This window comes from Dreissena polymorpha, chromosome 6 (assembly GCF_020536995.1).
Source record: "Dreissena polymorpha isolate Duluth1 chromosome 6, UMN_Dpol_1.0, whole genome shotgun sequence".
Taxonomy (NCBI): Eukaryota; Metazoa; Mollusca; class Bivalvia; order Myida; family Dreissenidae; genus Dreissena; species Dreissena polymorpha.
Window position 1 is genome coordinate 99,554,392 of NC_068360.1, and position 72,089 is coordinate 99,626,480.

The window sequence follows — 72,089 nt, forward strand, 5'->3', positions numbered from 1 at the left end:
GTTTGTGTGAATATAGCTACGGTTTGGAAAATGCGGTAAACGGTTTACAAAAATCACAACAAAATTGCATACCCGATAACTACTGTTGCATAAATGTGACATACATGTATGACATATTTTATTTAGCGGGCTCTATGACTTGATCACGCGATACAAATTTAGTACGCAGTCGAAAGCTATAACGTTCTCACACTATATCTATTACGTGTGCATGCAATAGCTATGACGCACGCACACAATATATATGACGTGCGCATGCGATAACTATGACACCAACACAATTTTCTTTTACTGACTACGGTATTATTACAGGGCCGTACCCAGGAAATGTTGACTGGGGGGGGGGGCCCAAACGGGGAGGGTGCGGGAGGGGTTGCCCCTTCCGAATAGATTTTTGTTATTAGGCACTGTTCAAGGTGAATTTTAATGCATATAGAAACATATGTTGTGTTATAAATTTATGGATATATAACAAGTAAATCAGCACCTTTCTGAAGTCTAAAGCTTTAACCATTACGGGCCGTCCATAAAGTATGTCACGCTCCAGGTGGGGGGAGGATGAGTAAGAAAGTGACAGTTTGTGAAATGGGGGAGGGGAGTCAGGCCATGTGTGATGTCACACCTTTATTTAAAAAAATGCATAATTTATTTATTATTTCTTTAGTAGAATTTAAAATAATTTTCAGAAATTTGTGAAACATTTGAATTAGTTTTATGTCAAAATAAGACGAATTGCGTATCTCCTGATTCTGTTGTTCGAATGTTTTATAGGCAACTTGGCTGGGCCGGCTTATTCAATAGGCACAACCTCCACACAGATTTCAATGACGAAATAATTGGACTGTTCCATTTTTAGTTAGAAAAGGGTTGAAAGAAAATCTAAATTATAATTTCGTTTTTATTAGAGCTTAACACGTGGATAAATATTCATACTGCTCATCGTAACAACCCTACAGTTATAAAAGCCTGTAATGTGAAAGTTCTTTTACCGGTAAGTGAAATTTCAATACGGTTTAATAGTGAATTGAGTTTTAGATTAAATTTTAATTAAGTATTAATTTTAAAAAAATGTTCGAAAGTGAGAGTTTGTTACGTACTTTAGGGAAGGGGGTCCAAGATTGTGTAACAGTTTGTGACATGCCGGGGTAAAAATGGGAAAAAAAAGCGTGACATGCTTTATCAACGACCCCTTGGTGTGAAATGCACACACATGATTAAAGCTTTAGATTTCAGAAATGTATTACACTTTATAAAGAAGTAAAAGCAACCTTCGAAACAAAAAAACCTTTATTATGAAATGTAACATAAAGTATGACTGTAGAGGAGGTTTGATTTCAAAGAGAAAATACTGCTATGGTTATTTGTCAGTAACTGACATAACCTACTAGTATTTTCTCTTTGAAATCAAACCTCCTCTATATAAAATTTCAAAGTAAATTCATTATAAAATGTTTATCATCTACAAGACAGTTTTCACAGAAATGTTTAATAAGCTGTGACTCTAGAGGAGGTTTGAATTCAAAAGAGAAAACACTATTATCGTTCAGACCTACGACCTTCTGTATCAGTTCCATCCATTCGCTGTTTCTCTTTCCTTGTCCAATCAAAAGACGTGTTACACCCACCATCAAAAGATGAAGCATTGAGCACAATGGGTAATTGACAGATCGGGGATGTGTGTACAAGGTGATAAGAAAACAATGCCTAGGGGCTTATCTCCACTGGCGAGTAAATTAGCGCTAATAGTGCCTTGTGTATCAGGGGCAATAAAACAAATCTGCACATTTGTATTGCAGGGAAGTGTACTGTGGGCCCTTTCATGTGAGAACATTTGCAGTAGGCCCATTATTAAAAAATCATAACTCGACAGCCAGCTGTGGGGGCCCGGGCCCCTGGGCCCAGTGCCTGGGTACGGGCCTGTATTAATTGGGGATAACAGCTGAATGCGATTACACTGTGCGATTGGCATAACACTGAAGATAAAGCGTGTTTACCAAATATCAGCAGTTTTTGAAGAATACCGTGCGGCGACAAATCATACTTGGAAATCGAACGCAAATGCTAGTTATATATGCATGTCATCATCCCAAATCATCTTAAGAGCGGGACCAAAGTGTGTGTTTTAAATAGTTTCATTTATATGTTAATGAAGTGATGTGTGAATATATTAGTCTTAAAAGTCAATTTTACTTACATTCGTACTTTATTACATTGAAAATTAAATTTGAGCTAGGATGCACGAAAGACTATGCTCATTCATATATCGTAAAATGTTTTTCTTACGAATTATTTGCGTGAACTATGTCTGTTTGATCGCCTAAGGTACCGCTGTACATCCATGGTCATCCATCACTAGCTTGACTCAGTTGATAACGTTTTCGTAGATCTGAAACGTTTTGTAATTGGCCATTGGTTATTGGTCGCGTGCGCGCGTAATTGTTATCGCGATTTAACACAATACATATCCCGTGCGTACGTCATAATTATCCGGTATTGCACCTCATATAAACCGCTAAACAAAATATTTCCTATGCCCCTTTTATGCTATCGAACACAACCTTTCATGACGGAGCTTATGAAATGCAGGCGCCTCCTATATGTGAAATTGTGGGACTCCGCTCGGTTCCATCTGACAATTATATCGCTATTTTTTCATTGAATTATTAAAACTAAAATCATACTAATTTTTATTGTGCGAAAATGCAATTATATATGTCAGCACTAAACATGCTGTCTAAACAATTATTGATGGTTAATTTTTTGAAAACAAAACACAACAAGCGTGCCATAACGTTATTTGATTCTTGATTCTTGAAAAAAAAATGCATAAAACAAGAAAACACAAAGTTCTTCAAAGGCGTGTTTTGATCTCAAAAACACATTATCGATAGTCATTTAAGTCAATGATAATATTTCAGTCAGAACACTCGCGATCAAGATTGCGGATATTACTATTTAATTCAGGAATGAAGATTGTCTCAAACGGGTATAAAAGGAAGACCCTCTCCCGAGCCGAAGCGTATTGTTTTTGTCTGTAAGTTTCTAGTTGCAATTCCTGGTGAGTACAATGCGAAATATTATAAACCAGATCATCCGTAACACCGCATTTGCACTATAAAAAATTTATTAATAAAACGTCGAAAATAAATTAAACTGACGAACCATAATCAAAAAAATGCATGTCCGAAAACATATTGAGATACGTCTTTTGCATATGAAATGAAATATGAATATCGTTCGATTGCATCAAATTAAAACCAGTCACCAGTAATCTAGCAAACGAGCAATCAATAAATAATTTGGTTAACATAGTGTTCTACAATACGCTATTGCAGTGCTTTAATTTGCTTATCGATCATTTAAAATTTCAAGATGGCGGATATTTGCAACATTTCGCAGACTTGTAAGATTTTTGGAAAGTAGCGAAGAGGCTTCGTCAGTTACGCTCGATTGGTCATTGTCGGCTCGGGAACTACTTACATGTATCCCGGATACTCTTAAGTACATTTTTTACATGTACGCCGGGTACTGTAAATATGCTAAAACGTACCCGGGAATATTTAACGCTAAATCGGGAGTTGTCGGCTATTTTTATTAATAAATTATGTTCACATTTATGTCATTTGTCTGTTAAATGGCCTCTATATTATCGAAACTCATACTCTCATTTTGATGCAGTTTACAAAAAAAAGAAGTTTGTTTAAGATAAACAATATCGTTTAACGGTAATCGGTAGCGCGTTTTACGACATTGGATTTTGAGCGGGAATACCACTCGGGTACAGGCTAATATCACCGGGGTACGTTTAAGTATATTTACCGTACCCTGGGTACATGTAAGTATAATTAAGAGTTCCCGGGGTACATGCAAGTTGTACCCGAGCCGACAATGACCAATAGTGGAAAAAGTAGTTCTTTCAAAAAGTTTAGTAATACTCGGTGTTTATGTTTAAGTAATATTTTTTGTTAAGAAATAATTCGTGTATGTTAAAGTTTTCTTGTCGAATAACCCACGGCCGGAAGTTCAGATGCAAATTGGCCGAGTGCGAAGCACGCGTGATTTAAAACCACGCATATTTACTTCCGGCCGTGGGTTATTCGACAACAAACTATAACGTACACGAATTATTTCGATTCTAACACGGTTTTTACTCAAGATTTATTCAGTGATTCTTATTTTTATTGTGTACTATTTCGTCGCTTCATTGCTGTAGTTCTCTAACTACCAATTCCATGTTTTTGGAGAAAAACGCATGTAAAGTTTTAACCTTTATTTTCTCACTTATTTATGCACGTATGTGGAAAAAATATACCGGATTGTTTATCAGCAAACAAAGAATATGAATATAATTAAATATTAACTTAAGTAAATTATATGTTCATATTATATGCAAGTTAATGTATGGAGATAGAGCATTCTTGTAAACAAAATTAAAAAATCGTTAATTATGAGCTGCTTTATCGGGACATTGAACAGAGAGCGAGATGGCTCACACGGGATCAATAGACGATTTATTGCATAAATCAATCTTTCGTACCGTGTTACAGTGCTTTCCACAGGCCATTTAACGGTTCCTCGCCGGGGCGCTTATAAGTCAAAATCATGTCGGCGAGGTGCTTGAAATTTTCTGATCAGTGTGTGTTTTTCATACTGAAACTACGCATTCTTGAGATCAAAGCGATATCGACTTCACCGAAAATTGAAAGAGCAGATTTATGATCCTCTGTCAATAACGTCATGTATCTCTTTACTCACCTAAAGCCCGCCTAAAGGCGGATCGTTGTTGTAATGGAAAATCGATATTGACTCGTAGGCATTAAAACCTGCATTAAGATCATGCATACGACGAGTCTCGGTCACTTACTAAGAATTCTGAAGGCAACCGGGTGTAATCCTCATAAAAACTGTGCATTTCATGCATAATATGGTCAAAACATTTATTCGACTCGTAATGCGCTTTAACAAATTATTGTTGAATTAATTTCGCACAACTGTAAATTTCCGTCGATTCTCAAATGAGCATAATTAAATTTGTAATCCGAAATACGCTTCCGAATTTTAATGCTAACATGACATTAACAAATTTTAGCATAAAATAAACAGTGCTTTATCTTTTGTCTCAATAACAAGCGCGCGAAAATTATGCAGACATGTAGAACGTCGCATGGAAAGTGTGGTTGTATTTTGTGTTGTATAAAAAGGTGAACATCACGTCAGGCGATTAACGCGTGTTCAGAGGAAAAAAACGCCCCGATTGGACATTTTATCACATCTTTAAATAGTAACATAAAACAATGTATAGTTTTCATTTTGTAGGGATTTGTGAGTTTATTTATCATTTCCATACAACATTTGCCTTAGTTCTCAAAAATAGGAAACCTCCGTTTTAAGGAGCTTTATGTGTGTCAACATTTTAAAACGTGTTAATCCTACATAGTTGTAATCATTTTCATGGTAAACCGGATTCAACACCATATGAGTTTAACTGATTGAGGAATGGCGAACCAAGATGTTTGCTTATTTTCAGAAGTTGTGATTTTTCGATTTGAAATTAATGCAGGGCGAGGAGATTAAACTGCGGGGAAATTTAATTGTGAGGCCTTCTTACCCTGCAGGATGAGTGGCTCTGGAAAAATGTGTGGATGCCTGCCATGTTTCTTGTTTTTGAGTTTAAACATGTTTACAATGTCGAACAAGCTCAAATGTATTTTAATTATATTTTGAGCTTTTGTTATCAAAAGTCATCAAAAGGGAAAGTCCTCATATTGGAGTTTGTTGTATGTTGAATTATGAAAAAAATTATGTGTAAACCTAAAAACATATCAAAATGTAAAGTCCTCATATTGTCGTCAAAAAGGAAAGTCTTCACAGATTTTTTAAAGGGCTTTGGACTAAGTATGTAATGCCTTTATAAAACAAAAGTACTTATATAGAATGTATCTTTTTATAAAAATTGTGTAACAAAAATATTGAAAGTGAAGTTCGTTAATTTGTTAAATTTTAAGAGTTTCATGACTTAAATAATATGTTGAACATTTTATTTGTTATTAAAGAAAAACTCGTTTTAGGAGTTGGTTGAAAGCAATAAATTTGTGAAATCAAGCCAAGGTAATGATAACCATTTGTAAATGAATACATTAAAAACTACGTTTAGCCTGCAGATAAGCTTTTCAAACTCATTTGTAAATACACTATAAAACAAAATTGGTGCATGCATAATGGATTTAAAATATTGATAATGCCACGAAGCAAAGTTCGCATTCAACATTATTTTCTCACTTAACACGACAATTTTGGACAAATACCCAGATAAAGAGAAATGTTCTTGTTTTAATATATTTGTGTAGAATAATAATTTGATTTGCACCTACAACTAAACTAGTTAGAGAAGCAAATATTTGACAAAGAGCAAACTCTGAAAGCAGCTACCTATTTAATTCTTCCTTTTGCTGTTTTAACAGAGTCCCCAAAGGTTCACCTGACCATCACATCTATTTCTGGAGCGTCTGAAGTGTGTGTTCGTGCTGGGGAGCCACTTTTGATGACACAGGGCCTTACCCGTTCTCCAACTCCCACTGTCATCTGGACCAAAAAAGAAAAAACCCATCCCAAGGGTAATTATGTATTGGTATTTAAAATTTTGGGACCAGTTTAGTGTTTTGAATTATATTCAACCAGTAACATATTCAATTTGTTTAGCAATTTCCGAGTGAAACAAAAGTAATTGTACATGTACTCGCCTAAACGGATTATAAATACTACTGAATTTCTAATTAAAATATATTTTATGTATGCAAAACGTATCCTCCATCGTTGAATGACACGCACTTAACATTAATAAATACTAATTATATCATGTCTGTCGTTAATTCTATCGTCAAATTGTAATTTTTCTGAGCCTCGTTATTTGCTTTTATTGTCTGCCATCTTGTAAGCACCTTTTTGTAGAACGCCATGTAAATTCATATACAACCATGTGGCGGGCTTTTTTGCTCCATTTACGTTGGGAATCATTATCGGAATTTTTCGATGCTGCAGTGTTCTAATGTCGTTTGTTAAGAAATATGACAATAATTATCTTTTTATTTCCGGAAATATCAGGAACCATTACCCACGATATAATGTTGTTTTGAACACCGCAATGGGGTTGCAATCTTTGGTAGCAAAAATTATTGGACAGTAAGGCTTACGATCTTGCATTTACCTTCGGCCTTTTGAAATGTTCGTCGGCAATGTCCTACGGACGGGCATTCCCCATGTCTGGGCTCTAGTTTTAAACTAACCATCAAATATAAACAATTTGCAAGCCTACCTTAACCTCCATCAGATGCAACATATTTTATTATTAGTCAAGTGTATTTTGGTTGACATATTGTAGGCTCGCACCTCCAACACTCACACTAGAGCTTCCAAAAGCAGATCATGGTGACACTGGAAACTACATTGTGACTGTTGAAAACGATCATGGCAGATATTTTGCAGATATTCCGTTCATCGTTATTGGTATGTTTAATTTTGCAATTTGTCAGTAACAAAAAAACAAGCATTTACCAGTTCAAGTTTCTACACCGACAATTGTCATTTGCAAGAACAAATATCTGAGTTGATAAAAAATTGACAAACTGCTAGTAACTTCTCTTTGAAACATCTATTATTTATATGCATAAATGTTTTCTTTGTAACCATAATTGCCGTGCCAGTGTTCTGTTTTGTAACAAATAGTCTCTTCATACAATTTGCAAGTAGTCTAATTGTTTTGCAGACAAGCCTGGGCCCTCCGAAGGTCCTCTGGAGGTCAGGGATGTGTTTGCGGACTCCTGCCGATTGGCATGGAAACCACTTCAGGACAAAAGGAACTTGCCAATTATCGGTTAGTCCTATTAATTACAATTTATATTCTCGGATTTAGGCTCGTTTACCATTAATACAACTATTGAAAATGAAATCGTTGTTCCTGGGCATATTATTCACCCCGAAATTTTCGGGGAGCATATAGTTGCCAGTTTGTCCTTCCTTACTTCCTTCCTTCCTTCCGTCACACTTTTGTTACAGTTTCTCATAGCGACTTCGAGATTTTACTGATCTCTGCAGATTTGACATGTACCTTGCATGGACCTCTACTTTTAGATGAGGCTTGAGGTCACTGGGGTCAAGGTCACCAAGGCTAATAATAGATTTTTCCATCACACTTTTGTTACAGTTTATCATAGCTCCTTCAATATTTTACCGATCCCTTACATATTTAGCATGTAGGTACCTTGCATGATCCTCTACCTTTTGATGAGGTTTGAGGTCACTGTTGTCAAGGTCAAGGTCATCGAGGCTAATAATAGATTTTTCCGTCACACTTTTGTTACAGTTTCTCATAGCGCCTTCAGTATTTTACCAATCTCTTACATATTTGGCATGTAGGTACCTTGCATGGACCACTACCTTTTGATGAGGTTTGAGGTCACTTGGGTCAAGGTCAAGGTCACCGAGGCTAAAAGTCGATTTGTTTAGGTGGATATTGACACATACTGATATTCTTGTTGTGTTTAGAAATAATTTTCAATGAATTAAACTGAACTTATTTAATGAAAGAAAATATATTTGTTTTAGTGTTTGACACAACAAGATATCTTTTAAGTTACCCTTCCCTATTTCAATCAATTGGAAACAATATTCCAGTTTTGGATGTTGCCACGTTAGCAGATTATGGAATGTACTCTTGATTTAGGTTACACAGACGAGAAATGCAAGGAGGGCTCGTACTTCTGGGAAAAGGTACCAGGCATGCTGATGTGCAAGTCCAGAATAGTCACTGGACTGAAGACTGGAGTCAAGTTCAGGGTCATAGCTGAGAACATATACGGAATAGGAGAGCCCTTAGTGACAGACTGCCCTGTGCTAGTCAAGAATCGATTTGGTGAGAAAATGCTTGTTTCTAGTCGTGTTCATAAATTCAATTAACAAATGTCTTGTGTAGTTGATGTTATTTGTGTCCTTGGAACAATTCAGCTCCACTTTCTAGTATCAATTCCCTTGCTGTTGTTTTATGAACCCAAAGGGAGGCATAGAGAATCGGCAGTCCGTCAATCAATCCATCAGGCTTTCCTGCTTCTTGCATAGAGTAGAACTAAAAGTATTGAATGGATTCTCAAAAGGTGTAGTCCTTATTGCTTAGGGTTTGTTTTGAGTCGAAATATATAATCATTTGTTATATTTCTAGTCCTCCTGCTGTAGGGATTGTTGACTGTGTGTCTGAAAACGAAACACATATATGTGATATCCATGGAAAAGTAAAGTCCTTAGTATATATCGAAGTTTGTTGTGATATGAATAATTGGAAGCATGTGGGCAAGTTATCAAAATGTATAGTCCTCATTTTGTTGGAGTTTGTTATTTGATTTTTATAAAACATCCTCAAAAAGTGGAAACCTCAGTTTTAGGGAATTTGTTATGTGTTGACTTTTGTAAAACTTGTTGGTCCTCATTTTTTTAAAACATGTCCATGGTAGACCTAAGAAAAGTATTCAGTTATACAGCTGGGGACATATTTAGACATGCCTTTTGTGGTGAGTCGTGGTAATGGGTTTTCGTTATAAGTACCGTAATTACTCATAAGTTTTCAAAAACCTTAAATTTTCTGACATCCCTTGTTTTAGTCATTATTATTCTTTGGACGCCCAGATTGTCATCTACAATAAATGACTCATACAGCTGAATTTCGTTAAAAGGTCAAGGTCACAGCGAACACTTGATAATTGTACATATAACTAATATTTAGATATTGAGTGTATATGTTTGTGTCGGGCTCATGGTATTGGTCTTCTTTATGCATGGAGATAATTAAGCGTGTTCACCATCACCATCAGATGTGTCTTGAACAAGTATCATCCCTTGGTTCAGATCAAGGTCACATTTGAAGTACAAATGTTTTATAAATCTTGAATTTATTTTAATGCATGTCGGTTGTGTCCAGAACAGGACATTCGGGGAATTTGAAGTTGAAGTGTGTAATAGATGGTGGACATATTGTGATCTTTTATGTTGACTATGATCAGTTTCAAAGACATGAATAATTTCTCTGTTGCTGTGGCCGTTTTTGCTGCAGTGGCTGTTGATGACTGTATCCCAGCAGAAATTGTTTCTGAAGCCCTTCCATAAGTTTGGTTTGTTTCTGTTATGGATAACAGTGTTGCTGATACTTTTGTTGCTGCTGATACTGTTGCTGTTGATACTGTTGCTGTTGTTTCTTCTGCTAAACTTGAAGTCTCATTAAGATTTTCTGTATTTTCATTAAAATAATCTTCAAAATCAAAAATATCCGAAAACATAAAATTAATTTCTTCGTTTTTTATTTCATTCAATATTAAGTTTCAGAGTAAAGGCTTAAAAACAGACGACAGTGTGTACATGTATGTTCAAGGTAAGTTACTCCGTAAGTTGATATAAATATTCATTGAAGAGTTCTCTTTCTTGGTGGAAGACTGCGTGGTGGTCGCAATGGGGAAAAAAAAGTTCCGGTAAAACAGTGAAAATTATCGATAATTTTCACTGATAATTTTAACTGTTTGAACAGTGAAATTATCAGTTTTAATTCACTGATATTTCTCTAAAAACCACCGCAAAGCATAAAATAAATTTCAGTTATTAGGATTGATCGTTTTCCAGAAGCATTAACAAAAACAAACTTGCGCTCAATAGTTATTTTCATATCTTTAGTGTTGCATAAGGTGTATGCTTTGAAAATTGACTCTAAAATGATGGTAAGTGGCAAACATGATGATCAAGTGAGTAGCGTTCTGAGAAAACTGGGTATAATGCGTGTGCGTTAAGCGTCGTCCCGGATTAGCATGTTCAGTTTCCACCTAAATTGGATTTTTCCTAAGAAGAGACTTCATTTAAACGAAAAATGTCATAAAAGCTGAACGTGTCGTCCCTGATTAGCCTGTGCGGACTGTACCGACTTATCTGGGACGACACTTTACGCACATGCATTTTGCCCAGTTTTCTCAGAACACGACTCAAGTGGAAGCATGCTCATGTTTGTCCTCCATCTGATTGCAACACATTAAAAGCTTATTAACAATATTAAATCGCTCTCATAACCATAGCAACAGACTATTTTAATTAAGAAAATCACAGTTTTTAAAATATAATATATTGAATGTCATGGGTAAATTCACATTAATAATCAGTATCAATGTTCGTTTGAAATATTGTTTTATTCTCATAACAACAACAATCAAACTGAAATAAATTTATCACTCATTTGCAAGGAAATAAACAGCTTTTAAAAGACATTAACAATATCACAGTCCAAATTGTAGACATAATCCTCATACATAACAAGATTCAAGCAAGTGATATGAAGAACACAGACTGGAAAAGATAAACAGAGACTCACATACAACACGAGTTCAACAATGACATAGTAAGTTTGAAAAAGGCACCTTATTTAAGAATCAAGAACATGTGTTTATGCTTTGTTGTGTGCATCTACATATACTTATACATTATATATATACATACAATCTCCATCATCTTGTTACAAATATTGTCAATTTAACAAATAAATGTATCACCAACACCGACTAATTCACCTGTAAGTCGATATAAATCAGTAACAGTAAATTCCATCAAAAAAAATTACTAACAATGGAAATTATCTGATTTTCAATGCACGCATGTAAGATGTGAGATGTGATTATCTAATTTTACCCCTATGTATTTGCATGTATTTCATTTGAAAGCATGGTATTCATAATAAACAATATTAATATTGATAGTATTCATAGCATATAATGCACATCAACAATAACAACAATTTGAAAATATACATGTACCATAGACATTTCTGTTCACCATAAAGAAGCTGAACTTTTATTTATGATGCAATGCTAAAATTTCAATTTGACATGTTATAAGATTTTGAAAAAAAAATAGATCCTTAACATTGTTCAAAGTTCTACACACTACCATGCATATCATACCAAAAAAGTCCGTTTACAGTCAGGTATTTACAGTTTTGAGATACAAAAAAGTAGCCAACCACTATCAACAATACGCGTTTTATTTAGTTAATTCACATGCCTATAAAGTTTACTGAACAATCAATCAAGTTCCTTTTCTGCTGACTGAAGCATTTGTTTGGGAATATTAAAAGGCTCAAGAGTGACATGGGTTACAGTAAAGTATAAACATATGATTAAGAAATAATTGTTTGTTATTAATGTGTAAAACACCTTTAAATCCTTATGCTACAAACTTGAGTGTTACTCAATTTTGAAGATGGCAACGAACATATTAAGAAACTCGTTGCAAGTGTACTAATCCCATATATAACAATTATCCCAATTAAACCTATGATTTACACAAAATTTCAGTTTATGCAAAAAGAGTACCAGCCATTCATAGATTTTCTCATGTTTAACCATTTACATTTTGTACAAGAAGTTACTAAAACAATGTTTTTATGGAACGCCATAGCTGTCTAACGTTGTTACATTTCTTACTGTCTTCTTTACATGGTGTCTTATTATGTCAACCCGTCGCGATATCTTGTCAATATGTGGTGTTGACTTGTTAAAACACAGTCTTATTATGTCAAAACAATTACCATTCATATTGGCTTTAAAGTAGTTAATGGTAGAGTAGGTGATGATGCCGTCATTGGTAAATTTACATGTACTTAAGATTGTGGTGCGAGCGTAGTTTATTATGTATTATGTGAACAACATTTTTTGAATTGTTTAACCATTTTATGATGTATGATATCGTTTAGTGTTAATACTCCTAAAATTGATATTTTAAGCCAAGATTCAAGCGAATTAAGCTTTTATAAATGGGATATTGATAAAAAGGAGCAGTATTTGAATAGCATACATGATCAAATTTTTCAAATTAGCTTAAGAAATTTAGTAACTCAATTACATGATGTAAATGATATTTCTGGTATTGAACACAATTTAAATGCTTTTTTATCAACAGTTCAAAAAAAATATATGGGACTCTGTTTTAATCAAAATATAAATCATAATCATAACAAAACAGTATTATTGATTGTCAAAAAAAATTGTGGTTTGATGAGTAATGCGAAGAATGTAGGAACAGATTATACTCGTCCTTAAATAATTTTAGAGCTGACAAATCAGATCAAAATCGGTAAATAGGAAATGTATTTATGAGTAAGAGAAATCACTACAAATCTCGAAAAAGCTAGGTATAAAAACGCAAAATTGGTATTAGAGATAACATACACAATATAATTTAATCACTTTATTCAAACGTTTTATGCAGATGATATCGTTTTATTTGCTGATAATGAATGCAACCTGCAATTGGGACTCGATTCTTAAAAAAAACTATTATTGCGGCGAGTGTTGGAAACTTGTCGTCAACGTAAGAAAAACGAAAGTAGTGGTGTTTATGAAGGGGGGGGGGCTTTTAAAACAAAACATGAATTTCACTTACGATAATGAAGAGCTAGGGATCCTTAATCATTTGACATACTTAGGAATTACTTTTACATCAGGGGGATCCTTTAAAAAACATCGAAAATTTAAATGGCCAAGCTGCAAAGGCGATTTTTAAACTAAAACCATGTCTTTTAAAATTCCCTACTTTAACAATGAGTCACACAATTTAATTATATGATAAATTGATCGTTCCAGTTTTAAACTATGGATCTGAGATCTGGAGTTTTTCAAATGCTATGGTCTTAGACAGAACGCAATAACACTTATTTAAAAAATGTACTCGGAGTAAAACTGTCTACTTAGAATAATATTGTTTATGGTGAATTAGACCGAATGCCTTTAAACATTTTCATATGGTCAATATAAATACATTTTGGATCAAAATTACTTGTTTGTGTCATAATGATAAAACATATATCAAAATTGTCAATAATATGATGCTAATGATGGTCTTTTATTCCCGGAAAAAACAAACTGGGCTTTACAAGTGAAACGTTGATTATAAAACTTAGGATTTATGATGTTTGGCTATACAAAGAAGTTCAAAATACTGCCTTTTTACAACTGCAGATCATTTTTAAAAATACAAAAATTAAATGCCATATTTGGTATCAATGTTTTGCAACATGTTTTCTGTTATATAATCAGTTACCTTTATATAAGATGTATATCAATATGTAAAATGCTTTACAATAAAAATGAATTGTGTATAAAGAAGCGAATTTTTCCGTGTCCAACTTTCGCAAGGAGACAACTCGCGCACTTAATAGTAACAGATAAATATTTATGGAATTTATCTTGTGTTATTAATTTTTATTTCTATTGACATTTATCTGCACACAAATGTTCGGTATAATATAAGAAATAGAAAACCTCACTTTAGGCCCAATGGCCTTCGGCTTCGGTCCATATACTACTATTTGGGGCTGCCTGGCTGGTCACTATTCTGCCATAGGGCCCTCAGTGAGGTTTTCTATTTCTTAAATAAGCATACCAAAATTCTTTATAATAAAAACCATATACTGTCAATGAAGAAATGAATGTTATTCCCGAAGTAAAGCTAATTTCAATCATATAATATAATTGCATTCACCACCCTGTAGTGCATCAGGCACGAATACACATAGATTAACATATACAATGTTAAAACCTGATGTCAGTGTAGTATAACAAATAATTTCAGAACATACACAAACAACTCTGATACGCATGTAGTAAGAACAATAAATAAACAACGGTATAAACGGCAAAAGCATACTTTACACAAAAACATGTTCATCAAAATTTCATTATTTCGTATTGTTTCTAATTGCATCATTCTTTGGATGGAATAATTATTATTTATAAAACATATTTCTAATTAGCTAGAATTTGACGGGGTTAATACTAAAGAGCCATAAAACTAACACTAATCGCGAATTAGTGAGTCATTACGTATTTTAATTAAAATTTACCACTTTTGTTTCGTTATATGTTGTCTTGCAGCATACATTTATTAATAAGTACCTTAAAGTTCATAATTTGAAACAAGTGAATTGAACGGTCTAAAAACGATGTTTCGCTCAATGTGTATCGGTGTTTCCTTTTTAGAATATATCACTGATTCACAATGGTGTAACGTTCTGTTGAGCAGGTTGATAAGTTTCATTTTGGAAATGTGCGCTTATCTACAAAAAGCAAACATAGGCTTGAATTTTCTGCATGAATGAAATAGTATAACACATACAAGTTCACATCGAAAACATATATTTAATCGAGGCTCGATTGAAGCAGATATGGTTAAAATTCTTTGAATTAATTATTATTTATAAAATAGATTGTCCGAAAAAGCTTGCATTTGAGGAGATACATAATCAATGGACATAATACTATTCTAAATACTGAATGTGAAAGTTATTCATTGCATATATAAAGCAGTTACAGTCTCAGTTTGTTTCTCCGTTTTCTTACAGTATTCGTGTATATAAACAAGTCTTAAACTAAATGTAGCTTAATTTATACCTGTGCTCTTGTTTTTAGATATATCACTGGGTTTGACCTGCGAATCTCTTTGTCCAACATGTCAATTAGTCTTCCTCTTTGACTTTTACCCTTGTCTACAAACGACAAACACATGTTTTCATTTTCTACATGAATGGTGTTGTATATACGGGTAAAATATCACTTTCAAAAACATATATATTTAATAAACGCTTGATTTCCACATATATTATTAAAATTTGTTTAAAGTAGACAACTATGTCAAACATTCAAACGGCAACTAGTGTTTGACATGTTTAACTTGAACTTCACTTGATATATCCAGACATGTGCTATATATTTTACACAGTTTTCTAATTTAAGACATATTAAGAGTACTCGAAACTTGGCTCAGTTCTTAACTTCATGACATACATTATTAATAGTTGTATACAAATTACTTCTTTAAAATTAGCTTACACATGAACGGTATTTGTAATGCAAATGGGGACACAAATGTAATGGAGTATTTGCAAATTCCTGATATTAAGACGATCATAATAAAAGTACATTTACAAGGATTAATCATTTACCATGTTTTACAACAACAGACACAACATCGAACAGCATCAAACTAGTACAACTCTTTTCGATAAAAAATAAGGAGAATGAGATTTTGAATAAAGGCATGACCATATGTTTAGCATGAACACTGTCATTAATATAAAGAATGAGCTACAAAACCATAATGTAAAAACAATTTTAACAAGGGACAAAATTGTCACAAAACCAGGTTTTCATTGTGAAAAAAAAATCTGATAAAGGGAGAAAACTCAAACTGAACTTTTGAAATGACCAAAAAAAATTAACCCCCTTTGTAAGTTTTTTTTTTTTTTTTAAATCTATTTTTAGTCGTAGCGACCTTGACATTGGAGATATTGACGTGATTCTTTCGTGGGACACACCGTCCCATGATGGTGAACAAATGTGCCAAATGATTTTAAAATCTCACAATGAATGACATAGTTATGGCCAGGACAAGCTCATTTATGGCCATTTTTGACCTTTGAACTCAAAGTGTGACCTTGACCTTGGAGATATCGACGTAATTATTTCGCGCGACACACCGTCCAATGATGGTGAACAAATGTGCCAAATGATTTTAAAATCTGACGATGAACGACATAGTTATGGCTCGGACAAGCTCATTTATGGCCATTTTTGACCTTTGAACTCAAAGTGTGACCTTGACCTTGGAGATATCGACGTAATTATTTCGCGCGACACACCGTCCAATGATGGTGAACAAATGTGCCAAATGATTTTAAAATCTGACAATGAACGACATAGTTATGGCCCGGACAAGCTTATTCCGCCAGCCCGCCAGCCAGCCAGCCAGCCAGCCCGCCAGCCAGCCAGCCAGCCGCATTCGCCAATCTAATAACCAGTTTTTTCCTTCGGAAAACCTGGTTAAAAATAGTAAACCAGTCACTAATTCCGAGAATCGTTTCCCACAATATCCACCGTCTTTCAACGTGGGCATTTTCTAATAATGGTTACATTGGACACTTTTCAAATCTTATATAAACATGTACACTTATTAAAAGCAATAATGTAACAACTTACCATCATCAAAGTATATCAGTGATACTTTGAATTTGCGGAATTGTTCTTGTATTGCTTTAATAGACATGATCTCGTCAAACATTTTCTTGAACAACTGTCCTTGATCTAACACGGATGAAGACGCAATGTCGTTAAACTCTGTCTTCATCGTCTGAATGCATTTCATATATGCGCAATATCCAGCTAGGAAACACCGCTCAAACTGTGAATAAAACATTTACGTAGCTAAATTCATTCTGTCAAATTAGTTCAAACTACGTCAATAAACGTATGAGTATTTGAGCGGATATGAAACTAATGAAACATTTTATACTAGACGCATGCGTATACGTGTATAGACGTCGTATGCTGGTAAATAGTTTTATTTCAATTTGCAATCATAAATGAGTCTCTATTACAAGAACTTTACCGATATAGCCTAATGTGTTTCACCTTAATGCATTTGAACACTTCATCCAGAGTTATTGACCATATTGTTTTAAACACAAACGCACAAGGTAGCATCAGGCTCGATCGCCGATTTTTGTTCAATTAACAATATCGACTGCTTCATATGAATGATTATAATATAAGGTTATACAATGAATAAATATATTTTTAGGAATATGTAACTTACTTTTGTTTCAGCATTTGTGAATTTGAAGACATGCAAGGTGAAAGGTGAACAAGTCTGGTCGGAAATACTGATATCATCCAAAAGTTGCACCTGGCGATTACTGTCACTGAAATAAGTAAGTGAAAACGTTTCCTTTGCATTTACTTCAAATGACGAAAGAGTAGTCCATGAATATCAAAATAATCAATTTTCAAAAGTTAAATTAAACAAACACAATTGCATCGCATTTGTCTAAGCTGAAGATAACACGGATATCAAATCACTAATTCTATATAATAGGAATTTTAAAAAATACCATTTTTTTAAATCAAAGAGGACCAACATGGTCGTTAACGTGACTTCTTGGATCACATAATATACTTTGTACAAAAAGTAGTATTATTTGTGTAAACAGTGTATTCCAGCTACGCAAATGACGAAATGGCCTCTGTATACCATTTAGATGCATATGCTATGCATTTTACTTCATTTGACTTGCAGACAAAAAACAACATTGAACAGATAAAAGCGTCGAGTGAAATAGTTAAAATAAATGTTTTAAGTATAACTTAAAATTGCAACCAAAATTCCAATGTAAATACTATTAAAACAGCTGATCGTGTTATTGTATCTCTTGAGCTTATGATTAAGTTGTTGCACTGATTGAATCTAGTCTAAAAGCACAATGTCACCGCGTTTTTTTATAATGACTAATTTTTTCATGGAACTTAAGTAGGTTAGGAAGACCTTCAAGAATGTTACCTTATGCCATGATCTAATATTAATATATACGTTACGTAATATTTGCTCTTATAATTAAAACTTAACCTTTTAAAAATACTGCAATTTAAAACCCACAAGTGTGTTATTGCAAAACAACAACAGCAATTAAAAACTTCAAACACGCTAATTTTCGAACGTATAATATGATTGGCTTGAGGTCCTTGGTCAAGTTAGTTTTTGTTATTCGTGTTTAGTATACATAGCAAATGGAATGATTATTTCATGATCATTTTTCATAACATTGTGAACAAAACTTAAAATGAGAGAAAAGTTAAAAAAAAATGTTCGAGTCTATAGTTTGAGATATATGTATTACCGTTAAATCAATTTTACTACTAATTTAAAAAAATGTCTCATTTTAGTCCTCACAGAAATATGCTGCAACTGCAATCGGTATTTCGTTCAAATAATGCAGAGCGTTTAACCAACAGATTTGACCTATTAGATTGGATTTCAATATTTAAGCTGCATAAATCGTCAGCAAAAACCTGTATTAATAGTAAGCTTTGTAAGCTTAGCCAAAAATATAATTTTAGTTCTCAACTAGAAACATGTCTACAGCATGTTAATTAAAGGAATAATCTAACACCACCAATTTTATCTTTAGAAACATGCTAGTATTTATTTAATGAGTCATATTTTAAGGCTAGTAAAACGTACAGGACAAACACATAGAACACAACATTACACATTCCGTATAAAATTGAAGAAGTTGCGGCCACCGCCTAGACAAGGGAATACTTGATTGTTCTTCTAATGAATGTTTTCTTTACGAAACATTACATTAAATTACAGCGGTTAAGTGAGATGTTTACCAACAACAGTTATAATCGGTTTATGTACGAGCAGTGTGTTTTTTTTCACGGAATATTCAAAACCCTAATATGTAGTAACCATATCTTTTACATGCATCGATTTAGTGTTTGTCCAATGCCCGTCGCAATCGCGGATAAATTAACATCTATTACTTACATGTATTTTTTTAATTGTTTCAATAAGCCGTCGTAGTACAATGAAAATGTATTAATGGAAACAAAAAATATATTGAAAACATAATTGTATGCTATGTGTTTAAGTTAAATAATAGTTCAATACATGTGTACGCAGGCAGCACGCAGTTGGTTCATGTAAACGACGTCTACAAGTAGATTTACTTTCTCATTCATACACGAAATAAACAACATTAATGAACTAGAGCTTTGTCACAGACGTGACTTATACCATCACGTGCCGCATCGCCACAGACTATTTTGCATGCTGTCTTCATAAAAGAAGAGAATCTAATTTATGGCGATTTTTTAAGAATTATTATGCCATTATCATTTATGGCCATTTTGGCCTTTGAACTCAAAGTTTGACATTGACCTTGTAAATATCGATATAATTCTTTTGTGCGATTAATGATGATTAATAAATGATTTTAAAACGTCCCAAAAAATTTATGGCCCGGACAAGCTCATTTATGGCAATTTTTTACCTTTGAACTCAGTGTGACATTGACCTTGGAGATATCGACGTAATTCTTTCGCGCGACATACCGTCCAATGATGATGAGCAAATGTGCCAAATGATTTGAAAATCTCAAATTGAACAACATAGTTATATCCCGGACAAGCTCATTAATGGCAATGTTTGACCTTTGCACTCAAAGTGTGACCTTGACCTTGGAGATATCGACGTAATTCTTTCGCGCAACATACTGTCCAGTGATGGTGAACAAATGTACCAAATGATTTTTAAATCTCACAATTAACGACATAGTTATGGCTCGGACAAGCTCATGTTTTGCCTTATCTGACCTTTGAACTCAAAGTGTGACCTTGACATTGGAGATATCAACATAATTCTTTCGCGCGACACACCGTCGAATAATGGTGAACAAATGTGCCAAATGATATTAAAATCTCACAATGAACGACATAGTTATGGCCCGGACAAGCTCATGTATGGCCATTTTTGACCTTTGAACTCAAAGTGTGACCTTGACCTTTGATATATTGACGTAATTCGTTCGCGCGACACACCGTCCAATGATGTTGAACAAATGTGCCAAATTATTTTTAAAATCTCACAATAAATGACAAAGTTATGGCCCAGACAAGCTTATTTATGGCCATTTTTGACCTTTGAACTCAAATTGTGACCTTGACCTTTGAGATATTGACGTAATTCTGTCGCGCGACACACCGTCCAATGGTGAACAAAGGTGCCAAATGATTTTAAAATCTCACAATGAACAACATAGTTATTGCCCGGACAATATTTCGGGACAGACCGACAGACAGACCGACCGACCGCCAGACTGACCGACAAAGTGACTCTTATATAGCCCCCATTACCAATGGTAATGGGGGAATAAAAATGAACGAGTGACCAATAATATAATATATGTTTACCCATTTCTTCAAAAGTATTTAACTGAAGCATAAAGTTTTGTCAGAACTAACCCTTCGTTTGCCACTTCCGTCAACAGCCTTTCCAAGTCACAGGATTTCACCCAGACAATCATCAGTTTCTTGATACATCCGCACTTGATCGAATTATTATCAAGATAAGTTTCTATTTTGTCTTGAAAATTATTGTGATCATCTGAAAATTATATATATATAAATAATCATTCCGCTGCATTGATATCTGCCTGATATATCGCCGAGTGATATAATTTTTTTTATCATACCACCGCATTGATATCTGCTTGATATCCTGTTGCCTGATATCTTTTTTTATATCACGGTCAACAGGAAGTTCATATATCTGTCATGTGTGGAGGCAACTAAGACTTAATTAAAATGTTTCGTTCTATTGAAAAACTGAATCAGATTTATTAAAACAAACAATTTGATACCAAGAGGTAATACATTTAATCCGCAAACAGAAAAAACGTATTTTTCAAATATTAAGAATGAATAAGTACATGCTGATGACGTCATGTAACAAACGGACTACTTTTCTTTTGACACGCCTTCATATGCAAACATCAAAGGTCAAACGTTATGTCAAAAGTTCAGCAATTATTATAAACAGACCAAACAAATAAACTAAACAATAAAAAAGTAGTTCAAAATAAAATAGAAACACACTTCAAAATAAAACCTAATGTAATATGCATTAAATAATGATTAAATTTTAAATTATAAATTATTATTAAGATTGCCGCATTATCTGACTAACATAGACAAAAACTCTACACATACAACATTTTGGGTGCAACAATACCAAAATCACTCCAGAATACCATTTGGTTAAACAACTCCCTGCATTTCGGCCTACGAGGAACCCATGAGCAGTACACTTTTAGGTTAGCTAAATTATTACATGACAGACTTTCAGTGTTAAAATGAGAGTCTAAAATTTGATGATTTTTTGGGAATTAATATTTTTATATAATCCCGTATTAAACCAAATTAATTTATTTAACCTCAAACATCTTGAATTTCACATGAAACGTCCTGAATACTTACTTAAATATAATAAACACAACTTCTGATTATTATACCCATTTTTTTTAGATGGGGTGATGTTAAACGCAAGACAGATACTTCAGGAAATGAATTTCTGGAGTTCAATGAACGGCAGACAAAGACCCGAATTGGAGCAAATGCATCAGATGCCAGAAAAATTCATCCTAAGATGTTGTTCCTCCCCAAAAATAAGAAATAGGGACCCTATTTACATTTACAAACATTACAGTGATTAAAGTCCACCCGGCTTTAGCACTGATGATAGCTCATTCTTACTGGCAACAAAAACCGTGCCCTTAACTGACAGTTCTGATCAGTGGTACCTACAAAAGAAACTTGTTGAAAAAAAATTGCCAAGATGTTGAAAACTATGACCGGTTTTGAAAAAACATATGTAATCATTCTGCTAGAAAACGCCTTGTTCAAAAACTAAGGGATTCCAATATCGCACCCACCGAAATCATGCAAATAACAGGACACAAAAACGTACAGTCAATAATCAATTACAGTGAAAAATCTATCTCTATCTCTCGGTTAATGTCCAGATTTATCTGTATAGCTCTCCCATCATAGCCTTGAAGACAGCTATATACGTGGAAGTGACCACCTGTTCTGGGAGACCATTCCAGAGGCGTATTCCAGTTGGGAAAAAAGAAAACTGGTAGGCGTTGGCGTGGTTAATGGCACTATGTAGCAGTTTGCATGGCCTCTGGTGTGCACTCCTGCTGGTATAAGAACACTTCTGGCGTTGATGTCCACTAAGTTGTTAATGATCCTGTACATCATGACATCTTTGGGGCTTTAGCCGTTTGACGTCTGGATTCAAGTGATGTCCAACCGAGCTTGTTCATCATTGCAGAAATTTCCAAACAAACACAAAAAAGATATTCAAACCTTTTTGCATCACGTTCTACTGCAACTTCATCTGTTTCATGCACTTCTGTCAACACTTCCGAAATAAACATTTCTCTCCCCACCCACCCGGCAGTTTCACAAGCACAACTTCCTGGCCAAAATCCAATAAATGACATGTTTTTGGAGCTGTACTTAACGTGAAGAACCTCATATCTACGCACAACCACCACAGTAAACCAAACGCGCAGTATATATTCCAAATTGTAATAAAAACATCATTCTGTTCTTTACACGTGTTGACACACTGCGAAGACGTGAGCGACTGCACTGGCCTTGACATGTTACAACGGTTATCAAGTTTTGCCTTTAAAATGTGTAATATATGCTTTCATTTTGTGTTATAAAGTATTGATGCTTAAAGGTTTGTTGCAGAATTAAAGAAGAAAGAGAAAGAAACAGCGTTATTAAATCACAATAAATGGCGCTACTTTTCGTGTCGAGGAACATTGCTATTTTTAGACAAATGTATGCGCGATTAACGAATGCAGCGGCTCCAGGGCGTAGCGATTATTTTCCATTATTTCTTGAAAAACGGGGTGAGTGGTGTCAGTGGTATGATAAACAGAAAAACAGGTTACTGCCTGATCGTTTTGTAATATATCAGGCTCGGCACGAATAAAATAACGGATCGGCTTTGGCAGTAACCTGTTATTCTCTATATATCAGTTAAACAGAAAGGTGTTATATAAGTCAATGTTTGCAAGTAGTTGATATTAATATGAGTCAACTATAAAGTTATCGTTTTTTTTACAAAGGAATCAGATTCATCAGGTCGAACAATCTGATACCAATATGTTATATATTGTATACAAGTCAAGCAACATAAACATCAAAAACAAACAAGAATTAAGCGAATTACTTATGACGTCATAATTATCACACCAAACGTCAACAAGAGGGCCATGATGGCCCTGTATCGCTCCACTGTTTTTTATGCGAAAAAAACGCGCAATGCGCATGGGTTGAAATGTACTCAAGCATGTGACTTTCTCTGTCTATCCCTCGTCCCATTGGGCGCTTAAAGTTGGAAGGGTGAGCATTTTATATATGGAAAAAGTTACTACCGTGTTAACTAAATAGACTAAAAAGCCCGGGAATTGTTCCTTTGAAGCACAGTCCCATTGCTTATAACGTAGGTACATTTATCTCTCCAAAAGATATTGTCGTTCTTTCTATTTCACATATTTTTAGATGCTGAAGATCAAATATACGCATTTGATTTGAAACAGATTCACAAGACCCGTAGGAATCAAAATGCCTTAACCCTTTACCAAACGACACATTTTGGACTTTCCCAATTTGAAAAAGGTTGCAGACGAAAATAAAATTGTAATGGAATATTAAGGAAATAATAAGTTACGGTAGAAATAATTGTGATAAAAGGAGAAATTGCTCATCTTGAGCAATTTCTCATTTTATCATAATTTTTTATAAAGTCGTCAGCTATAAACCCGTAAAATCCTGTTGGTGTTTGGTTAGGGTTAATAATCTCTGGTTCCTTCTTAGAGCCTTTCACACATTTATAACAAATACAATAGTAGCATCTTTCTTTGTAAAGAATCATCTCACACAAGGGCTGTTTGTAAAACATGCATGCCCCCCCATATGGGCTGTCAGTTGTAGTGGCAGCCATTGAGTGAATACATATTTTGGCACTGTGACCTTGACCTTTGACCTAGTGACATGAAAATTAATAGGGTCCATCTGTGAGTCATGATTAATGTACCTATGACGTTTCATGATCGTAGGCGTAAGCTTTCTTTAGTTATCATCCGGAAACCATTTTTGTGTGTGAAGTCACCGTGACCTTGACCTTTGACATAGTGACGTGAAAGTCAATAGGGGTCATCTGCGAGTTATGATAAATGTACCTATGAAGTTTCATGATCCTAGGCGTAAGGGTTCTTGATTTATAATCTGGAAACCATTTTCTAAGTTGAGTCACCGTGACCTTTGACCTAGTGACCTGAAAATCAATAGGGGTAATCTGCGAGTCATGATCCATGTACCTATGAAGTTTCATGATCCTAGGAATAAGCGTTTTTGAGTTATCATCCAGAAAACATTTTACTTTATCGGGTCACAGTGACCTTGACCTTTCACCTGATAATAAATAGGGGTCATCTGCGAATCATGATCAATGCAACTATGAAGTTTCATGATCCTAGGCATAAAACGTTCTTGAGTTATCATCCGGAAACCATTTTACTATTTCCCGTCACCGTGACCTTGACATTTGACGTAGTGACCTAAAAATCAATAGGGTTCATCTGCGAGTCATGATCAATGTACCTATCAAGTTTCATGATCATAGGCATAAGCGTTCTTGAGTTATCATCCGGAAAACATTTTACTATTTCGGGTCACCGTGACCTTGACCTTTGACCTAGTGACTTCAACATCAGCAGGGGTCATCTGCGAGTCATGATCAATGTACCTTTGAAGTGTCATGATCCTAGGCCTAAGCGTTCTTGAGTTATCATCCAGAAACCATCTGGTGGACGGACATACGGATGACGGACGGACCGACATGTGCAAAACAATAAACACCCTCTTCTTCGAAGAGGGGCATACATATAATTAACAACCCACACATCCCTTAGACCAACAGGCCTGAGAATATTATGATAATCTAAAGATTATTTCTTATATTTATAAATGTATTTAATTAAGTAATACATATGACTTCTAAGATCAATTCATAACTTATATTAAGAAAATTATAAAATGATCAGAAATTTATATAGATCGTTGAGCAATTGACAATCATATCTCCACAATTCATGAGTCGCAATTCACAAATGGAACAATGAATCATTAGTTATTAAAAAGCAGCATATAGACAGTTAAGAACATTGCACTTCATTAATTCCAACACCTTCTCTTATATACAAAGTTTGAGCTTACAATGCAGAATCATATATTGACTTTTATGGAAATAATTATGTTCATGGAAGTTGTGTTTTAAAATCAATAAGATATTATTAAACTGGTTTAAACACTACAAAAAAGACATTAAATAAACATGTCATCCGAAATTTTTTTATCCGGATATATGGTCACTTTCGACATATTTAAATAAATCCCGACTTTTTTCAGTTTATAAGAAAAACATTCAGAACACATGTTCTTACTTCAATTCTTTTGTAAGCAGTCACTATCTGATCTAAAATGGCACTAAAAATGACAGGGTTTTATCTCATGTTTACAAGATGTTGTTGTTGTTGTTGGTCACAGCCACACGGCCGCAGTAATCTCCCCTGGTAAACGTCATATGTTCAGTTTTGTGACCTCCCGGGACAGGGTCAAATTTGAGCCCTGGGGAATAATTTGAACAAATTTGGTAGAGAAACATACCAAATTTAGTAGCCCTAGGCTCTATAATTAAGAACAAGAAGATGTTTGAAGTTTGCACAAAATAGGCCTTATTTAAGCATATGTTCATTTTTGTGACCCCTGGGGCAAGGTCAAATTTGTTCCCAGGGGCATAATTTGAAAAAACTAAGGATATAACTATTAGATGTCAATACCTACCAAATTTGATAGAAATAGGCCCAATGGTTATGGACAAGAAGATTTTTATAGTTTGCACAAAATGGGCCCAATATAAGCATATGTTCAATTTTGTGACCCCTGGGGAACGGTCAAATTTGAGCCCAGGGGCTAAATTTTTACAAACTTGGTGAGGACTATAAGATGTCATTACATACCAAATTTGGTAGCCCTATGCCATACGGTTATGGACTAGAAGATTTTTAAAGTTTGCACAAAATAGGACTTATATAAGCAAATTTTCGATTTTTTGACCCCCCAGGGCGGTGTCAAATTTGACCCCAGGGGCATAATTTGAACAAACTTGGTAGAGGACTATTAGATGTCACTACATACAAAATTTGGTAGCCCTAGGCCCAATGGTTATTGACAAGAATTTTTTAAAAGTTTTCACAAAATAGGCCTTATATAAGCAAATTTTCAATTTTTTGACCCCCCCGGAGTAGGGTCAAATTTGATCCCAGGGGCTTAATTTGAAAAAACTTGGTAGAGGACAATAAGATGTCACTACATACCAAATTTGGTAGCCCTAGGCCCAATGGTTATGGACAAGAAGATTTTTAAAGTTTGCACAAAATAGGCCTTATTAAAGCAAATGTTTAATTTTTTGACCCCCGGGGCAGGGTCAAATGTGACCCCAGGGGCATAATTTGAACAAACTTGGTAGAAGACTATAAGATGTCACTACATAGCAAATTTGGTAGCCCTAGGCCCATTGGTTATGGTTAAAAAGATTTTAAAAGTTTGCACAAAGTAGGCCCTATATAAGCAAATTTTCTATTTTTTACCCCCCCCCGGGGCAGGGTCGAATTTGACCCCAGAGGCATAATTTGAACAAACTTGGTAGAGGACTATAAGATGTCACTACATAGAAAATTTGGTAGCCCTAGGCCCAATGGTTATGGACAAGAAGATTTTTAAAATTTGCACAAAATAGGCCTTATAAAAGCAAATTTTCAATTTGTTAACCCCCCGGGGCAGGTTCAAATTTGACCCCAGGGGCATAGTTTGAACACACTTGGTAGAAAACTATAAGATGTCACTACATAGCAAATTTGATAGCCCTAGGCCCAATGATTATGGACAAGAAGATTTTTAAAGTTTGCACAAAATAGGCCTTATATAGCAAATTTTCAATTTTTTAACCCCCCGGGGCAGGGTAAAATTTGACCCCAGGGGCATAATTTGAACAAACTTGGTAGAGGACTATAAGATGTCACTACATACCAAATTTGGTAGCCCTACGCCATACGGTTATGGACAAGAAGATTTATAAAGTTTGCACAAAATAGGCCTTATATAAGCAAATTTTCAATTTTTTGACCCCCCGGGGCAGGGTCAAATTTAACCCCAGGGGCATAATTTGAACAAACTTGGTAGAGGACTATAAAATGTCACTACATACCAAGTTTGGTAGCCCTAGGCCCAATGGTTCTTGACAAGAAGATTTATAAAGTTTGCACAAAATAGGCCTTATATAAGCAAATTTTCAATTTTTTGACCCCCAGGGGCAAAGTCAAATTTGACCCCAGGGGCATCATTTGAACAAATTTGAAAGAGGTTCACCACAGGAACATTCCTGAGAAATTTCATCAGAATTGGACCAGTAGTTTAGGAGAAGAAGATGTTTTAAGAAAAAGTTAACGCACGCACGCACGCACGCAGCACGCACGCACGCACACACGACGGACACAGGACCATGACATAAGCCCCGCTGGCCTTTGGACAGTGGAGCTAAAAACCCGACTTTTTTCAGTTTATAAGAAAAGCATTCATAACACATGTTCTTACTTCAACGCCTTTGTAAGCAGACACCATCTGACCTAATATGGAACTAAAAAATGACAGGGTTTAATCTCATGTTTACAACATGCTGATGTTGTTGTTGGTCATAGCCAAGAGGCCGCAGTAATCTCCACTAGTAAACATCATATGTTCAGTTTTGTGACCCCCAGGGCCGGGTCAAATTTGAGCCCAGGGGAATAATTTGAACAAATTTGGTAGAGGACTATTAGATATCACTACATACCAAATTTAGTAGCCCTAGGCTCTATAATTAAGAACAAGAAGATTTTTGAAGTTTGCACAAAATAGGCCTTATTTAAGCATATGTTCATTTTTGTGACCCCTGGGGCAAGGTCAAAATTGTTCCCAGGGGCATAATTTGAAAAAACTAAGTAGAGAACTATTAGATGTCACTACCTACCAACTTTGATAGAAATAGACCCAATTGTCATTGATAGCCCTATGCCATACGGTAATGGACTAGAAGATTTTTAAAGTTTGCACAAATAGAACTTATTTAAGCAAATTTTCGATGTTTTTGACCCCGCCCTTTGACCCAAGGGGCATAATTTGAAAAAACTTGGTAGAGGACTATTAGATGTCACTACATACCAAATTTGGAAGCCCTAGGCCCAATGGTTATGGACAAGAAGATTTTTAAAGTTTTCACAAAATAGGCCTTATATAAGCAAATTTTCAATTTTTTGTCCCCCCGGGGCAGGGTCAAATTTGACTCAGGGGCTTTATTTGAACAAACTTAGTAGAGGACAATAAGATGTCACTACATACCAAATTTGGTAGCCCTTGGCCCAATGGTTATGGACAAGAAGATTTTTAAAGTTTTCACAAAATAGGCCTTATATAAGCAAATGTTCAATTTTTTGACCCCCCCCGGGGCAGGTTCAAATGTGACCCCAGGGGCATAATTTGAACAAACTTGGTAGAAGACTATACGATGTCACTACATAGAAAATTTGGTAGCCCTAGGCCCAATGGTTATGGACAAGAAGATTTTTAAAGTTTGCACAAAATAGGCCTTATGTAAGCAAATTTTCAATTTTTAACCCCCCGGGGCAGGTTCAAATTTGACCCCAGGGTAGAAAACTATAAGATGTCACTACATAGCAAATTTGGTAGCCCTAGGCCCAATGGTTATGGACAAGAAGATATTTAATGTTTGCACAAACTGGCCTTATATAGCAAATTTTCAATTTTTTAACCCCCCGGGGCAGGGTAAAATTTGACCCCAGGGGCATAATTTGAACAAACTTGGTAGAGGACTATAAGATGTCACTACATACCAAGTTTGGTAGCCCTAGGCCCAATGGTTCTTGACAAGAAGATTTATAAAGTTTGCACAAAATAGGCCTTATATAAGCAAATTTTCAATTTTTTGACCCCCAGGGGCAAAGTCAAATTTGACCCAAGGTGCATAATTTGAACAAATTTGAAAGAGGTTCACCACAGGAACATTCCTGAGAAATTTCATCAGAATTGGACCAGTAGTTTAGGAGAAGAAGATGTTTAAAGAAAAAGTTAACGCACGCACGCACGGACGCACGCACGGACGCACACACGACGGACACAGGACCATGACATACGCCCCGCTGGCCTTTGGCCAGTGGAGCTAAAAATCATGTTTATTCCCGCAAAAAAAATCAGCGTCGTAGCGATTATTTGTTACTATTTCTTATAAAATGGGAGATGTAGAGGTCTTATAAACAGAAAAAAGATAACTGCCCAATCTTTTTGTAATATATAAGGCTCGGTAGGAATAAATTAACGGTTCGGCAAGCCTCGCTATTAATTGTATTTTAAGCCTCGCCTGATATATAACAAAACGATCAGGCAGTAACCTGTTATAATCTCTCTCTCAGGTTTGGGTTACTAAACATTATATATTATTAATTACGATTCAGATTCGGCATCAGGTAGTTTAGCACGTAGTCCCATGCTAAGCCAGGAATCACGTCCCTTACTGTTGGGTGTCTTGCTGATCTCACCTATTGAATGAAACGTAAGTATTGATGAATACAAACAATATGTGAACATTCTTAAAGAACGGAGAACAACGTACGCGTATTGAGATGCATGCAAATAACCTACATGCAATAACTTTTAAGCAAACAACTCATGTACAGCTAGATCTGCGCAAATACCCAATTGAACTGGTGACACATCGCGTTAAGCAGAATCTTAAAACCGACGCATTTCTAATATAAACTGATAGATAATACAGCCCCTTAAATAAGATAGCATTCGCGTCATGACTACGAGGTTATTTATGTATTTCAATAGCCCTATCGCAACTTACATACACACATACACACGTAGAACAAAAAACATGCCAAAAACTATAACCAAAATAAACAGAACTCACCGAATGGTCAACGCGGATCAAAGAATTGGAGTTTTATGGCGCAAAAACCTCACACTTGACCCATTTTTATTTGTAAAGTAATTGAGTACATTCTAAAAAAACATCACATGCATCACAATTTAAATCAACCTGCAATATAAGGTACGTTGTGTTTGTTACAATTGAACTATTCAATAGTCGAATGCTAACCAGATAACTAATAATGGTACTGTTTTAGACACGATTCAATTTATCCCTTTTTAGCTGTGCAAGATATTAATACATTTAATCACATGACTGTTGTTTATAAAAACAGTTTAGTATGCGACATAATTAAAATTTAACATAAATCAGTCGAACCCCATAGGCTTCATATACTATCTGTTTTAGCCTTTTGTTCAAACATTAATATTAATGATAACACACGTTTGATGAAGATGGAATGAAAACTACTTGAATTAGAGAGAGCGGACACCATGCTCAATGTTTAAAACGCACTAAGTGGCCCCGTGACCTAGTTTATAACCCGGCATGAACCATATTCTAACTTGACCTAGACATCATCTAGATACAACTTCTTACCAAGTTTTGTGAAGATGGGATAAAAACTACTAGAATTAAAGAGCGGACACCATGCCCAAATGTTTAAAACGCACTAAGTGACCCGTGACCTACTTTATGTCCCATCATGTCATGTTATTCAACTGACCGGAACCATTTTCGAACTCAACTCTCATATCAAGGAAACAAATGTTCTGACCAAATATCATGGAAATTGGGCCAAAAATGTGAATTCTAGAGTGTTCACATGTTTTCACTATATACATATAGAGAAAAATGCCCCGCCCACTGGCGGCCATGTGTTTTCACCGATCTGAAGAATTTTCAAACTCGTCCGAGATATCAATAAAACCAATGTTTTGACCAACTTTCATGATGATTGGGAAATAATTGTGACTTTGAGAGTGTTTACAAGGTTTCTCTATAGCCAAATAAGGAAAATTGCCCCCCCGGAAGCCATGTTATTCAACTGACCGGAACCATTTTCAAACTCAACTCTCATATCAAGGAAACAAATGTTCTAACCAAATTTCATGAAAATTGGGCCAAAAATGTGACTTCTAGAGTGTTCACATGTTTTTACTATATACATATAGAGAAAAATGCCCCGCCCACTGGCGGCCATGTTTTTTCCGAGATATCAATAAAACCAAAGTTTTCACCAACTTACATGATGATTAGGCACAAATTGTGACTTCTAGAGTGTTTACAAGGTTTCTCTATAGCCAACTAAGGAAAACTGCCCCGCCCACTGGCGGCCATGTTTTTCAACGGTCCGGAACCACTTTTGAACTCGACCAACATATCATTTAGGCAAACTTTTTGACAAAGTTACATGAAGATTGGGCATGGAATGTGACTTCTACAGTGTATACAAGGTTTTTCTTTTTTTTTACCTAGTGACCTCGTTTTTGACCCAGCATGACCCAGTTTCGAACTTGATCGAGATATCATTGGGACAAATCTTCTGACTAAAATGCATGAAGATCGGACATAAAATGTGGCCTCTAGAGTGTTTACAAACCAAATGTGGACGACGGACGGACGGAAGACGGACAAAGACCGGTCACAAAAGCTCACCTGAGCAATCAGGTGAACTAAAAAAAACATCGAACCTCGAATAACAAGTAACACATAAATGATACACACAACTACACTGTATTATTATGAAAACATAAATAGTCAAAGGGGAGTAACTACTGTAAACGTAAATGCAATATTTAGAAGTTGTCTCACATGTTACATGACCTTAATTCATGATTGTTTACGATATAAATATAAGGAAAACTGCCCCATCCCCCTTGCAACCATGTTTTTCAACGGACCGGAACCATTTTTAAACGTAACTCACGTATCTAGGAAACAAACGTTCTGACAAAAATTCCTGTAGATTGGACCAAAACTGTGACTTCTAGAGTGTTCACATGTTTTCACTATATACATATAGAGAAAACTGCTCACCCCCTGGCGGCCATGTTTTTTTCACCGATCTGGACCATTTTCGAACATGTCCGAGATATCAATAAAACCAATGTTTTGGTTAAGTTTCATGATGATTGTCAAAAAATGTGACTTCTAGAGTGTTAACAAGATTTCTCTATAGCCAAATAAGAAAAACTGCCCGCCCACTGGCGGCCATGTTTTTCAACGGACCGGAACCACTTTTAAACTCAACCAACATATCATTAAGACAAACATTTTGACAAAGTTACATGAAGATTGTGCATGAAATGTGACTTCTACAGTGTTTACCAGTTTTTTTTGTGTTTTTTTTACCTAGTGACCTAGTTTTAGACCGGGCACGACCCAGTTTCGAACTCGACCGAGTTTTCATTAGGACGAACATTATGACAAAGTTTCATGAAGATCGGCAAATAAATGTGGCCTCTAGAGTGTTAACGAACAAATGTGGACGGACGGACAGACAACGGACAACGACCGGTCACAAAAGCTCACCTGAGCAATCAGGTGAGCTAAAAGATGACTGAAAACATTGATTTATCAACAAGTTTGAAATTTATATTTACACAAAACTAAAATAAAAATAGACCATTTCAATTATCGTTATATAATTTGTCGAAACACAGATAAATTTTCAAGATTACCGGTGTTGTGGATAATATAGCGTTTTCTTCAAGAGCACCGACGGGTTTCTTTTGCGGAGCAACTGATTTATTAGCAGCCACCTCCACGACAGGGGCAATGTCCGCTTCGAATACAGCAAGGCATAGACACATTATACATGTGATGCATGAATACCACTTATTTCAAACATAGCTCGCAACGAACGTTTGTAAAATTAATTTGTACACTAGACAGGATGTTGTATGACTTTAATGGAACTTTGAGTGAATCTTACATTTAACTAACCCTTTATACGTGTTTTCATGGGATGATATCCGCGCACATTTTATTTGTCAAATACATGCATTTACCTTCTGTTACCGATCCCTGGCCTGATGCTGTATTAAATACCTGTTTAAAGATAAAATTGCAAATGAGGTATAGAAAAATGTCCAATGAAAGTTGTTGACATCCCATAAAGTAGTGGTCGTTCAAAAGTTGAAATAAAATGAGCAAATGGGAAACATTAACTCATTATGCTCTACAAACTAAGTGAGTAGTGTCAAAACAAGAATCGTTACCATATGATATGACATATTATATATATATATATATATATATATATATATATATATATATATATATATATATATATATATATATATATATATATATATATATATATATATATATATATATTAGGGATGGCATCGAATACCAAGATCGGTATTCGAATGTTCGCAAATTCATTCAATCGAATATTCGAATATTCGCATAAAACGGCTGGATTGATTTTACCTTGTTATGTGTTAATTTCCATTGCTTTAAATGCTTTAAATGTTTTCACATAACTCGATGTCAATGACCCCTTTATGTTCAAATAAAGCCTAAACGCAGTACTGGGGATTTATTTAAATATCATAATTAGTGTTCGGTATGATTAAATAAATATCATACAATATTTGAGGGTAAAGTTAACGTCCCGATTTCCCAAAAAAAGTGATGGTAATCTCGGCCTTCGGCTCCAGCTCAAATCCATTCATTCTTGGTTCAGTATTTAAATTAATCTCAGATGTCTTTGATATTTATATATTTTATGATGTCACGTTAAAATGCTTTTTTTAACAATACATGTACATAAGTATTGGTACTTTTATTTCACAAATAAATATACAATATTTCAATACTGTGGTGTATCACTCGAGCGCAATGCTACTTTGTACAATCAACGAGATTTATACAATTTATCAGAATACTATACTACGTTTACGTTTAGTTACTGTCACTATCATTAAATCGGTCCATTTGTCATAGGCGGGCTAAAGAATGATACAAACAAGAAATGTGTTTGTCAGAAACACTATGTCCCCTTTTGCGCCGCTTTGACTTTTTTCTTTGACCTTGAAGGATGACCTTGACCTTCCACCACTCAAAATGTGCAGCTCCATGAGATACACATGCATGCCACATATGAAGTTGCAATCTTCAATTTTGCAAAAGTTATGGCAAATGTTAAAGTTTGACCAAATAGACCAACGTACAGACCAACCGACAGGACAAAAACAATATGTACCCCACTATAGTGGTGGCGGACATAAAAAAAAATTCCAGTGGCTGCATACAGTTTGTATTTGTGACAGAAAAGCGATAGTTACTGTATTACGTTATACTCTCACAGTTCATGCTTTGCAATGGGACGTACTGCTTTAAGCAATTTTGTTATACAAAACAGAACGCATTGTATTGTCAAAAGCACTTCGACCATCGGGTATTGGCAGTTCACAACCGCAACTTGACGCATTTCAAATTACCATATTTGTTTTTAATGGGTGTAATCAAGGGAGTGTTAAGGAACAGGTGGAAGGAAATACACGTTTTCAAAATGTAACAATAGGACCCAAAGTCGCTCACCTGAGATAATAAGATATTATTGGGACAAATCTTCTGACCAAGTTTCATGAAGATCGGAAAATAATTGTGGCCTCTAAAGTGTAAACAAGGGTTTAATATAGCCATAAAAGGAAAAATGCTCAGCCCCCAGGCAGCCATGTTTTTCAACCAACCGGCATCATTTTCGAACTCTTCCAAGATATTATCGGGATTAATCTTCTGACCAAGTTTCATAAAGATCAGGCATTAAATGTGGCATTTAGAGTGTTAACAAGATTTTACTATAGCCATATATAGCAATATAAGGAAAAATGACCCGCCCCTTGGCAGCCATGCTTTTCAAGCAAACGTAACCATTTTTGAACTCATCCAAGATATCATTGAGACCAATCTTCTGACCAAATTTCATGAAGATTGGACAATAAATGTGGCCTCTAGAGAGTTAACAAGGCAAATGTTGACGCCGCACAACGGACGACGGACAAAAGCTCACCATTACCACGTTGTGCTCAGGTGAGCTAAAAAGGCAACTGTTAGAATATACGTTAAATAATTTAGAATTCATTTTTAGTTAATTCTGTTTGATGCATTAACCATACATTAACGCTGATATGCTGATATGGCCTGACACGAATAATTTAATCTCGTTTGTAGTTGTCTACAGCTGTAAATGTTTGGCGGAACAAAATATTGCTTGGAATCAACTATAACGTATTTATTTTCATTAGACGCGAATGAGATTCAAGAAGAAAGCAAAGACCAAGACTAAGATAATTTACAAAAAAGTTAATAAGAAGCAGCTTTAAGCTTATTTTATAAAAAAATAAGTGCAAGTTACCAGGAAGTTATTATTAACACTTAAAAATAAAACCGTATGCAGAGGGGAGGCGGAAAACTACAACGGGCGAGGCATGGTATGGTTTTGCGCAAGGGGGGGTTAGAGGGTTAGGGTTTGGGTTAGTGTTAGGGGTCGGGTTAGGGTTTGGGTTAGCCTAAACCCAACCCTAACCCTAACCGGACCCCTAACCCTTACCCTAACCCTTTTTTTGGGTTATCACCCCTGACCATGCCTCGCCCGTTGTAGTTTTCCGCCTCCCTATGCAGAGTCGTAGATATGTATAACTTGTTTAAAAAGTGTGATACATGTATATATGTTTCAAAAAAAGAGAACATGTTACTTGCCGTTTTTTGTTTTATATTGGCGGAGTCCATGTTATCAGTAGCAGCATCAAACAAAGCTCGGGCAACGTCCGCAGTGCCTACAACAACTCATATTTTATTGTGTTCAGTGTGTTCGCAACAAGACGTCAATAAGTCGATAGTATAAAAACAAATATAGTGTTGAACATATATATTAAGGCATTTTAGAGTGGTCATTAACTTTATGTTTTTACTTTTTTAAATGTCACGTGCAGTCCCCATAAAAAATCTGAATACGTCTTGCAAGCAATATAAAATTACAAAACATTTTCTTAAAATCGTTCGGTTTGGCAAATCAATAAACCTATTGATATGAACTTTGCTTTTGAATTATGACGTACAATTAGTAAAATCATAGATTTCAGTCAAAATCTTTAGGCACTAGTTATTTAAGAATATCAAATTCACATCGCTAAACATAACGTAAAATCAGGCATAATAGGAATTATAAGCCGATAAGGTATAATAAGTCACCCTTATGGTTGACAATTTGTCATAAATGTTACATACATAAGAAACAGATCAAATTGACCAAAACATATGAACTTGTTTATAATTATTGAACAGCTATTAGCATCTTCACTTCATGCTTCAATACCTTTGCATTGATATAATTTCACAATATTTATCCATCCCTTCGCATACAGTATTTGTTGGTATAACTGTTGGAATCTCTGCTTCTCCAAGGTAACGTTTATCATTCCGGGTAGTTTGTGTGAGAGTTGATAGATGACGGTAAGAGCTTTTGGTACATAGGCATAGATGAAATATTCTTGCTGAAGTCGAAAAAACATAACGTATAAAAATCTGTCAACACATTCTTAAGCATATCATTCTCCAACGTATATATTTCAATAAAAACTTTGGTAAACAAGAGCACCGCCTTGCGGGTGCAGACCGCTCATCTATTTTCTTTTTAAAGGTGAAGGGACTCTCATTTTCAATCACAAAGGAGGGAGGGGTGGAGTGAAGAGCGGTGCATTGTGTGGGGGTGTGGACATTTATTACATTTTCTTCCAAAAATGCGAAAAAAAAGGGAAAAAAATCGGGGTGGGGGGGTGGGGGGGATTCTTGGGTGCGATGGTTGGACGGTATTTCAAACATAAAATAATAAAAATAAATATTTGTGTTTTTTAACCGTTTCATAAAAAAAATTGGGGGGGGGTGAGGTGGGAGGTATAGTGTGAGGGTGTGGTGGTAATTTGTGAGATGATCTTAAAAAAAAAAATAGGGGGGGATTCGGGTGGGGGGAGGGGGGGTGGGGGGGATTATTGGGTGCGATGGTTGGACGGTATTTCAAACATAAAATAATCAAAATAAATAGTTTTGTTTTTTAACCGTTTAAAAAAAAAATTGGGGAGGGGGTGGGGTGGGGGGTATAGTGTGAGGGTGTGGTGGTCATTTGTGAGATGATCTTAAAAAAAAAAAAAAAAAAAAAAAAAATAGGGGGGGGGGGTTGGGGGGGGCACGGGCGATGGTTTGGGTGGAGTCTATTGTGGTATGTCAGGTAAGAGTAGTTTTGTCAAAGTATCAATCAAATCTAATCATAAATAAAGAAGTTATGGCAATTTTAGAGAAATTTAATAATTTGACCTTGAGAGTCAAGGTCATTCAAAGGTCAAGGTAAAATTCAACTTGCCAGGTACAGTAACCTCATGATAGCATGAAAGTATTTGAAGTTTGAAAGCAATAGCCTTGATACTTAAGAAGTAAAGTGGATCGAAACACAAAATTTAACCATATATTCAAAGTTACTAAGTCAAAAAAGGGCCATAATTCCGTAAAAATGACATCCAGAGTTATGCAACTTGTCCTTTTACTGTACCCTTATGATAGTTTGCGAGTGTTCCAAGTATGAAAGCAATATCTATGATACTTTAGGGGTAAAGTGGACCAAAACACAAAACTTAACCAAACTTTCAATTTTCTAAGTATAAAGGGCCCATAATTCCGTCCAAATGCCAGTCAGAGTTACATAACTTTGCCTGCACAGTCCCCTTACGGTAGTTAATAAGTGTTGCAAGTATGAAAGCAATAGCTTTGATACTTAAGGAATAAAATGGACCTTAACACAAAACTTAACCAAAATTTTCAATTTTCTAAGTATAAAAAGGGCACATAGTTCTGTCAAAATGCACGCCAGAGTTATCTAACTTTGCCTGCCCAGTCCCCTCATGATAGTAAGTAAGTGTACCAAGTTTGAATGCAATAGCATTGATACTTTCTGAAAAAAGTGGACCTAAACGCAAAACTTAACCAAAATTTTCAATTTTCTAAGTATAAAAAGGGCACATAATTCAGTCAAAATGCACGCCAGAGTTATCTTACTTTGCCTGCCCAGTCCCCTCATGATAGTAAGTAAATGTACCAAGTTTGAATGCAATAGCATTGATACTTTCTGAGAAAAGTGGACCTAAACGCAAAACTTAACCGGACGCCGACGCCGACGCCAAGGTGATGACAATAGCTCATAATTTTTTTCAAAAAATAGATGAGCTAATAAAACAATATACGCGGTTTATTTTATTTTTGAAAATGGTGCAATTGTCAACACATCTTATCAACACAACGGACATATACGACTTCCATTAGCCTCACACTATTTTTGTATTGCATTTTGATAATTTATTGCAATATTGGAAAGGGCGGAAAGTAAGATAACTCATAAGTTATATCTTATTTAAATATAAGGGCGATAATCAGTTTTATTTTAACAAAGCAGTTATAAAAAATGCAGTTATATATAATTATGTGAAATTTAGCTGCTTCATTTTGAATTATAAAATCAATTAAATAGATGACTTTATTAGCATGAGTACTTAATACAAATAACAATTTTAACTGTTTACATCATCCATCTTTATTTTGTAGATGTTCACTTTGTAATGGTCTTCATTTCCACCCTTGTCCATTTGAAACCCATTTTGCTCCACAACTTCTAATGAAACCTGTTTACGTTCTGATTCGCTTGAAGTTGACTTGATTTCACTGATTCGTATTTCGCCAGTTTTAGGTAAAACCAGCTCACATGTTTCAGGTATAACAAGCAGGAATTTGTCGATCAAACACTTATTTGCATTTTGATATTCATTGCACTTGTTTGGAAGATGTTGTTCAATATCTGAAAAAAATACAATGTATACGTGTAACTGGCCATCCTACTTAAAATTCAGGATAAATGAAATGTAAAGCATATATACAGTTGCGTGGAGTTTGCTGATATTATTTGGCCATCGAAAATTGACTGTAATTGATTGTTATAATGATCAGCTCTTAACTACATTCCATAAATATATTTAACGGGGATGTTAAATAAAATAAGAACCCCTCAAATTAAAGTTTGTATGTGAGAAAACACAGAATAAGTGACCTAAATGTAGGTATATTTATAATTACTTCCATAAGTAGTATTACCTTTTACCGCATATCTCATGAAGTGTGATATGTCGGAGAAGACCAATCCAGGGTGTAGGTCTTTCAGCAAATCCACCAAATGTGCTTTAACATGTATGTATAAACAAGAGATGTGTTTGTCAGAAACACAATGCCCCCTATTGCGCCGCTTTGAAATAAAATTACTTCCCTTGGATTGTATTGTTTGATTTTTTACCTTGAAGGATGACCTTGACCTTTCACCACTTAAAATGTGCAGCTTCACGAGATACACATGCATGCCAAATATCAAGTTGCTATCTTCAATATTCAAAAAGTTATGACCAAACTTTAACGAAGGTTAAAGTTTTGGTTAAAGTTTTGGGACACACAATGAATGAATGACAGACAGACAGACAGGCCAAAAACAATACACCCCCGATCTTTCGATCCGGGGGCATAACAAATGTAGATAAAATCGTTACTTGAAAATATAAGAAAGTTGTATGAAAGATAAGTTGATTACAATCATTTTCGATGGTTAAAACAAGTATTTTTGAAATATATCAGGTTATGCGCTTGTAAGAAAATACATTTGCATTAAGCATGATAATAAGTATAATGTCATTGTCACCATATTCTTAAATTTTAAGCACAATTCAATATTGAACATAAATATAAGACAGTCCATATCGCTTCACCATCGTATATATTTTCCAAAAAATGAAATAACGTACAACGTGTCACAGCAATTATAGAAATTTACGCCATTCATATTATGTTGTCAAATACATAAACATAAAACAATTCTCAAGAACAAAGTATCGTATGCAGCCATGCTGCCAATAAGCAGCTTAAATTTGTTTGAAGCTGGCCATATGTGATCATATTAGCTATGATTGGCGCCTTTTAGCACCGGCTCAAACGTAAATTTACCTTAAATTGACGAGACTCCATGCTCTTGAAAATATAATATAATTAATATTTATAGTTCGGGATATGTACAACTAGGGTCATTTTTAAAAAAAATTTATATATGAAGTATCAATGCCGTGAAATTATATTTTTTTGTAAGAAAGTAACATTTACGTTAATGGAAATATCCTGCAACATAAATGAGAATAATAAAGCTACGCTACTTTGGACGACTATTTACAGCCACCAAACGCCAACTGTTGTGCAATAATGCTCAAAGAAGGTTTATTAAAAAATAATTTATTGTTGCTCCTTTACATACAAGTCGAAACACACTACGAAACTAGATTAAAAAAAGAAAATTGTTAAAATGTCGGTTCTTATTTAAAACATTCAAGAAGCTGTTTACATAATGGCATGTGTCTTTCTAAGTGGCCCCTCCCCGATTTGTTGTTTATTAACTCTACGTGCAAAAGGCAGTTATTACTTTGTGTTAGTGTTCCACGTGTTGTTATTAATATGAACGAAGAACATGTATCACTTCAAAATATTCCAATGTTCAACATTTGTAACGCTTTATGCCTGAATTAATTTTAATGTTTAATTGCGTATAATAGACACTTAAAGTTGAGTATGTTTCTATGCATGTAGGTTTATTTCGATTCCTTACATACATTGTTATTTTTTTTTTTGTGAAATTTATAAATATTTTAAATTTGTCAATTCGTCAATCTGTGGGTTTGTCCCGTTGTTTTAATATTTAAAAGTACAGTTCGCATTTCAGCACGTATACAGAAAGGGCAACAATCCTACCAAAATAACAGCAAAAAGATGATAAGAGACGTGTGTAACATATTTGTGCATGTTGGATTTATTTACAGACCAATTTCTTTTTTTCCAACAATAATATTACGGCGGTCTTACTGTTAATATATTTTTCATCAAACAGCATTGGGTTTAAAACACATTGAAACTCTTTCCGTTTGTGAAAACTATTGTTATTTATGAAAATGTTTTGAAATCAAATAATGGTAATGTACTTATTGGTATAGTTAAGGGTCAACACATGCTGTCGCGTGTATCGAAACGACACAATAAGTTATCGCAAAACGTGTATTTGAAGTCCGATTTTAAAAGCTTTATTTTTGTTACTCAGACATTTATAAGAATTAAACATGTCTTTTATCGTAAAGCGTTGACTATGGCTTTAACATGATTACATCAATAATCAGTATGCAGTTACGTATCACGTTATTTAAATATAACATCAACATGCAAACGCAAGTTGAAAAATAATATACCTTTGATTGTTGAATAAATCATCGCAACAAGAGTGACGACGCCTAAAACTAATAAAGCTTTGGCGGCACGGTTTATGTGGGACCATCCTTTGGTGTGCATGTAATTAACGAAATAGCATGACAAACAACAATACACGTCTGTGTGCATGGTTATTTTAAATAGTTAGATTAAGCTTCATTAATAAATACAAATAAACCTAACAAACGGCCCACAGTATAAAACATGTTGGAAAATATATGCCACTCATTGTTATTACTTATAGATAGTAATGATATAGGTTTTACGCTACTGGTGAATACATAATAATATGAATATTACAAAGGGTAATAATTCGAAACATGTTAAAAGACATTCGCATTACACTTCCTTTCAATAACAATGTGCTACCTATGAATGAAACAGTTCATAGCTTTTACAATTTTCGAGATACGCCGCGGGCAATATTTGAACAAATAAATAATCAAGCGAAAATATATAACCATACTGTTGGCGTTTATGTGTAGCATTATCCATTATAAAATCTATCGACATGTGCGATTTCAAGTTTATACGTTTTACAACTATCGAGACGTGACGTAAGGAAATGAAATAGCGACCTTAACAAGCAACTAGCAATTTCAAAAAGCATTCAACTTCACCAACTGAAAACTTCCAGCACACTTTCGTGTCAGAAGGAACTACCGAACGCCCAGACATAACATCAATACCAACTACCCAACACAGAGGAGCCTCGAGCATTTTTAAATACATTAACATGTGTATTCGGAAGGTAAAACATGTATACAATGTATACTCTTAGTTATTTGTGGATAAATTAAAGAAAAGACTGTTTGCGCATAAAGCGCAAGAAATACACATTGGTAATTCTTTCATAATTTCATCAGCCATGGCGTTATGTTGCGATCTTAATTTGGTGGACCACGTATGGTCCGGCACGCGACACATCGTCTATTCATGGGGATAGTCATGTAAAGCGTTATCAATATTATTCGGTCAAGAGACGGGCGACTTGCTGAACATTTTTAAGAAACAAACATGTTTGAAACTACAGACCGCGCATACGTCACCAACTAACTAACGACCAGCAAATAAATGATCCTAAATAACTCATGACATCATTAGTATCTGAATACGATTGTTGCATTCGAACATACGTATTGTCAAAAGATACTAATATGAAAAGCAACTGTAGACAACATTGGCTAACAGCATGGTCATGTTCCTACTCAACGTTCTGTTAATTAGGATATATTTATATTATAACAAGATTAATATAAAATTGTGAAAACATTACCTTCTTCGCATCGTTCATCAATTTGAGGCATTAACATGACGGCAACAACGAAGAACAAGCCAGAAACAAGCATCGCTTTGAGACATCCCTTATTTCTGTAACACGCTGTTTAGAGAAATTGTACAATAGTACAATATAAATACTATGTTCATATTTGTGCAACCCAATTCAAATATATTAAATACATATGCGTATGTGATTTATTTTAGCACTCAATAGTTCTTGTGTGACTTAAATATAACGATTTGGAGTTAAAAGTGATGACACGTGATAGTATAACCAGATCTACACAATATCATACATTTGTAATCCTGTAATCAAGTCAATTTCGATAATGCTGAGGGTAATTCGCAAAATTAAACGTATTGTTTATTAGCAGCATGACACCGAATCATATATTTATTGAATAGCTATACCAACGTGGTATATCCTAAACAAGACCAACAAGTTTTTACTTTGTACCAGCGAACAATATTGACGTACTGACGGGAGGACGCTCATACGTATTCGGAGATGGAAGGCTAACCTTAAGCCATATCCTGTAAATTTGGAAGCGGACTCGAAAGATAAAGAAGGTTAATTTACTGTAGTTTATATAGTAATTTATAAAAGCTGCCCGTTACTTACCAGGCTTTCCATATTGACATTGTACATGGCATCCATCGCGCTTAAATAATATTACCACGTAGATACAATCAAATACCCAAATGATCACCCCGAATATTCCGATGGCCAACCCGCTAATGCATACTTCGGTCCAACCTGTTCAATGTAGGGAAAAAAATATAGTAATTTGCGAAAGATTCGTATTGGCAAACAATCATCTGAATCACATCAAGACTGACAATAAACATAATGTTTAAAATCGGCGACAACTCAAACATAACGGATTAGTGTTTAATTATGTTCAAAGAATTTAATAGTATTAATAATATCATAGAGTTTTATGTTCAGGTATATGTAACGACCTGTCATCAGAGCCATTACTTGGCATTCATGGTGCTTAGCACACGGAGCAGCAATATATTTAAAGCAAGTTTAAAATGATACGGGATTAAAGTGCACTTCTTTTAACTGAAATTAATATTTCTAGATTGATTAATCTTATGACATTATTTATATTTTACAGTAATATTGCTTGACGAATGGCTAACTGTGGAATCGTTGATTGTTTCAAAAACAATTTAATGTCTTTCAATGTTTTACTTAAGATTGTTTATCAATAGAGAAATTATGAAAAACGTTAGAAATGTGATTAACTGTTTTGCACACATACATATTCTCCTGCATCTGCACATCAAATGCCAAAATTGAGTAATCTTAAATATATAAACAAGAGCACCGCATAACGGGTGCCACGCTCGGCTGCGAAAGCTTGTCAGATTTTTTTTTAGAGGTCACAGTGACCTTGACCTTTGACCTATTGACCCAACAAGAGATGTGTTCGTCAGAAACACAATGTCCCCTACTGTGCCGCTTTGAAATAAAATTTCTATTCAACATATCAGGTATAGATATCATCTCCCTTTAAAGCTTATTACTTCCCTTGGATTTTGTTCAATCCAACGCGGGGGGGGGGGGTCTGTAGACAGTCAAAAATGACGAAGTCAGACATCACTGACAACCAAGGCCTGTAGTTTATCAAAGAGATCATAGCCAGAGTTCATCATGTATCTATGGACATAAGTCCACTGGTATTTAATAAAAACTAGCATTCACAAATTAGAACAGATAAGAAATGATAATTATATCAATAAAAAAACTTTTAAAAATCAATAATATGAGTTATAAATAATCAAAATAAGAAATCTGTACAGTAACTGTGAAAAGAACTTAAATTCTTGGTAAGGAAATATATAATATGAGATTTATAATTATATAAATTACTTCCCTTGAAAATAATTGTCTCTAACAAAATGTCTATTTTAGTAGCAAATAATTAAAAGCCACTACCGTGACTGTAGATTCACCACTCAATATGTGCAGCTCCATGAGATACACGTGCATGCCAAATATCAAGTTGATATGTTCAATATTGAATAATTATCTCCCTTTAAAGCTTATTACTTCCCTTGAATTTGTATTTTTGATCTTAGACCTTGAAGGATGACTTTTACCTTGACCTTTCACCACGATGTGTTTGTCAGAAACACAATGCCACCTCCTGCCCCGCTTTGATTTATTTAACAAAAATATATACGTTGGCAGGTCAGATAATTATGTCCATTGAAAGCTTATTACTTCCCTTGGATTTGTTTTTTCGACCCTAGACCTAGAAGGATGATATTCACCTTGAAATTTTACCACTCAAAATGTGCAGCTCCATGAGATACACATGCATGCCAAATATCAAATTGCTATCTTCAATATTTAACAAGTGCTGCTTGTAAAACATGCATGCCCCCATATGGGCTGTCAGTTGTAGTGGCAGCCATTGTGTAAATACGTTTTTTGTCACTGTGACCTTGACTTTTGACCTAATGTTAGTTATCATCCGGAAACCATTGTACTATTTCGAGTCACTGTGACCTTGACCTTTGACCTAGTGACATGAAAATCAATAGGGGTCATCTGCCAGTCATGATCAATGTACCTATGAAGTTTCATGATCCTAGGCGTAAGCATTTTTGAGTTATCATCCGGAAACCATTTTACTATTTCGAGTCACTGTGACCTTGACCTTTGACCTTGTGACCTAACAAGAGCTGTCAGAGGACAGCGCGCTCGACTATTCGAGTGCTTGACAGTATAACGTAAGCCATCATGGGGAAATTGTTCATATTCAATAATTTATTAGACGATCTTTCAAAAATAAAAAAAGGAAAAAAAAAAATTTTTTTTTGGGGGGGGGGGGGGGGTAGGGGGGTAGGGGGTAGGGGGTGAGAGGGGTTAAATGTGGGGTGGGGTAATTTATTAGATGTTTAAAAAACATGGGGGTGGGGGGTAGGGGGGAGTAAGAGGGGGGTATAATGTGGTGTTTGGTAATTTATTAGATGTTTAAAACAATATATTTTTTTTGGGGGGTGCGGAGTTAGGGGAGTGGGGTGAGAGGGGGTATGATGTGGGGTGTGGTAATTTAAAGATGTTTAAAAACAAATATTTTTTTGGGGGGTATGGGGGGGCTAGAAGGGTGGGGGTGAGAGGGGGTATAATGTGGGCTGTGGTAATTTATTAGATGTTTAAAAAAATCCTTTTGTTTGGGGGGTGGGGGGTAAGGGGGAGTGAGAGGGGGGTATAATGTGGGGTGTGGTAATTTATTAGATGTTTAAAAAAATATTATTTTTTTTTGGGGGGGGTGGGGGGAAGGGGGGTAGGGGGGAGTGATAGGGGGTATAATGTGGGGTGTGGTAATTTATTAGATGTTTAAACAAAAAAAAATTTTTTTTTGGGAGGGGGGGGTAGGGGGGTGGGGTTGAGAGGGGGTAAAATGTTGGGTGTGGTAATTTATTAGATGTTTAAAAAAATATTTTTTTTTTGGGGGGGTGGGTGGGGGGAAGGGGGGTAGGGGGGAGTGAGAGGGGGTATAATGTGGGGTGTGGTAATTTATTAGATGTTTAAACAAAAAAAAATTTTTGGGGGGGGTAGGGGGGGTGGGGTTGAGAGGGGGTAAAATGTGGGGTGTGGTAATTTATTAGATGTTGGAAAAAAATTGGGGGGTGGGGGTGGTAGGTGGGGGGGGGGGTAGGGGGGAGTGAGAGGGGGTATAATGTGGGGGTGTGGTAATTAATAGATGTTTAAAAACAATTTTTTTTTTGGGGGGGGGGGTGGGAAATAGGGGGGATGGGGGGTGAGAGAGGGGTATAATGTGGGTGTGGTAATTTATTAGATGTTTAAAAAAAATGGGGGGTGGGGGTTGAGAGGGGGGTATAATGGGGGTGTGGTAATTTAATAGATATTTAAACATATTTTTTTTTTTGGGGGGGTGGGGAGGTAGGGGGAGAGAGAGGGGGGGTATAATGTGTGGTATGGTAATTTATTAGATGTTTAAAAAATAATTTGTTTTTGGGGGGTTGGGGGGTAGGGGGGAGTGAGAGAGAGGTATAATATGGGGTGTGGTAATTTATTAGATGTTAAAAAAAATTGAGAGGGAGGTGAGGTGGGGTAGGGGGGGTGGGGGTGAGAGGGGGGTATAATGTGGGGTGTGGGGTGTGGTAATTTATTAGACGATGTTTAAAAAATGTGGGGGGTGAGGTTGGGGGGAAGGGATTCTGGTAGGGGCGTGGGGTATTGTTTGGGTGGAATCCATTGTGGTATTCAGGTAAGTGTTGTTTTGTCAAAGTAATAATAAAATGTGATCATAAAAAATAAGAAATGATCTCAAACTGACATGAACAAATATCCTCTATTTATTAAACATGAACTTTAAACTTATTGCATTTGTTTCCCCTGTATATAAGAAAGATATAATAGTGTATTACCTCCCATGTCCTGCTTATATTTATATTAATCAACAAAATTAAACATTAACACAATATTTAATATACAACATATACAAAAAAATCATATTCTGATAATATTTTTACTGATCCTTTTTATTTTACTCAAATGATGATGTTTCATTGGACTGATAATTATAGATTTAGGATTACAGACCAGTTGCTTCAGTAATATTGTTCAGAGTTCGCCCTGTTGGCCTTGTATGCGTTCTTGAGTTATCATCCAAAAAACATTTTACTATTTCGGGTCACCGTGACCTTGACCTAGTGACCTCAAAATCAATAGGGGTCATCTGCGAGTCATGATCAATGTACCTATGAAGTTTCATGATCCTTGGCCCAAGCGTTCTTGAGTTAGCATCCGGAAACCACCTGGTGGACGGACCGACCGACAGACCAACCGACATGTGCAAAGCAATATACCCCTTCTTCTTCGAAGGGGGGCATAAAAAAGTAATGGGCCATGTTAAGGCTTTAGCACGACGCCTACGGCGGACGGCGGACGACGAGCTGGCTTTGACAATAGCTCGGGTTTTCTCATAAAACAGTCGAGCTAAAAATGGCTCGCCCCTTGGCAGCCATGTTTTTCAAGCAAACGTAACCATTTTCGAAATCATCTACGATATCATTGAGAACAATCTTCTGACCAAATTTCATGAAGATTGGAAAATAAATGTGGCCTCTAAAGAGTTAACAAGGCAAATGTTGATGGCGCACGACAGACGACGCACGACGGACAAAAAGCGATCACAAAAGCTCACCATGAGCATGTTGTGCTCAGGTGAGCTAATAAATTCCCACTTTTAACACACAGGCGGTTCTTGACCTAATTTCACGTACACTAAATGCCGTACGAGCATATAAAATCGATTTTAGAATGTGTTCATCAATAAGTTACATATGAAAACCGCATATGTGATTGTGTAGAATTCAATTCGTCAATTAAGTTTATATAATTTATAATTTCTCTTACATTTCACTTCCTAAATGTTCATAAATAAATTATTCCTTTTCAATCATTACATTTAAAGTTCATCCAAGCGAAATTCACAATTATTCAAATAAGCATTGATCGTTAAATATGAAGCCTGTACAGATTCTGCAGATAGTTATAACGTATTAAGGTACCAGTTGACTTCTTAGGAAACTGGATACTAGTTATTTGCAAAAGCTCGGCAATGTTGGTTTGACCTGTCATAAGGATTATACGTTAGTCAATTAAATGCCATCATACAATAAGAAGAATTATAACAGAGATATGCAAATGTGTACAAGATACACAGCTGACTTTAAGCAGGTATATTTAGGGACATTGTTCATTGTATTCACCCTACCGAACAGAGGAGTGGTAAACCGAAAGCTAGTTCCCTCCACAAGCACAAAAACATGTAAGAGAGCTTCAATGAGGAAGGGCAAACACGTACAATCTCGAAAGAGGCACATACACATACACACACAAACATAAAAACATACGCATGGCGCACACATGCTTTCGCTCGTTTATCCACACTGATTCATGAAAACACACAAAGGGACGTACGCAGGTACACATGCGCGCAATCATATGCGAGCACACAAACATACACACACACACATGCACGCGCGCGCGCACGCAAACACACACGCACTCACACGCACATACACACTGTTTAACTTCTTCCGGATATTTAAAAAACTTAGTTTATATGATATGATACAATCCCTATTATTTACCACTATAGTTCCTGAGTATATTTTGTCAACTTGAACATGTATTTTTTTTTTCAAATATAGCCCTTACAGAGTTTTTACCTGTATGTTGCTCTAAAAAGTCAATGATAGTGAAAAGCGTTTTATCCGTGTTAACGTTAAAGGAATACGTTTTAGTGTCATATTGAAGGAGGGAGGTAACGCTTTTGTCATTTCGTTGCTAGTTATGTAGAGTTGCCGATCTTGAAACGCTTGATTTAATGACTAATACATGGAGAGGAGGGTACGATACAACCAATATAACATGTTTTATGATGTGATTCCTGGAATAGCTGCGTGCTTTTTTATCAATAAGACAACAATCATAGACCAACATGAATACTTGAATGTAGATGCAGGATTCTGAAAAGTATTTTTACAAGCGTTTCCTCCATAAATAGAACACTTTTAACATTGCAAAAAGGGTTTTCGGATCTCAAAATTCGTAACCCTAACCAACGTATTCCGTTCCAGTATCATGTGTTTACACTATCCTGCATGTTTTAAACAACCATAATTGAATAGTAGTTCGTAGCAACAACATTAAATAAAACGACAACAAAATAAACAACACCATATACCTCCAGGTTTTCGAGTTGTCATATCTGTCGTAGGTGCAGAAGTTGTTGAAACTTAAACAAAAGGAGACACATAAAGCAACGATTCATTATACTTGTTTAAGCATAGCATTTTAATCGAATAATTGTCAAAACTGTCCTGATCATCCGTTTCCCCTCACAATTGTTATGTTGTATTATTCGAAAATGGGAATGAATCTTGTAAGAACATGGTACAGTCATTTTTTTTTTAATTATTTTACCGCGCTATCTATTAAATATATTTATTTATTTTAAATAAGCCGACATTCGCTCGCTGTTATTAGTGAATTTTTATGAACAAAATCATTACTTTTATAGAAAACGGTTTACTATGCAAGAAACAAACAGTAGTACCTGAGTATTGTACGCATTTTGTGATTTTCCCTGCACCATTGAATTTAGAACAACTGTAGTTTCCCGGCGTTATTCTATTTGATGTTATTATGGCAACGTACACACCCGTTAAATCTTCATTCGTAGACATTTTGTACACACCTGTGCTCGCTGGATTAAGAGGACAAACAAATCCAAAAATATCTAAGCACTCTCCTATGTGTACGGATCCATTAAAACAGTGTACGTATTTATTTTCGTTATTTACCCATGTGAACTTATATTCCATCCAAACATGGTTTATAGGCCCATCAACGAATTCTGTGCATGTTCCTGAAATGTTAATTCAATTTTTTTAATTGTGACATGGTTAAACATCAAATTTTAATTCAAGTATGACTATGCTTCTAATATGAAAAAAAGAAACATTTAATTAAAACATCAAAACTAATTGCCTGATATGGTGTTTGTTTCCAGGAGAATTATTAACACTCCAAGTATGATCGAAGACGCCATTGTCACTATTTACTATGCGTATCAAGCACACTCGCACACACTGCTGTTGTGTATTGCTACGTAAACGGAAATCAAAGCTCTGCATGTTTTCATCGTGCACGGGGTTATTGTCGGTAGTTTATCTACGTCGAGTTAAGATTGCAATACAGCAATGAACCTTAAAATGCCTCGCTTTATATTCGCTGTGATAGAGACAAACATTAATGTGCAAATAGCGGTTTAAAAGTTCAAAATATCGTTCAATTTCTATAAACATTAAATGGAGGATTAATATTTCTCGAAAATATGAATAATGGTTTGGTTCACTTGAATTTAATGCAGACACAATACTTAAGCGAAAACTTTCGTGTTTCAAATACATGCACTTTGTTTTACCTGTTATTTATTGCGACGTATAACATTGTTTGTATTCATCGACTTATGATACAGCGAATAACAAAACCAACAAGAGATTGCCAAACAATATGGTCCCCTACCGGTGAAACTCCACCATGATCAGATTATTATTTTTGTGTTGCCATAGAAACCATAATAATTTACAAATCAAATCAAACCAAAATGTATTTATTGTCGGTAAGAAAAAAACATGTATATAACATAAGCTATGTATAGCTTTTGACCGACCTAACAAATAGTAGCAAATTGCAACACATCATTAATACATGGCATACATAGGAAATTGTTATTATAATAAAGAACAATAAAAACACAATTAAAACATACGGAGGAAATAGTTATTATAATAAAGCACACTAAAAGCACAATCAAAGCATACGTAGGAATAGTTATTATAACAAAGCACGCTTAAAGCACAATAAAAGCATACGTAAGAAATAGTTATTATAATAAAGCACACTTAAAGCACAATTAAAGCGTTCTCCTAAAGCACATTATTAAAATGTAAGTACAAACATAATATCAGTTATATACATTCAAAATTAAGAGCTGTGTGAAAAGTTGCTGAATCAATGGGCCTAATCTACCATAAAAAGAAAATGTCTAAAAATGTTGACAGAGAAAAGGAACACAAAAGTGCCACAAAATAAAAAGGGCTTAAAGGAAATTATCACCTCAAATCAGATTTAAAGGGAACTGATCAGCAAATGTCACACCTTAAAAACAACAAAATACAACACCGATGAATGAAAAATGTCATAATAAAAGCAAAATAATACTATACTGAAGCTGAAATGATTTAGCAAGCTGTTGTAGTGTCACTAGTATTATATATACATACCGTTAAGCTCAAACAAAGCAAAAGCAAATAGGCATCATAATAAAAGGCTTATAAAGCAAATGAAAGAAATCAAGATGCAAATTTCTCAGACAAAGCAATTAGCAAAAAGGCAACACAATGAAAACAAAACAAAACAAATGAAAGGAATCAAAACATGCAAACAGTCCGCTCAAATTTGCTGAAAGCAGGATCTACAGGCACAGCCCACCCGTCCCATGATGCAACCAAACTCCGGAACTGATTGTAATTGCCTTCATCTCTGTAATGTTGTAGCATGGAGTTCCAGAGTCTGGCTGCGCCTGAGCGGAATGAGCCGAGCCCGTATTTAGTAGTTATCACCTATGGTACTTCAGCAGTGTTTGTATATCTAAAAGAATAATTATTATTTTGTTTAATATTCATCAAATCATGTAAGTAAGTAGGGCATTTTTTATTGATTATTTTGAAGGTTTCTATAGCCATTGATCGCATACGTCTTATTTTAAGAGATGGCAGTTTGGATTTCACTAGGAGAGTTTCATAATTAGAATTATAATCATTATAGATAAAACGTAGTGCACGTTCTTGAATCTTTTCAATGTCCTTAAGTGTTAATTTCTCCACAAAAATGCCATGTTATTGGACAATGATTAAAATTCGATATGATAAAAGAGTAGTAAATATTAAGTTTACCTAATTTGCATAAATTGTGACCTATTCGCTTAAGTACATTAAGTTGCCTAGATGCTTTTTACAGATATTTGAGATGTGAGAATTAAAATTCAATTGGAAATATATTGTTACACCTAATAATTTTACTTCATCTTCACACTGAATGTTTATATTGTCCAAATCAAAAGATATATTAATTTTATGAGTTGTATTTCCTATTTTAATAGCCTGGAACTTATCAGGGTTTGCTTGCATTTTATTGTTCTCGAACCATTTAATTAGGTAATGGCTGTCTTTTTCAAGGTTTGCCTTTACTTTTTCTATGTTTGAGTTTGAGCAAGAAAGTGCGTTATCATCAACATAATTGTATATATTGCACTGCACACAGTAACAAAATGAAAAATGTCATTTATAAATAAATTAAAAAGTTCAGGGCCTAATATTGAACTTTGTGGAACTCCTTTTATAATATCTCTGAAACTACTTTTACAGGTCCCTAATTTAACACATTGTTTTCGATTTTAAAAGTAACTTGATAATAAAGATTTAGCATTTTTGGACACACCATATGATTGAAGTTTGAATATAAACAAGGTTTGCAATAAATAATCGCGCAGTTTGTTTTTGTTACTATGTTGCTGTAAAACGTTAGGCAATCAATGGATAATAAACGATGGTATTTTATTTCGTACATATACATACATATATATATATATATATAATATATATAATTATATATATATAAGAATATATAATATATAATAGATATATATATATATATATATATATATATATACTATATATATTATATCTCATAATATATATATATATATATATTATATATATATATATATATATATATATATTCTCTTCTCATAGATATATATATCTATATATATATCCCCATATGCGTATATATATCTCTCTACTATATATATATACTTTTTCATATCCAACCTTGCAAGCATTATACGATAGGCCTTTAAGCAAGCATTTCGTTATCAACTGATTAGTTATGGATTATTTGTTTTCTCTGGGTTGTGGACAATAAAACCCATTAAACAGAGTCCGTAACAGCCGTAACTACAATTGTCTATAACTTCCGACTAGCATATACCGACAATAGCCCGTTCGCTATTTGGATTGTTTTATTACGAAACTCGGTGAGCAATGGGTTGCTTCATATTTAATTGTATATTTTATATGATTTGGATATTTCTATTAAAAGGTATATTTGAATGCACACTATTTGTAATATTATGTACAGATAATGTGCACGCTACTGCTAATTACATTTGAAAAATACGAAATTTGATGTGAAATGCATACATAATTTAAATGTTTTTATCACGTTTTCATATAACGTGTTCGTACATATTATAATCAAGAGATAACACTTATTATTCAATACAGGGTTTAACACAACGCCAATAACGTTAAACTTGACCACGGATGTAAATGATGTCTTCGTCAACAGCAGCATCACGTTAACATGCTCAACGTCATCTACGCCGGTTGCTGTTACCTGGTTCAAAATAGAAAAAGGATCAAAAGGTGTGGAAACGGTCATTAGTCAAAAGTGAGTGAAAGAAACTAATTCGTGTCAAACAAACAACAATGCTATGGAGTGTCATCACAGGTCTATTCATGTTCTATAAAGTCGGTGAATGTATCAAATGACGGTCAACGCTGGCTGTGCAAGGCTTTTATTTCGAATGTGAATATTGGAAGTAACATCTACACAATCAGATTAGTATGTAAGTAATCAATATGTTAACAGTATTTTTATCAATCACACTATTACTAAATTGTGTCGTCTTTTAATTTTAGTATAAATAATAATATTACTACTTCTCTTACAAGGTTCGGATCAATAACTTCTTCTTTTTAGTCGTAAAATGAACTTTAGTTATTTGGTGGTAAATTAAGAAACTGTTCATAGCGAATGTCGGAAAAACATACCCGTAATCAGGGGGGGGGGGGGGGGGTGTTGGGTTCGTTCGCACCCAATGTTTCTTGACGAGTAAACAAAATTATTTGACGTACAAGATGCATCCAACTTTATTCGACGCAAAGACGATTATTTATCTTTTCCCGGAATCCAGCGAGTCTTCGTATTTAAGCGTTATAATAATGTTGAATTCAATATGCTACCGACAGGAATGAGAGAACATTTTAGATTATCAACGGAATGTTATGCCAGCATTTTGGACAAACTGCGTTGTCTTTTTGTTATATCCCCGTACAACCATTTTCGGATCACCTTAAGGGTTTTCAGACAAAAAATATCAGCTATGCTCAAGTATAATTTTCTGTTGTTATATGGCAAGAAAACAAATCGTTTCTACAAAGCAATGTAGCTTTTTGTAGTTTACCAACACCTTATGGCATCTGTTCTGCTCCACATACAGAACACACAATACTTTAATTATGTCAAACTTGACACTAGGAAATATGCCATACTCTGAAACAGTTGTTATAATGAATTTAAAACGTTATAACATATATGATCAGGTGGACGTTAACGTTAAATGTTCATTAACTGTGACGGATCTTGAACATACGGGCAAATAAGTCCATACTTTTTCTTCAACGTCCTGTTATACATGTATAAGGGCTTTGAGACGATAGGACCAGTAGTTTGTGATTAAAGGGTCTTAATGAAGCCTTAATTGTTGTATTTTGAAATTCGTTTGGAAAATGTCTAACTAACTAATTTGTTAAAAATAATTGTGAAAAATACAAGTAACCAGTTATAACATTTTCTTTCTGTTTAGTATTCATGCAGCTTAGAGAAGACCCAGTTTTGTTAACCAGTGTTTGTTGTACAAAACACTATTAGCACCATTATGGTGAACGTTTCTAACAAACTTGGTTTGACAGTGGAAGTGTTAACTTTAAAAGCGCACTGTATGTATATAAACCATTAAACTCCTAAATTATTTATTTGACATGTATTTCAGTTTAGCTACTTTATGTATACAGTAAATATCGTGTAATAGTGTTTGTATTTCCAATAGCTTATGCATATCTTATATTGACTACCTTTCACAGCAAAACCAGACGTTCCGACAGATTTGCAAGAAATCAGAAGAGGAAAAACGGAATTGATTGTCAAATGGGTCCCGGCTTTTGATGGCGGGGAAAGTCAAACATTTTCTATAAGGTACAAAGCATTAGACGATGAAAGCTGGACTATTATTCCCCTAAGCATATCTCACCAATCGGGACACCTCGGACAATTCCGCCATATCGGCGATCGTCTCTCGGGTGTATTTGGTGGAAGGATATGTCTAACGCCTCTAGGCGGAAGATATTACACCGAAAATATAGTTCGGGTTACACACCATTAAATTTGCACTAAAATTAACTGATAATATAGATATAGATGGACCAATGTTATTGTTAAACATTAGTTGTCATTACATACAAAATATTCAAATGTTAATTAAATGTTTAGAAAGCCAATTAGTTGTTTCTTGAAGTATAAACAATGCCATTATTCAAACTTAAAGAACCAGTATTTCTTATTATTGCATGAATTAACGGTACAACATTGCGGATGTTCTGCAGGGCGACAAACTTTGAGATTTAATCCATATGTTTAGGTTCTATACCATTAACAATCGTACAACACTGTACAGTGGTACAGGGAAAACACTTCGGTGTAATATAAGAAATAGTAAACTCCACTTAGATCCCCCCCCCCCCAAAAAAAAAACAACATTATAGTGACAAGCCAGGCAGTCACAAACCGTATACAGACAGAAGCCATATGGCCCTCAGTGGGGTTTACTATTACCAGTATTGAGACACCTAAACTTTTTAAAGGGTTTCGCAGGATGGAATAAGTGGAGAGCTTGATTGAATTTGAGAAACAATTCTTTCTGTGCATTTGATGATGGCAACCATACAGTACTTCTGGCAGATATTTTTTATATTTTGGCCCAGGCAACTTAACTCCAGATGTTGTTATTCTGGCCAGACCGATACTCTTTAGCTGGTCAACCAAAAAACTAAATATGGTCAACTGTGCAGGCAACAATTGTAACTAGAAGTGGCGCGGCAGAGGCCGACGCGTATCCCCACGCCGCATGTTTGACCCAGTAAGCATTTAAATGAACCTGGTGGTGAATATAATGGATCAGCCCTGTTTTAGCCTTAAGTGTAAATTGGTTATTCCAATACTGTGGAGACACCAATAACACCTATAAACAAATTAAGAATACAGTTTTTATGCCTCCGGTAGGGTGGCATATAGTTTTTGATTTGTCTGTCTGTCAGTCTGTCTGTCTGTCCTTCCGTCTGAAAACTTTAACATTGCCCTAACTTTTGCAATATTGAAGATAGCAACTTGATATTTGGCATCCATGTGCATCTCATGTAGCTGCACATTTTGAGTGGTGAAAGGTCAAGGTCATCCGTCAAGGTCAAATATATGGCTTCAAAGCGGCGCAATAAGGGGTATTGTGTTTCTGACAAACACATCTCTTGTTTTTAAATGAAAAACCAAAGATTTTGTTGGAATTTAATAAGGCATCGTGTATACATTTTAAAACTCAATTTTCCACAATATGAAACAACTTTTTTAAAAGGCACCAATAAATGCTCCTCCATCCCCTATGCTATTCATGCTAAACCAAGAATCAGTCAGGGGCAATAATGTCAAAATGCCCTTTAACAACTCTTGTGACATGCAGCTGTAGTCTCTTTTCTCTGTATTTCTTTTTACAGCGAAACACATAATGTCATCATCATAGATGTATAGCTCAGAATTCATTTTATACTACATAAATATGTTATGTGGTCTTATTTATAAAAAAAAACCCTGGATATTTATGAAAAAACACCATCTCCCTGTAAAGAGAGATGGCATTTGTTCACCATTAACATTTATATATTCAGTAAATTGTAAGCAACAAACATGAAAAATTTAGTCCCCCAGTCATAGAGTTTTTGAAGAGTTCAACTTTGCTTAAGTAATAATGCATCAATGTTGATTCTAACAAAAAAAGAGAAGTCATTTATGCCTAAACAGTTCTGCTTTCCAGAAGAAAGGACGTCAAACACAAGCTTTAAACCATTTTTAGTTTTAATTATTAAACAAAAGGGCCATGATGGCCCTGTATCGCTCCACTGCTGAAAAAAAGGCTGAAACAAATATTATCGGCATGTGCAAATACTTAAATATAGGCCCTATTTAAGCACATTTACACTTTTGTGACCCCTGGGCTGGGTCAAATTTAACCCCAGGGGCATAATTTGAGCAAACTTTGTAGAGAACTACTATATCTCACTACATACAAAATGTGGTAGCCCTAGGTCCTAGAGTTATGGACAAGAATATTTGAAGTTTTCACAAAATAAGCAAGACATAAGCGTATATAATGTTCAATTTTGTGACCCGCGGGTCAGGGTCAAATTTGACCCAAAGGGCATAATTTGAACAAACTTGGTATAGGACTATAAGATGCTACTGCATACCAAATTTGGTAGCCATAGTCCGAATGGTTTTCGACAAGAAGATTTTTAAAGATTTCACAAAATAGGCACTTTTTAAGCGTTTATTCAATTTTGTGACCCCCGGGGCAGGGTCCAAGTTAACCCAGAGGCATTATTTGAACAAATTTGGTAGAGGTTTATTTTAGATGTCACTACATACCAAATTTGGTAGCCCTAAGCCCAATGGTTATGGACAAGAATTTTTGAAGTTTTCACAAAATAGGCCTTATATAAGCATATGTTCAATTTTGTGACACCGGGGCAGAATCAAATTTGACCCCAGGGGCATTATTCAAACAAATTTGGTAGAGGACTATTAGATGTCTCTACATACCAAATTTGATAGCCCTAGGCCCAATGATTCTTGACGATAAGATTTTGAAAGTTTTCACAAAATAGGCCTTATATAAGCAAATTTTCAATTTTGAGACCCCTGGGGCAGGGTCAAATTTGACCCCAGGGGCATGATTTGGACAAATTTGAAAGAGGTTCACCACAGAAACATTCCTGAGAAATTTCATCAGAATTGGACCAGTAGTTTAGGAGATGTTTAAAGGAAAAGTTAACGCGCGGACGGACGCACGCACGCACGACGAACACAGGACCATGACATAAGCCCTGCTTGTTTTTGGCCAGTGGAGCTCAAAAGATATTCTGCGTATATTCTGATTTTGTAATATAGTACGAAAAATAACGTTTTTATTTGATTCTGTAGTGGAAACAAAGAAGAACCCTTTTCTTTTCAAAGTAAAAGTTTTATAATTATGATTAATTGCCAGGACATAATTATGGGCCTTTGTTTTTGACATCTGATATCTTGTGAAGCTAATAATGGTGCCCTAATACGAATGATACATGACATGAAGTAAAACAAAACAAAATTACTGCATAAGTGTGTGTGAGATAGAGAAAATAATAAAAAAACAATGAAAATTTTATTTGCATATTAAATACAACACACTTTGACAACAAAAAGTATTGTTTGTATAATCAATATGAACATAATCAAAGTTGCTGTTAATATGGGATCCCCACCAGGATTTGAACCTGGATTTCCTCTCCATATAGAAAGGTGTGTTTGCTTACACTATAAGGATGTTCCAATTAACAGCAATAATATTGGTTACAATTATTTCTGTCAACTATATTAATTGTTTAATTAAGTCTTGACACAAAATGTGTAAATACACGTTTTAAGCTTTATAAAAACAATTTATTCTCCATCATTTTTTAAGGCAACTGTCACATTGATAATGACATGTATCATAAGGGCTTGCCTTTAAAGCTGCTCTGGCTCAGGAACTCATGTTTTTCCACCAGCACTGAACCTGAAATCAGAAAAAGATTATTTAAAACCACTTTTTTTGTTATATAAACAATTAAATGCCTTTTTTATTTCAATAGATTATTGATCCCCATAAAAATCTGGACACATAACCCAACAACTCGTTGAAAATGTGATTGCTTATTCACATCTCTGAGTACATGTGTTGGTACATGTGACAGTGAGGCGGTAAGAAACTGCAACAACTAAATCGAAACAAGGGCTGTTTGTAAAACATGCATGCCCCCCATATGGGCTGTCCGTTGTAGTGGCAGCCATTGTGTGAATACGTTTTTTGTCACTGTGACCTTGACCTTTGACCTAGTGACCTGAAAATCAATAGGGGTCATCTGTGAGTCACAATCAATGTACCTATGAAGTGTCATGATCCTAGGCAAAAGCGTTCTTGAGTTATCATCCGAAAATCATTTTACTATTTCGGGTCACCGTGACCTTGACCTTGTGACCTCAAAATCAATAGGGGTCATCTGCGAGTCATTATCAATCTACCTGTGAAGTTTCATGATCCTAGGCATATGCGTTCTTGAGTTATCATCCGAAAACCATTTTACTATTTCGGGTCACTGTGACCTTGACTTTTGACCTAGTGACCTCAAAATCAATAGGGGTCATCTGCGAGTCATGATCAATCTACCCATGAAGTTTCATGATCCTAGGCGTATGCATTCTTGAGTTATCATACGGAAACCATTTTACTATTTCGGGTCACCGTGACCTTGACCTTTGACCTAGTGACCTCAAAATCAATAGGGGTCATCTGCGAGTCATGATCAATGTACCTATAAAGTTTCATGATCCTAGGCCCAAGCTTTCTTGAGTTATCGTCTGACAACCACCTGGTGGACGGACCGACAGACAGGCCGACCGACATGAGCAAAGCAATATACCCCCTCTTCTTCGAAGGGGGCCATAACAAATATTCAAATAACTACAATGGTATGTTTCTTATGCTAGCAATTAAGTAGCAAAGTAATGAGAATAACTAAATATGACATTTTGGGCTGCACAAACTATAAAGATCTACATAATGTTCAATAAACTTTATATACAAACAAGGCCGAGTTGCAACATTTTTTACAAGATAAAACGTTTGATTACTTGTACGGTAAGAAATAACACTTTTTAATTGATGTAACATGCATCAAAATAATCCCAAATAGTTTAAACAAAAAACACAGAAATATTAATTGACTAGATAGTAGATTGACATGAACAGACAGTAAAATAGAGTTTTGGAATGGTCATGTTCATCAGATCATGTACAAAAATAACAAAATTGGGGCAATCATAGCTCTACACAGTTTCCAACTAGTATTTTCAATCTAAAAGAAACAGATAAAGAAAAAAAGATGTACACAGAACATATGCTTGGAAAGTTCTGGGATTATTTCATCAAAATTTCTTCAAGAAAGTATAATGTACTGAAAAGTTTAGCTTAATAAAAAAAACACTTAACAATATATATATAATGTTACAGATATTCACATATAAACATTGGGGACGATTGAACTTTACCGGTACGCAACACGTAACATCAAACAGCGTACCCTAACCACTAACGCAACACCTTATAATCCTTTTATTGTATATATTTCCTTAGTATCAGGGGCAACTGCCCCCAAACTCCACCTTTGTTGAAAGTGGTAAACGACTGCGTACCGGTAAAGTTCAATCTAGCCAAACATTGTTACTGAACTCAACAGAAAACACTTTTAAAGTTTCAATGACTTAACATATCGTTGTTGAAAACAAGGGGCGCTAGCTGCACTGGTAACAACACAATTATATATGGCGATAATTTGCTCATAAAATGTCCATAATCAAGAATTTGGTAAACATTGTAGGCAGTCAATCGTTTGGCATATGGGTGTTGGAACTAAATTGCATCCGACAAACAAAATGGCAGCAAAAGCTATTGATGCTATGTACATTGAAAACCCGCAGAACTAGATATAATAAGCGCTTGGTGAAATCTACAATTAATTATGCTCACCATCTTGAAATAAAAAGTTCTTCAGCAAGCGTCGATTCTTTCTTGTGTCTGATGCGAAATACACAACTGATTGCTTATTATGCCACTTGAAGTGATTAATAGTAATAACACATTAAATTAATATATCAGTGAACTAAATCTTGGAATAGACTAACACTAGTATAAATTATTACATTTTTTGACTTGATACATTGACATGTATAACTATGCTGTTTACAAATTTAGATAAGAGTGGGTCTCACTAAACACTGCAAAGACACACTCAGTCTAGCAAAGGCTACAAAGACAAGTAAAGTCATATCAAAACACAAATAAGTTAACCAGTGTATCCTTTATTCAATAAATTTAAGACTATTAGGAGAATATATTTAGGAGGAACAAAGATTTTAACATAAATAATTGTTTTTATTTGGTCTACAGTAGTTTTGATATAATGCCAGGCAAGTTCTAACAAAGGCAATCCAAGAGTTACAGTGGGTTTATTGGACTTGCAGCATGTGTTTGACTTTGTGTACCTTTGCTACACTTTGTGTGTGTGTTTTTGTAGTGTTTAGTGTGAGCGTTACGGCATGTAAACAATAGCTTCTTTTAATTTTAGAGACATGTGATTAATGCTATAATGCTTCTTAAACTATGGAAAAACGTTTCTGTGTAATGTTTAGAGAATGTTTTTAATCATGTTTTTAATTTATTGTAATTAACATGTTCACGTTCTTTACAATATATTCATATTTCTGCTCAAATGATATGCATCCATTGTTCACAGTGATTTTTGTATTATTAGCTAATGTACAATTCGGATGTAATCATTTGGGACCTACTGGCGGGAATTTTTATGTGAATTTTACTGGTCATGATTAAAGGTAAACTAAGGTCAAAAGTGAGGTTTAACAGCTATGCTGAAAAAAAAGAAAGGAAGTCTTCCTTAACTGGGCTCAATCCACTGATCCTTGGAGTAAAAGTCAAGCGCTTAAACCAATGGGCCATCAGTGCTTCCATAGTCAGTGGTTTATTTTATACTTTATATAAGCATTCCTTGAAATATTACACAATAAAACAATAAAAAAAGAACTCTCCCAAATTATTTGTGTAATTAAATGCAATATTGATAAATTTAAACATTCGATCTAAAAAGCTCCATATAAAAAACAAGAATAAAATTAAATAAAATAAAAAAGTAACCCTCAACTTGGCTAGAACCATTGACCCCTGGAGTAAAAGTCTACCGCTTGTACCACTCGGCCTTCCATGCGTATACAATGAGTGATGTATTTTATACTTTATGTAAGCAGTCCTTGTAGTGTCACAAATTATAACGAAAACAGTCAATTTAAAGGTGCCAGTTAAAAATCAAGAATAGAATTAAAATAAGGAAAAAAAGTAGCCCTCATCAGGGCTAGAACCACTGACCCCTAGAGTCCTGGATTTAAAGTTTACCATTTAGACTACTGAAACATCCGTGCTTATTGATTGAAGGATGTATATTATACTATATATAAGCAATCTTATAGCTTCACAAAATATAAGGACAACAACAGATTTCTCCAAATTATTCAATCGCTTTGCGTTGCAACGCTTTATAATTTTCAGGCTTTTAAATCGTCAAAAGATGCATATAATGGCTATTTTAGAGCATGGTAAATGTTCAGTATTACTGTTTCCTTGCAAATATCATAACTAAAACAAAATATGCGAATCTGAAACATTGTTTTTAAATTTTCTCAATTTACCAAAACGTGAAAGTTTAAAATTAACTTAATTTCATAGTCCAAATGATTAGACGTAATCTACCGATGTATACATGTATCGACCTCATATTTATAGGAAAGCTAAAATTATTCGCGTTCAGAATAAATTTGAGCTAAGAGTCTGCCAAAGCAGAAATCATCAAAAGACTCTATTGCGGCAATTTATATTGCCTACATGAAGTCATTATTGATAATTAATACTAAAGGAGTACTCAATGTCAATACTGGAAACAGACGAGCTACAAACAATACATTTTAATGTTTCTTCTTTACGTCAGGTTTGAAACAGTGGGGCCGCCATCTTGTTTTCAAAAGTAGTTCCAAATCCAATATGACGGCCGCCTTCCTACATCAGAGAGACGGTGTGGTGTAGCCCACTGTCCGATGCGTTCAGATTGCATATCTCACTACACATGGACAATTGAAGGGTTAAAGAATGGAACAGCATACCAAATTCAAATATTGGCGCAAAACAGAATAGGGAAGTCGGATTGGACACAAGAAATCAAATTGGGCTTTGGTGTGATATTGTAAACTAAATAAATGTGTGCATCGTTTCAGTAAGCCGTGGCTTGTCAGTTTCCAATCGTGTTGGAATTTTAGTTGGAGTAATTGGAGTGACAGTCATCACAGTTATCATAGCTATTGCCACGGCCTGTATCTGCAAAAACAGATTAAAGGGTAAAGCTTTATTGCATAATGGTATACATACTTGTCTGTCAAACTGTACATCAAAAGGCTTTCTAATTCCATTAAATCTAAACCCGTATACTGACCTTTATTTGTGTTAAAGCTTGTAAATATTCAATAAGTGATAAACAAGCAGTATGACCTGGACAATACTTATTCTAAATAATACTTAATATATTGTCGTCTACGTCATTACAGAACATTGCCTAACGAAAAGGACCTCAAGGACCTCGTTGACAAATATGGAAATTTACTATAAGGATCTTATCTGAGGACAGTAAGTGGAAGCATGCTTTCAACTCACTTGTTCATATTAGTTTTTGCTTAAAAAGTGTGTACATAAACATTAAGAGCATTATGCTTTAAAAGCGCCAAAATACTAGTTGTATCCTTGTGTAAGACACCACGTGGTTACCATATTCAGTAGGTGTTTGCGAATGCTTTGACCTGAACTATGTATTTCCGTTCTATTAGAATGACTGAGTTTATAAAAACACTATGCCTCTAATCATACAAAGTTGATGAGATGTCCACACTATGTTTGAATTCAGGGGCAACAAAGACGCCTCAACACCAGATGGAAGTTATGCAATCTGTATAATCGGTAAGGCTCAATTATATAAATTACTGATTGATTAAAAATACTTCACGTTTGGAATAATTAATACTTCTAGGACAGTGTATAAATCTTAGCGTTGAATGTTTGCGTGTGATGTTTGAAATTGAAAGAGAACACATTAGGCTATATTAACCTAGATATAACACATACATAATTGTTCGTTGTTCTACTAGACTCATCACAATCCCGTAATGCCAATCAGTACCAAACACTTGTGGATCTTGATGGTCGTGATTACTCGATTTTGTCGGCTTGTAATGCACAAAGAGACAATACCACATCTGCAAAGATATCCGCATCGGGGCAAACTGATGTTTCAACGACCAATCCAGAATATGTAAATTTACAGTTGTTCACTAATTGACTGTGGCATTTGGTAATTTATATATATATATATATATACATATAAACATATATGAGTTTTGTAACAATCATATCGGAACACTTTTATGTATATCCATTTGAGTTTTATGATGAAAAGTCGATTTTACATATTGACTATAAATGTAATATTCTGTTTTATCATGTCCTTAGTATTTTTCTAAATTATATATGCAAATGAACACGTTGATTTCTGCTCTTATATTGTTTCTTGTATATATAAAACACTTATTGTTGATATTTCACAAAATGTTGTTTTTTATTTTAAAAGTAATGACTGTCAAATAAAAGAACGATTATGTCAGACGGAACTATATGCACACGTTTTTTTTCACAAATTTCATATGAAGTTATTAGTATATACATTTATTTGTATTTACTAATTATATTGAACATTATATTTTGCCAGAGCCTCTGGATAATATAATTGATGTTTGTTGTAGTGCTTAATATAATGTGGGGGTTTGGATGTTTACATTTATACAATCGTCTAAATCATCAAACAGACGTAAACTGGGTAAGAGTAACATTTAATTATCCATCGCCATAGGCGGAGGGATATTGGTTTGGCGTTGTCTGTCCGTCCGTCTTTCCGTCCGTCTGTCCGGAGCCATATCTTGGAAGTGCTTTGACGGATTTCATTGAAACTTGGTATGAGTATATATATGGATAATAGGATGATGCACGCCAAATGGCATTGTACACAATCTGTTAATAACAAAGTTATTGACCTTTGTATCTCGCAAACATGTTTTTTTGTGTGTCCGGAGCCATATCTTGGCAGTGCTTTGGCTGATTGCATTTAAACTTGGTATGAGTATATACATGGATAACAGGATGATGCACGCCAAATGACATTGTACACCATCTGTTAATAACGGAGTTACGGCCCTTTGTATCTTGAAAAAAATGATTTTGTGAGTGTCAACTATAACACTTTTGAGTCCAGAAGCAAATTGGCGGGGAATATCAATTCGACAATTTGCTTGTTACTTAAAGAGTCATACCATGCTGAATATGTCATTTGAACACCACAACGGCATTCAGGACTACTCAAACGCAAACTCTACTATCTTTATTTTAGTAATATGTTATATTTTGCATATGAAACGATTTAGTTCATTCCTTTTTAAGCTGTGTTCTTATCTCTTATCATAAGCGCCTAGTTTTTTTTACAAAGTATCAACTCCATATAAAAAGAACGCAAAGACACAGTAAACTTAAATGTACTGGTTAATAAAAACATGTTAACAGAAAATCGAATTCCATAGTTGCGTAACATTGTAAACAAAGAATTAGGGAACATGGGTCGGTTTGTATTTTTAAATGTTTGGTTAACGGGTTAAAATGCACATGGACAAGACAAGGCCAGACTCTTTAACAAATGATTCACCAGTCACATAAAAAACAAAATCAAACCGTTTCTTTTACAAACGCAAACACATTTCATTTATAACAATTGGAGCTCTACATCTAATTTAAGCTCAATGTTTCTATGTAAAAGCAATAGCTGCAGTAAAATAATAATCAAAACATGTTTGAACAATATATCCATGCAAAAAACCTATGTCTGTCGCATACATAAGCAACCATATCATAAATAAACATGCATTATGTTATATCCAACAAGAAACCATTGTTAAACAAGAGCTGACACTCTATTGGAAAAATGGAATGTCCATATGTTAATTCCCTATTTACGAGTACTAGATAAGGTTATGAATTATTTACGGTCTGAAATCATAGCAAAACGTTACGGTCATCGAATTGACATATCGCCAACTGTCAATCAGATTCTTATCTTAATATCGATCGACCAATCAGCAATCGATTTCGTGCGTGACGGTTGCTAAAGACATGTCTGCCATTTTCTAGACAAGCCGAATGTCTAGTTCTTATTTATTAAACGAGTTTCGTTTATTTTGTTTGAAAAATATGAAATGAAATATAAAGAAACGGTGTAAGTAAGGTTTATGTACATGTAGATAGATATAGAGAAACTGATTAGTATTTTATGCAGAAACTAAATCCATTTTGATTCATACAAGATGAAGTTTTGTTACATGCACTACACATCTGTTAACCTATTGTAAAGATCTGTACTGTTGCATTGATGAGAAATCCAATATATAATTTTCTTCATGTTGGCATGTGAGGTCTCATGTTTAGGTCTTCATGTGTGTACATGTACATAAAGAAGTATATATTTTGGATGTAACCTACATGCCACCATATATTTAAATGTTTTCTGTGCTACAGTCATAATAAAACTAACAATACTTTACATATTTGCATCTTTTTATTTCCTTTTAATTTAAAACACTCTAGTTTGAAACGAATTGGTTTCCTGTTTAGTAACACCTCAGAAAGCAAATATTTAAGGGTTGTTTATTGGAGTTACTTGGTCGGTCACTCGCAGCACAGGATTGATTTGTGGTAATCTACTTTCACATCTCTCAAGCGATAAAATTAAAAATTAAAACATGTCATCAAAACATTTGTAATGGTTTTGTTAGATCAATATTGTAGTTGTCTGCAGAATGGCTGACATGAAATTGTGACTTGTACAATGGCTTAAAATTTCCCGTAACAGACAAGTCGGTCATAGGAATTTTACACCCCTTTATACTCCTTGTAAATAGCATTAGTTATTAGACACCAAACAGTATTGCTGCAGCAAAATATAATTTGCATGATTTCTCCCAGTTTTTTTGTACCGGCCAATGGACCAGTGCATATGTAGCACACACAATGGGAGTGGTGTCAATTGTTATTGTCAATATAATTTCCTTGTCCGGTGCTTATCAATAAATGGTATATACAATGAAATATACTTTCCTTGTCAGGTGCTTATGAATAATTGGACTATACAATGAGAAGTCAATACAAGAGCACCGCCTTGCGGGTGCAGACCGCTCATATATTTTTCTTTTTAAAGGTGTAGGGACCTATCTCAATTACAATCACAGGAGGGAGGGGTGGAGTGGAGAGGGGTGGGGTTGTTTGTTACGTTATCTTCCAAAAACGCAAAAAAAAAAAAAAATTGGGGGGGGGGATTTTTGGCTGGGATGGTTGGACGGTATTTCAACAATAAAATAATACAAATAAATATTTGTGTTTTTTTAACCATGTTTGAAAAAAACAAGAGCTGTGTTTGTCAGAAACACAATGCCCCCTATTGCGCCGCTTTGAAAAAAAAAGTATTTTTTTATCTTTGACCTTGACATTGCACTTCCACCACTTAAAATGTGCAGCTTTATGAGAACGCCACTTCAAAATATTTATTTTTTTACCTTTAACATTGAAGGATGACCTTGACATTGAAGGATGACCATGACCTTGAACTTCCACCACTCAACATGTGCAGCTTCATGATAACGTCACTTTGAAATTATTATTTTTTTACCTTTGACCTTGAAGGATGACCTTGACCTTGAAGAATGACCTTGAACTTCCACCACTCAAAATGTGCAGCTTCATGAGAACACCGCTTTGAATAAAAAAAATAAATTAACCTTTAACCTTGAAGGATGACCTTGACCTTGAACTTCCACCACTCAACATGTGCAGCTTCATGAGAGCGCCACTTTGAATTTTTTTATTTTTTATTTTTAACCTTGAAGGATGACCTTGACTGTGAACATCAACCACTCAAAATGTGCAGCTTCATGATAACGCCGCTTTGAGTTTTTATTAAAAAAAATACCTTTGACCTTGAAAGTTGACCTTGACCTTGAAGGATGACCTTGACCTTGAACTTCCACCACTCAAAATTTGCAGCTTCATCATAATGCCGCTTTGAATAAAAAAAAATTACCTTTGACCTTGAAGGATGACCTTGACCTTGAGGAATGACCTTGACCTTGAACTTCCACCACTCAAAATGTGCAGCTTCATGAGAACGTTGCTTTGAAATTATTTTTTTTTTACCTTTGACATTGAAAGATGACCTTGACCTTGAAGGATGACCTTGATCTTGAACTTCCACCACTCAAAATGTGCAGCTTCATGAGAACGTTGCTTTCACATTTTTAACTGGTAGTTACCTGGTACACATACCCAGTAAAATGTTATTACCGAATATATAAAGATATGAAAACTTAACAACTTTTTTCAAGTTATGTAATATACCAGTTGTGATATTTTAATCAATATAAACTGATAACTGTAAAAACTAAGGTATTTAAGAACTTTTCTTTTTCGTCATTCGTGGTTGACGGTCCCTTTAAATGCCAAATTCGACGCTATACCACAATCAGAGGCAATTACGTGAAAATGGCTATGTGTAAACAGCACAAAACCAGAACAGCCTGCGAGTAACTGGAATTTAGTAAGAAAGATATTTAATCAAATGTAACTTTCTACGGGACTACAAACATTTCAAAATATCTTTCTAAGTGGGGAAGGGTTACATGTCAAATTTGACCCTATAACACAGTGGGTATTTAAAAGGGTATTTAAGGTGCAATCAGCGAACACTAACAAACAACGATGTTTGTTTGCCCCCGGGCTATATCTGTCTTATAATGGTACATGTAGAAGAAGTTTTCCATCAACTCTGTTCTATAATATATGTATGTGACATTTTTACTTCAAAAGAATCAATTCATAGTCAGTTTTTGGTTTCAGTTATTATACATGCAGTTATAATATGCGAACAATCAGAAAAAAAAAAAAATCAAAGATGAACTGCTCCGTTTAATACACAACATGTAGGTTATCATCTTTCTCTCAAATCAAATTTAAAATACACACGTCTGAAAAAATAAATGTTACAGGTGCAAGGGTTTCAATTATGGATTTATCATCAATTAAAATATACAATTATAAATCTTTTCTAAAGCTTTTCATTGCAAGTATGTGTATTTCTAACATAGTGGTACATGCAACTCCAGACAGATAATTAAGGACTTTAATTTCTACAATTTCCAGCGCCGAAATGTGGTCTTGACGAGTGCAAATGGAAGCTTCAATATGTAGAATAACCAAAATTACCAAAATCCCCCTTACAGAATATATATTTATTTCAGAAACTGAAATGTCATATAAGCAATATTAATAATGAATTATATCATGTGTATATGTAAACTAATAGGTACTATTGGTATTTGCGTAACTTAACAAAATCAACGTTATAAATCGCTTTTTATGTCAGCGCAAACTTTTTACAAGCACAAACTATTCTATGTTACTATTTTAATAAAAACATATCGATTCCACCGTTTTGTTGGTCTGCACTTTTATACATAATACCATGTGGGATTTCAGTACCCGTTCGGTGTCAGAAAGAGTGTAAAACAAAATTTCAGTTATAAAGCGCTATTCACGCCAAATACATGTGGACAAAATGTTTCGTTAGTAATTTCACACAAATAAACATGGGTAAATACCAGTGTAGAGGTATTAATTTATTACTAACACCACCATTACACGTAGTTACCACCTAACCGTTTAGATTCCGGTAAAGGCGCAAGCGTTTGGGAGCGTGTTTAAAGTACCAAAACATCCGTTATATACAGCTAATGTTCATTATAAGCTAACATTGTTTTGCATTTGTGACACAAATCTATTTTACCAGTGTTATAGGGTGTGAAACAAGTCCATAAAAATCATCAGAAAAATAGTGTAATCTGTAGGCAAAAAGCCCACTTTGGTGTAAGGTTGTCTAGGTTTTCTAACCGCTGAGCCACGTGACTAAGTGGGCGGAGCGACAATCGTCCAGGCGAGTTGTCAATTAGATCAACAACACATAACGCGTAATTTTAATAACAGTACGCATGCATTAAACTACAAAATATACGTTAAATGTCACCATCACCTTTATTGTTTTAGTTGCAATTCAACAAGAACGTCCAATGTGTCACAGTGTGTCTGACTTCAAAGTCCTTAAAAAGTTAGGGATCATATACAATTCAGGAATCATCAATTCAATTTTAAGTGCCTGATTAAACAGTTTTGTTCATATTATAACGTAAAGAATTATTACTCTTCAATTGTAGTCTTTGTCCCTTGTTTAGTGGTGTATTATAATGTGTATACACATATTAAGTAATTTATAATCAGGATTTGATGTCAAACACTTAAATATTGATTTGCACCGAAATTAATGTAAAACAAGTTGAACATAGGAAATGTTGTAAATATTGATCAAATATTTATATTAAGTCTTTTAAGCCACGTTCGTTCAAATTCAAATGAGATATGATCATAGACTAGTGGTCGATTGTTGCACTGTTAATGGGCATCCTTAAATCCATAATGTACAGGGTTATTGCGAATTGTATTTTACCGTAAACGTTTTTCTTTTCTTGATAATAATATGAGCGAAGTTAGATGGAGAATGTACAAAGGAATCAATTAATGCAATTTTATGAAAACATCACACACTGTTTGAATGTTTATAGATTGTTTCATAACTGATCCTACTTTAATAATCTTGTTAATTACATAACATATACATACATCAACTATATGCTTTTTTATAATGATGTTATATATTATTTTGGTTACATGTATATGTTGATTTTAATGCCAAATAGTATGTACCACTTTGACGTAGTTGCAATTGACATCATGTGACGTCATTTCCGTTACTTTATTACAAATGTTTTACTCCTAATGAAGGTCTTTGGTCGAAACATTGAGAAAATTGATTTTAAAAAAGAATGAAGTTGTTTCTCTGTTTTCTATAATAATTTACTATAGAGTGAACATAAAGTGTATTGGTCACCAAATGACATGCAATATGTTCAAGCATAAGGTTATTGTCTAGAAGTAATCACTTTTAAATAGTAATTAAGCATGGCTGTTTCCAATTCATCATTGTGGAATGTTAACAAGAGCACCACATAACGGTTGCCACGCTAGGCTGCGAAAGCTTGTCAGTTTTTTTTTTTTTTTTTTTTAAAGGCGACAGTGACCTTGACCTTTGACCTAGTGTCCCAACAAGAGATGTGTTTGTCAGAAACACAATGCCCCCTACTGCGCCACATTGCAATAAGATTTCTATTTATTATTTGGCAGGTATAGAAATCATCTCCCTTTAAAGGTTATTACTTGCCTTGAATTTTGTCCAATCCAACCGGGGTGGGGGGGCAGGGGGTGGGGAGGGTCTCACAATCAATTATGACCATGTCAGACATCACTGACAACCAAGGCCTGTGGTTTAACTGAGATCATAGCCAGAAATGATTATGTATCTATGGACATAAGTCC

The 72,089-nt window shown here is 34.8% G+C and overlaps 2 protein-coding genes and 1 long non-coding RNA gene across 3 annotated transcripts; 1 reads left to right on the plus strand and 2 right to left on the minus strand.

Moving 5' to 3' along the window:
- Positions 1 to 11,191: 11,191 nt before the first annotated feature.
- LOC127836290 (uncharacterized) lies at positions 11,192 to 33,534 on the minus strand. The gene is made up of 8 exons (XM_052362795.1): positions 33,495 to 33,534; positions 33,165 to 33,268; positions 30,052 to 30,142; positions 20,874 to 21,015; positions 17,665 to 17,770; positions 17,049 to 17,250; positions 15,465 to 15,559; positions 11,192 to 15,130 (listed from the first exon to the last, which is right to left on the minus strand). The coding sequence occupies exons 3-8, from the start codon at positions 30,065 to 30,067 to the stop codon at positions 15,068 to 15,070; spliced, it is 624 nt and encodes a 207-aa protein (XP_052218755.1). The 5' UTR covers positions 30,068 to 30,142; positions 33,165 to 33,268; positions 33,495 to 33,534; the 3' UTR covers positions 11,192 to 15,067.
- A 2,117-nt stretch (positions 33,535 to 35,651) lies between these two features.
- LOC127835940 (uncharacterized) lies at positions 35,652 to 50,527 on the minus strand. Its single transcript, XM_052362360.1, has 10 exons — positions 50,214 to 50,527; positions 49,842 to 49,892; positions 43,724 to 43,858; positions 43,097 to 43,201; positions 41,802 to 41,888; positions 39,628 to 39,711; positions 39,063 to 39,334; positions 36,812 to 36,989; positions 36,192 to 36,272; positions 35,652 to 35,677 (listed from the first exon to the last, which is right to left on the minus strand). The coding sequence occupies exons 1-10, from the start codon at positions 50,479 to 50,481 to the stop codon at positions 35,652 to 35,654; spliced, it is 1,287 nt and encodes a 428-aa protein (XP_052218320.1). The 5' UTR covers positions 50,482 to 50,527.
- A 3,169-nt stretch (positions 50,528 to 53,696) lies between these two features.
- Positions 53,697 to 64,858, plus strand: LOC127836109 (uncharacterized). Its single transcript, XR_008028591.1, has 6 exons — positions 53,697 to 53,824; positions 54,010 to 54,353; positions 63,746 to 63,865; positions 64,073 to 64,151; positions 64,426 to 64,478; positions 64,667 to 64,858. It is a non-coding gene; the product is annotated as an uncharacterized LOC127836109 (long non-coding RNA).
- The last annotated feature ends 7,231 nt before the right edge of the window (positions 64,859 to 72,089 follow it).

What these genes read in the sequence shown, in the direction of transcription:
- LOC127836290 (XM_052362795.1), bottom strand. An exon ending in ACGGAAGTGGCAAACGAAGG is followed by an intron (nt 17,771 to 20,873) that starts GTTAGTTCTGAC and finishes TACTTATTTCAG; the next exon opens with TGACAGTAATCGCCAGGTGC. An exon ending in ACTGATATACTTTGATGATG is followed by an intron (nt 15,560 to 17,048) that starts GTAAGTTGTTAC and finishes TGTCGTTTGTAG; the next exon opens with ACAAGGGTAAAAGTCAAAGA.
- LOC127835940 (XM_052362360.1), bottom strand. Translation starts at nt 50,481, where the DNA reads ATGGAATATAAGTTCACATGGGTAAATAACGAAAATAAATACGTACAC. An exon ending in GACAACTCGAAAACCTGGAG is followed by an intron (nt 43,859 to 49,841) that starts GTATATGGTGTT and finishes TACATTGAACAG; the next exon opens with GTTGGACCGAAGTATGCATT. An exon ending in CATGAGATATGCGGTAAAAG is followed by an intron (nt 39,335 to 39,627) that starts GTAATACTACTT and finishes TATTTTTTTCAG; the next exon opens with ATATTGAACAACATCTTCCA.